The sequence below is a fragment of the Ursus maritimus genome, unplaced genomic scaffold (assembly GCF_017311325.1).
Source record: "Ursus maritimus isolate PB19 unplaced genomic scaffold, ASM1731132v1 scaffold_12, whole genome shotgun sequence".
NCBI classification, from domain to species: Eukaryota; Metazoa; Chordata; class Mammalia; order Carnivora; family Ursidae; genus Ursus; species Ursus maritimus.
Genome location: NW_024423564.1, coordinates 22059314 through 22131402, shown reverse-complemented (window position 1 = coordinate 22131402; position 72089 = coordinate 22059314). Strand labels below are relative to the sequence as shown.

The 72089-nt window shown below is 39.0% G+C and overlaps 1 protein-coding gene across 2 annotated transcripts; it reads left to right on the top strand.

Moving 5' to 3' along the window:
* The first annotated feature begins 19628 nt into the window (after positions 1-19628).
* On the top strand, positions 19629-60888 carry PLPPR4 (phospholipid phosphatase related 4). 2 transcript variants are annotated; one of them, XM_040626683.1, is made up of 7 exons: positions 19629-19721; positions 44260-44445; positions 51114-51243; positions 53404-53599; positions 55228-55285; positions 56032-56205; positions 59381-60888. In XM_040626683.1, exons 1-7 carry the CDS (start codon positions 19644-19646, stop codon positions 60704-60706), a joined length of 2148 nt encoding a protein of 715 aa, XP_040482617.1. In that variant the 5' UTR covers positions 19629-19643; the 3' UTR covers positions 60707-60888. The 2 variants fall into 2 exon arrangements, with proteins under 2 accessions (XP_040482617.1, XP_040482618.1); XM_040626684.1 differs by lacking the exon at positions 56032-56205 and having other exon boundaries at positions 19644-19721.
* The last annotated feature ends 11201 nt before the right edge of the window (positions 60889-72089 follow it).

Here is a 72089-nt window from a genome sequence, read left to right as displayed (position 1 = left end):
AAAGGAAATCTGGTAACAACTCAAACGTCCTACAAAATATAAAGAGTATATCTACTAATACGTAATTATCACAGCGTCGTGCATTTTTCTCTTGTCCTCGATTTGCTAAATTTTATGTACTAAACACTTATTAACTGAACCTGTGCTTTTTGAATAAAGAATATAAGATGCCTAGAAAAGGAATCATTACAATTTTTGGTGCATTTTTTTCATCACATACCTCTGGTACCCAAAAGGGAGTTCACACACTCTGCTTCCAATGGTTCTGACAAACGGCTCGAAAAGCTCTTTCCTTGGCCTTAGGAGAACAATGGAGTGTCTGTGTCTGGCCAGATGTATGGTTACAATTACAATGTCGTCTTCTTTTAAAAGAATGGCTACTTAACCCAGATGAAAGGCCATTCACAAGCATGCCCTAAATAAGTGGACACAACTGTTTTGAAGCTGTTTTGGCAGTTGGTGCTAAATTGTATTCTGTTACATGTTTTAGGCTCAGAAATGTGTGAGAAAAAGAATATGTGGACCCCTCCCCCCAAAAAGGAAATGGAGGCTTAACAAAATTCTAATTTTTTAAATTTATTGAGTCACATGTCAATTATTTATATAAGACTGAGGCGGGAAAGATGACTAATGGTCTACACATGTCCTCCAGTAACCTTCAACCTAACAAGAAGTACCAATAGCATATAAACAATTGTACCCCAGGTGCTAGAGTGGATTATGAAAATAGATACCAAGTGCTACGGGCAGAGAAGTGAGAGAGTGACAAATGGCACATGTAGGACAAACTGTGTATGGCCTTGCCTGTCTTTGTTTGTGTCGTTGGGTAATAATGCAGTGGGCAGAGAGCCGTGTGGCCTCGCAGTTCTGGTCACGATATGGAATACGCTGTGATTAGTGCTCCCTGCGGTTATGCAGGGTGGCAGCCCTAGAAAAGGAACGCATTATGGCCTTCAGAGCATTGCAAAGACCGGCAGGCGGTGGCTTTGAATCCACCACTTCCTAGCCCTATCACTTAGTAATGCTTTTGGTTGCAAAAACCTAGGTTTATGATTTATGAAACAAAAGCATCATTATCTCAAATTACAAAAACTGAAGACAGACATGATTCCTTCTTGAGAAGCCTATTTTCAGTGCCCCGATTCTTTTGTGTGTGTAGATGATCTGCTTTTCCTTCCTGAGAGCTGAAGAAGGTAAGGGAGAAACCACGCAGGTAATTTAGAGACGAGCGTGCAGGATCAAGAAAATTGGCCAGTGGGAAGTGCTCTGGCTTCCGCTCTGCATACAAACTAACCTGGGCTGCTGGATTTCTTCCCCCCGTCAACTTCCTTCTCAAATGTACTTTCTCAATTCACTTTCCCTGACCCCCATATAGAAAATAGTGACCACTCCTCACGCGCCCGGCCTGCTCTAGCCTCCCTTTACTTTCAATTCCATCACCTTTACTACAGGACATGTATTTATTTTTGTATTTGTTTATTTTCTTCCATTAGAGTGCAGCTCCTTTGAAGAGCAGGGACTTAGTCTCTTTGTTTACCTCTGTATTCCTTGTGCCTCGACTGTTCTTGCATGTGATAGATGTTCAGTACATATTTGCTCAATGAATGAATGAGCCGAGGGCTGGGAGCTAGTGTAAGCGCACGGCCCCCGGACTGCGGTCATTGCGGACAAGGCATGCATTTTCGTGCAGTGCTACTGTACTGAAGTGGGACTTTTCAAACTCCTGCTGTCTGATTCTCTCCCATAATAAGGTCATTGAATCCAGGAAAAACTGCAGTCCTCAGCATACACTTTTATCTAGGCTTTTTCGACTTCTCTGTTTCTGCTCACAGTACTTTACTGTGGGGAATTAATTTCCCAGGATGCAGCGCGCCATTGCAAATCTCTCCCTGTTGCATTTTGGGAGTTGCAGTCTCTAAATGAAATAAAAATATCAGGATAGATATACAAAAATTAGCAAATCCAAGGAAAGGAAAAGCCCCTCAGTTTCTTGGTTTGTAAAACAAACAAAAACAAACAAAAACTATTGCTTTAGCCTGGAACCACGCAGTTGAGAAGAATTTAGTTTCTTTCCATCCTCTTTCAAATAGGAAGAATTACTTGATTTCCTGAGGCAAAGCATGAGTGTTGATTACATTTCTCAATTAATGGAAATTTCACCCTGGTTCTAATGAAAAATTGCTAACACTTTCAATGTTGGTATATTTTCACTATTTCATCATTTATTTTTTAATACTCACAGATATGTTTTCTGAAAAATATGCCAAGCTATATTATAATTCATTAACCAGATGCTTTTTTAGCCCTAATGTCAGAAATTATCAAGTAGAGGCTAGTAAACATCTGTTAGTGATGGTAAGGAAAAAAAAATCTGCATCTAATTCCTAGATTGAATCAGGTAACATTTACATTCTCTTCCAATTTTATACCCTGTTGACAGTAAATACACCTGAAATTGATTCAAAGAAAGCATGTTTTACAAATATAAAAACACTGTCTTACATTTAATTCTTCCTTAGAGTTCACAAATTACCTGCATAAACATTTGACAGAAACTGCTAATCACGCACCCAAAGATCAGAATTGTGATTTTGTCGGGGAAGGCAATGTGCCCCGCTTAAAAACTACGTTATCCAGGCCCCCACACAATTAAGCCTTTTGCCCTACTTTTGGATGGAGAAGCCGTACTGGTCATGGCTGGGACTGCCCTTGTATAACAATATGAGGCTTCTTAAGACCTGCTTGTTCTTCTGCCGTGTCTGAGCTATCCTGGACAAGTGAAAGCCACTGACTTCTCCTGTGATTCAGAGACTGAGAAACTACAGTCTTATGCCCTCCCTGGTACACAAGTTCACCCATGTGCTTCAGTAACATGAGGGACTGGTGGTTGCTGGGTGACTGTATTAGGTTGTCTGAGACCTATTTCTTTAGACCCATCTCATGCACACTTTTTCTTCTCCTGGGTTAACAACTGGAATGCTGAGATTTTAATACCCCTTTGAGATTTGCAGGTATATTCTGCTCCCAGATAGCTAAACCATGTGAGTTTCTATTAACCTACAACCTCGTGAATGTCAGTCTAGGTGTGAGGGGTCAGAGCTCAGCCTCTTTATTGAGATCTACCAGTAAATAAGCTCACTTTGCTCTACTTCTAATTTTTTCTCTTCCTCCAAATTTTTCTCAACCTCTCTCTCTTGGCTTGGTAAGGGTGCCAAAGGTGGTAGAGAAGACGGGGAAATGATAAGCTTTTTCTTACTCATTCTTTATTTCTTTTCTATACCAAGAACTGCCTTTCTAGTTCACTGCAATATATTTTATCTGTTCTCCAAATAAGTTAGAATATAATATATTGGCTATTTGGAATAAAAGAAAGGGTCATGAGATTATATAAATTACTGAAAATGAGAAAATGCATTATAATATCAAAACCCCATCTTATTCCAAGTGTATTGGTCAAAGTCCTTAGGTGTAAGCGACAGAAACCATTTCTAGTTGATTTAAGCAGCAAAGGAACTTATTTAAGAAGCTGAAAACCAGGCTTGGGAAAAAAGAAAGATTTTGTAGCCAGAATTCCAGGCAAAATCATTCCAACTGAAATAGCTTTTGCTGTATAATGAATCATTCCAAAATTTTGTGGCAACCATTTGTTTAGTTTACAATTTTGTGGTTCAACAATTTAAACTGGGTTCTCTCACGGGTACGTGATCAGACGCCAATGAACTGGAGGCCCTGTTTCTGATGTTTGGCTGGGGATAGGCTGACACAAGAGGTCCATGTGATTCTCACCAACCAGCAGGCTAGCCCAGGCTCATCTACACAGCTGCTCAGCAGGGTTCCAGAGAATAAGAAGTATGCCATTCTTTCCACCTTACAAAAGACAGCTCTAGTTTTCACGCACTTTTACTCTTGTGGTGTATCACATCCCACAATGCAAACCAGAATTTAATATGATGAATTTAAACAACCGGCTTCAATTAATTAAGATCATTTTATCCTCCTAGGGTAAAGATGTGCTGTTCAAATTTATAACTGTAAATGTAATCATTTTTAACTACAAAAGCTATTAACCAATTTTTGTGTAATAATTCTCATGTCCATTTCTTTGTTCATTTGTTTTAAAGTTTAAAGTACTCTGAGTGGTGGAGCACCTGGGTGGCACAAGCACTAATCTCAGGGTTTTGGGATCGAGCCCCGTGTAGGGCTCCCAACTCAGAGCAGAGTTTGCTTGTCCCTCTCCTGCTGCTCCTTCCCCCCATTCACGCATGTGTGCACATGTGCTCTCTATCTCTCTCAAATAACCAAATAAATATATAAAATCTTAAAAAAAAATAAAGTACCCTGAGAGGCATTTGAAATAGATATGGCACAAACATATAAGTTTTTACTTAAAGTTAATGGACAAACTCAAAAAATAAATAATTTCTAGTTTTATAGAGTTCCTTTTACTCTTCTATAAATTTCACTTGATAGACAAAGTGCTTCTAACTGAATGAATAAGGTATAGGTTGGTACTTTGCTATGTCTTGGTAATATATTTTGATACACTCATAAGAAATTGAGAAAATGATCGAAAATAATTAACAAATCGTTTCAAGATAAGCAAAATTCTTTTCATATAAATATCAGAATCAAATTGTCAAGTTCTTCTAAGAAATATTTGGGAATTTTTATTGGAACTGCCCTAAATTTATAGGTGGTTTCAGAGAGAATCAACAATTTTGTAATATTGAGTGTCCTGCTCCATAAACATGTATAGCTCTCCATTTATTTAGGCCTTTAATTTCACTCATTAAAGTGTTTTAGCCTTTCCTGTAGAGATGTTGCAAAACTTTAGATTAATTCCTAGAAGACCTTGATAACTTTTTATTCCATTGTAAATTAATACAGCTCTGTCAGTTTCTTTGGGCAAGTTTTTACATGATGTATTATTTCTCTTCTTTCCATTTTCAAAATCTTCTGTAAATAGGACATAATTAATTTTTAAATCTGATGTATGGTCCTCATGTTTTAGCTGAATAACAGTCAGCTTGAAGGCCTGCAATTATATATAAGTAATGATGTGGCAAATACATTATGAATTATATATTATGTACTTGCATCTTCCATTTTCCTATGTTTTTATTTGTTTCACCTCATATACTTTTCTTCACCTGATACATTTTCCTTTCCTCTTTTCTTCCTCCTTCAATACAATGAAAGAACCTTAGAACCTTGACTCTTTCCGGACTTTCATGTTATTTGGCTCATGTTTCTTTTTCCACCCTTATACTTTCATAAGGGTCTAATCAGGATGTGAGGGCGATCTGGCTGCAACATCTGTCACCCCATTGATCGCCAGGGTTGATTCGGCTGATCTGGCTGGCTAGGCGGGTGTCCCCTTCCTCCCTCACCGCTCCATGTGCGTCCCTCCCGAAGCCGCGCGCTCGGTGGAAGAGGACGACCTTCCCCAATAGAGGAGGACCGGTCTTCGGTCAAGGGTATACGAGTAGCTGCGCTCCCCTGCTAGAACCTCCAAACAAGCTCTCAAGGTCCATAAGGGTCTAATCAGCTGTTAAACCTATCTGTATCATGTTCCAGTTATATAATTTTCAGATAGGTGCTCTTCGAGTTCATATACTTCAATCCCTTGAAAAATATTAAGTTTGACTATTATCACTATAAACAGAGCAAGTGTTTTACCCTAGTATGTGTCTTATAAACCCAGTGTCTGGAGTCCTTTTGGGTCTATCTATTGCTTCTGCTGATTCTGACTCACGCAAACTTATCTTATTATATGCCTTGTAATATTAAATTATTTGATGGACAATTTTATTTGAAAAAATATCTTTTAGATAAAGTGTGTCACTTTGTGTGATATTGTCTTCTTCAGAAAGGATTTTATGTCCCCCTTTCAATTACCTGTGGACACTTGCAGTACAGGATCAATGTTTAAGGAATCTCTGAGCTGCCTAGGGAGTCCCCAGAGCAATCTTTACATCCTGCTTCCAGAATTCAGCTCTCGGAGGTGATTGCTCATAACAGAGATGGGTTATTGCCAGTTTTGACAGTTGCTGAGCTCAGGCTCAGGCCCCCACCTTGGGAGATCTGCCCGAAACACAGTCCTCTTCACTGAAGAGCGGGTTGCCTCCTTCCCTTGGGCAAATGCCTCTGGTGTTAACAGCTCTACTTCACTCTCTGTGGTATTCACCCTCACTAGTCCAAGACTGGTTATTTTTCACTAACTTGCTGACTGAAAGGAAGATATTTTCTGTACTTCGTCTAGCTCTTTTACTTATTCCCAGCAAGTATTCGTCAAATCACCTAAAGAACCACTACTGGAAGCATCTTTTTTTCATTTTATTACTAGTGAATGGAGGTAGGTATCAAATCATAATGGCATTTAGATTCCACTGGTCACACATTCTAAAATGATCTCACAGATTTATCTAATATTACCAATATTTACAGCATGCCAAAATTGTATCATTTTCACGAATTTAAAAATATCTTAAAATTTAAGATTCTAACATAAAATGGACAAGGAAAGGTTTGTTTTCATATTGTTTTAAAAGGCATGTGAGAGAAATTTTGAAGGTTAGTGTCTGTTTTCTAACTAGTTGATTTCACATAACTTCCGTTAGTATAGTGTAAACATGTTTAGAACAGAACTGTGCTCATTTATCTCTATACCTTTAGTATCTGGGACAGTGTCTTGTATAGAATAGCCCCTCAACAAATATTTCTTGAATTATTAAATTTTTATTTTTTTCCCAAATTTTAAAATTGTGTTGTGTGTGATGTCAGTGAGTAACTGATCAGCAATGGAAAACAACATTATTTTCATTAACTCCCGTCATTTTCTTTTCTAATCAATACAACAGTTGGTTTCAGTATTCAAATGACATTAAGACCAAGGTTCCATCTGCTTTTCCTGAAATATTGGTTAATTTACTCTAATTTGCATGCCATTTTAAGTAACCTTGAAAGAACTCAGCACAGGTTGAACAAATGAAAGATATTTATATAATGTGGCTTTTGCCATTTTATGACATTTTAAGGTTTAAAATTTCCTCTGACTAATATTTTTTTTGAAGATTTTATTTATTTATTTGACAGAGACAGCCAGCGAAGAGGGAACACAAGCGGAGGGGTGGGAGAGGAAGAAGCAGGCTTCCAGCAGAGGAGCCTGATGTGAGGCTTGATCCCAGAACGCTGGGATCACGCCCTGAGCCGAAGGCAGATGCTTAACGACTGGGCCACCCAGGCGGCCCCTCTGAATAATATTTAAAGGCAAATAGATATCTGAAATTTAAATATACTACTGTATTTTTATGGCATATTAGGGGATAATTTTAATTTCTGTCAAATCTTTTGTGAAAAATAAACTATAGACTATTCTGTGTGTGTTATTCCTATGATCTGAAGTCATGTCACAAGTTCGCTATCTCCATGAATTCACGTCCATAGATGTAACATTAAAGAGTCAAGACTAGATATTGCAGGGGGGTAGAAGGTTGTTTACGAACTCTGCTGAGAGAGTGATTGGTGAGAAATGGTATATGCGGAAAAAGTCAGGGTCTATCCTAGAGACAGTAAGATCAACCAAGTGGGTTCAGAGTAAACTCGGAAGCTAAAATTGGGAATTAGTGAGAAATAGGATAGATGGGGTGAAGGGAAATTCTGAAAGCTGTTTATATCAGGCATCAAGACAGTCTTCTATAAAGAAACTGGGAGTAAATATTTTACGTTTTGAGGGCTACATAATCTTTGTCACAGCTACTTGACTCTGTCATTCCGTCGCTGTAGCGTCAAAGCAGGAGTAGACAGCACAGAAAGGATGTGTGTGGCTGCGTTTCAGTAACAACATTTACAAAAGCAGGTTGGATTTGGCCTGTGAGCTTGTGGCTCACAACCCCTGCTGAAGAGGGTTCCAGGACCCCAGGAGCTAACTTGTTGCTAGAAGGGTTCAGTCCACTTTCAATGCCAGAAGAGAGAGAATCAAAAGCCTTACTTTGTGGCATCTTGGCTCCACTTGCTGCCAGACCCTGGTCCTCCATAATCCAGTGGAATTTCGCCCAAGGCTGCTGAGCTTCTCTCAGTGACTTGGAACCCTGCACAGTCTGCAGCATTGCCCACTTGGAACATTCATTGTTCTCAAAGCACAGCACCATGCCAGGACCAAGTCCAGAGGGGCCTTCCAAACTTAGTTACATACCCCTCCAGAACTAGCTCTTCCTTAACAGCCCTTGGGTCCTATTGTTTTAGATTCAGGTCATGAAACTGGAAATACTTTTCCTTCTGGTGGTTTCCTCTTGGGAGTCTTTATGTCTCCTCCCACCAGAAGACCTCTTGTTTAGAGACATCACATACCATCTTGAGAGTCGCCTTTAAATTTTTTTTCCCCCTTCATTTTTATTTTTATTTATTTATTTTTTTTTCCCCCTTCATTTTTAAATTGAGGTCAGAGTCTGGGTCTTTTTCTTCCACCAAGACTCTAGCCTTTTATAAAGCTGATTCATCTATTAACATACCAAAGAAAATAGAAAAGTAGTCCCCTGGCAACAGAAGTTGTATGATGTCCTTCTCTAAGGACAGTGGGTTCTATTCAATTTACATTTGCCTATGTCAACCCTTTTCAAAGCAGAGATCTGCTCCAAGGTGACTCCTTTCTTTGTCTATAGAATGAATGTGCAGTTTGTCTTTATAAAAAGAAAATTTAGCTCTGTCTAAAAGAAGCCCTTTTTCAGGTGTGAGGTCATTTTCTTGGGATGTAAGCAGCTCTTTCTGGAAGAGCTAGATTTTCTAAATTGAATAGAAGCTAAATTATCTAACACGCAAATTAGACCAACACTGCATATCTTGATTCTTTTAAATTGCCAGTACACCACTTATCCTTATTCTGGCATCATCTCACATGGGCTGGCCCATCACACAATCTGCACAGTTCACCAATCAAAATTTGTCAACCTCAGTTAACCCCAGCGAGTTCCGCACGCGGACAAGATGCGTATGCCAGCAAGGAGTGAAGCTCAGAGCCACAGCATATGAGGGGTTCACGGACAACGTTTGTCGTCAACCCTTCTTGCAGATGGTGGGTGGCAGTGACAAATGCAGGGGTAGACAATTTGCGTTGAGGTTTAATGTATAGTCTACCGGGGTACATTTCATGACGATGGCATGGTAGGATTGCGGCTTGCCGTCAGTTAGATACTGACTATTAACACCTCAAACTTCATTCCCAGAGAAAAACTTTTACCATATCATTAGTATCAATCTTATAGAGCGTGTATTATACAGTAGTTTTCAGTTTATAAGTGACAGGAACTCAAAGAAAAGTAACTTGGGCAAAAGTGGCTTGGAAAGGAGGTAATTACTGACTCATGGAGCTGAATCCCTGAGAAGCTTGTGTTGCAGCTGGCTTTGTGGTATTTGAATTCGAGAATTCAAAACTCTCAGGAATCTATATCTTTCATATATTCTTCTCCCTTAATGTCAGCTTTATTTTCTTCTACTACTGTAAGACTTTGCTCATTTGGCAGAGGAAACAAGACCATGGGCAGCTTGGGACTTACACCAGCATAGTCTTGCTACCTTAAAGGGAAGGAAGGGCACACTCCCTTCGACTCTAGTTAGGAAGCCCCTGCGAGGGTACTTTGATAGGTTCTTGTCAGTTTTATGACCATCTCTTGGCAAATCTTCATTGCCAGGAGATAGGGTATAATATATATGTCTCACTTCAGTCATGTGTTCACTCTATGACCAATATGATGAATTCTGGGACAGTAAAGGTCCCCATGCCTTGGGATATTGGTCTGTATTTAGAGAAGGAGGGTTGGATGTAAACCAAAGCACCAGGTGTTTCCAATGCTTGGAATCTACAAAAGATAAACAATTGATGAAATAATAGTTTACTAAATTACAAATCAGTGACATATAATTCAATGCAAAGGGTGAACCAATAAATCTAAGAATTCTAGCATTTAAATGAGTACCATCTCCATATGTGCAAAGATCTGTCATTTGTGTCTCCATACCTGTGTGAAATCAACTTTGTATTAATTTTGTACATCAAAATAAAATCCAGCATTAATATACCTATTTTTCAAATACCAAGGAACAAATCTTTATCAAAGGTATAACTGAGGGGTAAAAATTATTTTAAGTGTATAATTTTCATGTAGTTTATATATTATTGCAAAATTAAATTATAATTCTATTTGTTTTATTTTAAAGTTATGTTATATCTTAATTTTAAGACTATCTTGGTTTAGCTCTTTTCATAACTGTTTCCAGAACATATTGCAAGAACAAAAATGGTGTGAGTGGCAGCAAAGGTTAAGAACCATTGATTTATATTGTCTTACATTGCTTTCCATGTCTCTTAATAATTCCTTCTAAAATCTTTTGGACTCCTGTCCTAATTTTTCTCATAATTTGTTATAAAACATAAACATGGTGACTGTGGTTAAAAATACTGTATGGAATATTTGAAATATTACATATTTGAAAGTTAGTAAGAGAGTAGATCTTAAACGTCCTCATCACACACAAAAAATTTTTAACCATGTATAGGGATGAATGTTAACCAGGCTTATTATGGTGACTGTTTTGCAATATATACAAATATCGAATCATTATGTTGTATACCCAAAACTAATTGAATGTTCTATGTCAATTATACCTCAATAAAAAAAATATAGCGGTTATCATCATAACATTCAAATTAAGAGGAAACATAAAGAAATTTTAGTTTAGTATGACAAATAAAATATAATTCCCAGTCCACAGAAGAGTTCAACAGCCAAGGAGACCAGGAAAAGTGGAAAGATATATGCAAAAGGCACCTAAATTCACAGGTGCTCAGAGGAAAAAGAGGACAGCTCACATTTGGATTCTAGAAAATATCTGGAGCTGTTAGAGCCTGGAGACAAGGCTGGAAAACTTCATAGGGGAAGAAAGTCTTCAGTAGACTTGAGAATTTGAGATGCAGTATTTAAGAGAGTGCACGGTTAACCACACAGTGGGAAGAGAAGAGAAAGAGAAGAGAAGAGAAGGGAAGGGAAGAGAAGAGGAGAGGAGAGGAGAGGAGAGGAGAGGAGAGGAGAGGAGAGAAGAGAAGAGAAGAGAAGAGAAGAGAAGAGAAGAGAAGAGAAGAGAAGAAGAGAAGAGAAGAGTGGAGAGGAGAAGAGAAGAGGATGCCTAGCTGCTTTATTGGAGCACATTTTTCTACAGCTCCAGAGAGAGGCTCAAAATTCTCATGTTGGACTAATTATTATAATAACGCTATTCAGTCAATGGGTAATTGCAGAAGGATCGAGAGAACAGAAGTTGCTCTGGACTAATTAAAATAGGTTCTTATTTGTGTGTCAGATGCCTTTCACACTTCTTGTGAAAATTGCCAATGTGCTCAAAATGTTGAGAGAGAGAAGAAAAGAGAGAGAGAGAGTGCTAATTCCAGCAGGATCATAAATTATGAAACCCTAAATTAATTAAAGTATTTACTCAGAATCTCTATTGTTCCAAGGTTACACCAACCACTGTCGGGGAGAATAGAAATTATGGAATTTAGTTATTCAATAAGTATTCACCGAACTCTTGAAATGTATGAAATACAATTCTAAGGGTTGTGTGTAGGGTCCACACAGGGGACAATGGAAGATGAGACAGCAAGATTGGTGGAGGCCAGACCAAGGACCCTTAAATGCCAGATGGGAGACTGGAGAACCATGGAGCATTTTTTCGCCAATAAGTGACATGATCAAAACTGTGCTTTCAGGGAATTGTCTTGCTGCAAAATTAAAGAATTGATCATAAAATGAAGATATGAATCCAGGGAAATCAACCCAGAGGCTATTATAACATCATAGAGATAATGAAGACTTGAACAAAACGGTGAGAGCAGAAATATAACAGAGGGGATGGATAGAAGAGGAATGACATGTGTCATTCCCCCAATTCAGTCCTACAAGTGGGAATACAAGATTACAATATACTAAATAAAACAAAATAATCAAGGTCATAATCAAGTGCTACATTGTGCAGGGCAAAATAAGGTCTACTGCTGTTCAGACGGAGGTCACTGAAAGCATGGAGTAGCATGAATGAAACTCAGAAATTTGAGGTGTGTCTGAGTTCCAGGATAGGGGAACAGCATGTGAGTGGGCTCAGAGGCAGAATGAGCATGATCCAAGTATGGCTCAAACAAGCTCATCACAGGAGAGGACACAGTCTGCAGAGAGGAAAATGAGGCTGTTTAACAGAGAAAAGGAGTACCCAGCGGAGCCCTTATTTAGAGGGGTGCTGTATGGCCAAAAGAGCTCAGAGGACACAGCAAACTTTTGTAGGAAACCAGGTATTAATTGATGCCAGTGAAAATAGCAGAGACACAAATAAGAAAGAACAAAATTTCCCTGGAAAATCAAAAGGATTTGGAGACTAAATATAAGGGATGAAAGGCATAAATAAATCCAAGATGTTGGCGAGCTCTTTAGACTGAGTGGTTGAGTTTATAGTACACTTTAATTAGTTGTTGCTTGTTACTTACCAGTAAGATAGTAGAGAACGATTTACCCAGTGTGACACTGAAATAAAGGAAGAGAAATACATATTCATGTATTTCTCAACCTTTTCACACATAGAATAGTGTATTAATACAGCACACTAGGGTAAAGTAAAAGAAAATTAAGGACAGCTATATAAAATTTGGTGGCAAAAATTATTATATTTTTACACTGCATAAGCATGAAGACAAATCAAATTTTAGGGGAATACATTAAATATAAAACTTCCAAATAAAATCTATCCTATTTTTTTAATGAGAAACTTGAGCTTACTGTCGTAAGTATGATTTTGTACAGAGAATGGCTATATACAATTAAAAATTTTGATCTAACTTTGTGATAGCTGCCACTAAAAAACTCCACAAGTAGCTGATAAAAATCTAAAATCCTTGCTTTACGATCATTGAAAATAGAACAACCCTTGAAATGACACTGAAAGAATCCAATAGCTCTGCTTTCATTGACCAAAGTCATGTTTAAATTTCTTGTGATAATTGGATGTTTTTCAATCCAATTAAAATTTTTATATCAAATGTCTCAAAACAAAAATCTTGCTCTTATTTCCAAAATGTGCGTGTGGTTTTAGGGCATTTGCACCCCATAAAAGAGACATTGGTCACCATGGACAAAACTAACAGATATCAGACAGAGGTATTTGTCACTGCTTTTATCTGTACCCTCAAGGAAGCCGCTGGGTCTCTCCACTCTCTCCCCAGCCCAACACACCCAGCGTTGTGCCCAGTGCCCCTTGGGCAGTAACGTGTTCTGCGGCTGATTGTCTGGGGAGTATGTCCAGTGGGTTTCCGGGTGGTGGGGCTCCCTCCTGGCTCCGTTCAGCGCACTGGGGTGGGGCAGCAATTTCTGATGCTCCTCCCCTGTTCCTTTGGCTTGCAGCTCTTTGGGCTTGCTGTCATGTGATGCTCTACCCTGAGCAGAATGCTTGCAAACAGAAGCATCCTGCACTGAAGGTCTCGCACAGTCCCTGCCACACTGCAATATTTCGTGGGGCATTTGTAACCTATCCTCAATGCATTCGTATGTCAATGCACAGCCACAGCAAAGCTCTGCAACGCAACTTTTTGTTTGGTTCTTTCCGTCACTGCTATGGGATTTCTTAGGATAGCCACTGCTCTCAGGCATGTTCCTGTGGAATGGGGCTCACTAGAACTGTGCAAGCCACCTTTGACCACGCCCTCAGAGGGAATCACAGGGGACCATGGTGGGCAAAAGTCCTTGATAGCAGGAAAATGTAAAACTCAATTAAAAAGTATCTCCTGCCAGAGAATACTGTTAAGTGTCAGATTTTTTTTAAAAGGTCTTAAGTTAATCCTTTACTAAATAAGCATCTTGTGATCCCCTTGTATTCGTTAGGGGTTTTTGGTTGCAGCCACCGAAGTGGATTCTGGCTAAATTTATGAGAGAAAGGGAGAGAGAGACAGAGACAAAGAGAGACAGAGACAAGAATTTACTTGAAAGGACATGGGAATTTGCAAAGGAACAAAAGAAAGAAGAAACCCAGACTTCTGAAAGGAAAGGAACAGGTCAGTTCTGAAAATTGAAAGACCAACACGAATTGCTGTTCTCTCTGCGCCTGCCATGAATCGACACCAAAGAGTTTTCCATCTCCCTATCGCTCTCTTCAGAATTCAAATTCCTTGGGAATTGATTCCGTTCCTTTTTACTTGGCTCCCCATCCCCACTCCCCCAGGTGGCGTGGAGAGGACTGAACACCTTTGTTATCGCTTTGACTGAAGGAGTAGACAGTTTATGAAAATTCAAGGCCCTGTCTTAAGAAGGAACAATGGGTCTCAGACCAACAAAAACAACAGATGTTCATTTTACCATTCTAACTCCATTTTTAGGTGAGGAAACCGAGTCCCTGAGGTAAAATATTCTCCTCAGTCCACGACAAGGCCAGAATTAGAACATCACTTTCCCATCTGCCAGGACTTTCCTCATTTCACTACTTTTTCTCCTTCACACATTCAGTCCTTTTAAACCTCTCTCTTTTAGGAAAATGAAATAAAATCTTACATTGCCTCCCCAGACTGCCGTGAAGTGGGTTGATGTCTGAGAAATACATTACTAAATTAAATATATTTTTTTTCAACCTTAAAGATAAATGCCAGACAAACATCCCAGGGATGGCATGGTTGCCAAGACGCTGAGGAGTTCGTGTTTGGCTGTGAGCGCCCAAAACCAACATATAGGGAAACGACTTCTTTCTTACCTCAGGAGTCTGACAGTTTTAATGATCATGTCACATGCATTTTCAGGCATATTTTTTCCAGGTTGTTTGCGCTGTGAAGTACTCTGTCTTGGGAAATGTCAGAGTGCTGTGTTTTCAGTGGGTGCCGTTTTTCATTTGAATGCACTGGAACAGGATTTCCAACGAAAAATATTCAAGTTCCGTGAGGCACATTAAATTGTTTTTAATGACACTATTATTAGGAGAAGCTGCAACCAGCAAACCTGAAGCAACGTTCAACATGTTGCAAACACAGACGTACATGGGGAGTATGGGATGGAGCATTTTTAGTTCAGGAATGTCCTCTAGTAGCCTCGGTGCTGGAAGTGGCTCAGAGGTCAACCCTTCCCAAAGCCTTCCTGGCCACCACCCTTAAGAAGTTTCTCCACAGTAATTACAGCTGCATCCTAATTGTTTCCTTAGTAGCGTACATCGCAAGAGGTAATCATGTGTTTCCTACGAGAGGTAGTGAGTGTAGCAGCCCTTAAGATCATAGAGCTTGCGGGGGGTGCCTGGGTGGCACAGCGGTTAAGCGCCTGCCTTCGGCTCAGGGCGTGATCCTGGCATTATGGGATCGAGCCCCACATCAGGCTCCTCTGCTGGGAGCCTGCTCTTCCTCTCCCACTCCCCCTGCTTGTGTTCCCTCTCTCGCTGGCTGTCTCTATCTCTGTCAAATAAATAAATAAAATCTTAAAAAAAAAAAAAAAGATCATAGAGCTTGGAGGGGTGTCTGGGTGGCTCATTTGGTTGGGCATCTGACTCTTGATCTCAGCTCACGTCTTGATCTCAGGGTCGTGAGTTCAAGCCCTGTGTTGGGCTCCACACCGGGCATGGAGCCTGCAAAAAAAAAAAAAAAAAATCACCGAGCCTGGAGTAATCTACTGGGTTCAAAATCTTAGCTGATTGCAGTTGTTGCCCTTGCGTACAATAACTAACCTCTCTGCGTCTCAGGTCCTGTAACCGAAAAATGTGACACAGTGGTAGGCAGTTCTTGAAGATGTTGTAAGATATAAATGAGGTTAGCTGGTGCAAAGCATTTCTAACAGTGACTTATCTGTAGTGAGTATCATGCAAGCTTTCTATTGTCATGATTAATTTATTGCCCTGCGTCTCTTCCCTTCCACCTGCACTAGACTCTGATTTCTGTGAGGGCAGGAACCATATCTCTTATGTTATCCAATGGGTATCCAGTAAGAAAAGTACCTCCCACATAATGGGGTGTCGGTCAATATTTGTAGGTTGAATGGATGGACAGATGAATGGATGGACCAATCTGATAATATCCCAAGTGCTTTTAGATATATTTTCACATTTCACATTTTAGATATATTTTCACACTCCCAAGTGCGGCTGTCATATGGCCCCAGTATGTTTCTCATTTTATGTATTAAGAAACTGAAATGTTGGGGCACCTGGGTGGCTCAGTCGGTTAAGTGTTGGCCTTCAGCTCAGGTCATGATACCAGGGTCCTGGGATCCAGCCCGCTTGAAGTCTCTCTCTCTCTCAATAAATAAATAAAATCTTTTTTAAAAAAGGAACCGAAATGTGGAGTGACTTGCTTGAAAGCAGATTTCAAATATAAATCCTGGGCTTGAGCTCTGGTGTCTGACTCCAAATTTCATTCTCTTCTGGTTCAATCTTTTATTTCTTAATGTTTTCCACCTCTGAATCCCATCTACAAGATTATTCTATAAAAGAGGGAAATAATTTGTCCCGTTCGTTACATTGTTTTGAACATCAAAAGTTACAGTAGGTAAAATATATCACAGTTACCCCAATGTAAAATTATTATTGTGTTTGGCATTTGAGGGCTTGCAAAAGGTAGCTGGGATTGTTTTGTGAAATGATTTTAGAAGGAAAAGAAAATATTTTATAAGAGGTGAGAGAGAAGAAAAGAGAATCTGGTCAAGGGAGGGATAAAGGATTTACAATCAGAACTGGTTTTGAATTCTGAAGCATTTCCTGATCCTGGACCATGTGGTCAGGTCATGCTGGTGAGACCACCTAGAGAGAAAAGAAAAGTACCCTCCTAATGTTTCAATAATTTCTTGAATTATTGAGGTGTGGTCAGCATGCATGTCTGACATTTTATCACAGGTTTTCAGCCCTTGACTAAAGATATTAGAGAGCTGCAGTTTTAGCCCTCTGTTTTACCTCCCCTTCACACAGAAAAGCTGAGTTTCCGGATGATAGATTCAGAAATCTTCTAACTTATTTTTTACTGCTACCAAGAATTGCAAATCCTGTTGAGCTACTAAGAGAGTTGAAAAAAGGAAACACCCACAAAAGAACTTTGGTAGTAATGAGAAGTATAATTGCCGACTAGTAGCACAATGATTGATAAACAGAATCGGCTAACAATTACTGAACATTTTGTATGTGCAAGAAACTACGTCACATGGTTTTATATGCATTGTTTATTTCTTTCCACTCATACCCCAACCACCTCCATCATTTAATTTAATTGAGTCTTTCATTTCTTCAACAAATATTTACTGAACGCCTATTTGCCAGGCACATTTCCAGTTACTAGACAAGACTTACCGACCTTTTAGAGCTTATATTCTAATGGGAGATAAAGTCAATAAAAGTCAATGAAAAATTGACCAATAAATACTTGATAAACTATCAGATAGTGACAGATTCTATGAAGAAGAACAAAATAATGTGTAAGGATAAAGAGTAATGGAGGCCTGAGGTGATTAATGCTATTTAGGTGGAGTGAGTGGTCGTGAAGGGTTTAAATTGGGGCAAAGGTATGAATTCAGTTAAGAGGTTAAGCCATGCAATGTTGACAGAAGCACATTCCCGGACAAAGAAACAGTAAGTGCAAAGTCCCTGAGGCAGTCCAAACTAAACTGGGACTTCCAGATCATTAAGGCATAGAGCAATAAATCGGGCAGAGCCGTGGGGGTAGGGCTTTAAGGAAGATTTGGGGAGGTTAGATTTTCTCCTGAGTGTGATGGAGAGCTCTTGGGGGGGTTGGGCAGAGAAGTGACACACTGGATTTACTTTTCAGAAGATCATTCTGGCTCCTCCTGTACAGGAAATGGTTTGTAGGTTTTAGGGCGAGCACGAGTAGAAGCTGGTAGAACAGTCAGGAGGCTATTGTGCCAGTCCAGGAAAGAGATGGTGATAGTTGTGGAGGGTGAGGGATAGGGGGCTAGTAGTCAGCTTTGGAAGGTAACATAGTTCTCTTCTGATTACTTCCACTCTCTGAGTGAAATGAGTTGATGTCACTAGCTGAGACTGACAAGATCTGAAGAAAAAGAAAAGTGTGAGTTGGTCGCCAGAGAGTGAGAAAGTGAACAGACTATGGAAAGATGCTAGGACTGTGGAGTAGCGGGGCCTGGTGGAAGTTTGTGGTCATCAGTCTCATGTGACACAACACCACATGGCTGTGTGTTTCTCTCCCCCCACCTTCAGTTGCTCTGGCAAGGGCAGAGAATCGGATTTAATTGGGGCTAGGATTTTGCCTGCCAAGTGTGGTGCATAGGGAGGAGGAAATGAAGGTTTGTACAGCTGGGCTCTGGAACCCAAGAAACTGAGGCCATACGGTGGTAGGGCCAGTGAAATGTGGACATCGGTGGACCAGATGTCTCCATGCTGCCAAAGATCTCCTGGAGTGTGCTGTGCACTGACTTTCTGCGGACCCTCAAAATTCTTAGGCTGACCCCCAGCCCCCAGTGCAATGGTATTTGGAGGCAGGGGCATCTGAGAGGTCACTGTTTAGATGAGGTCATGAGCGAATTGGAATTGGAGTGGGAATGTTGGCGTTGGCAGTCACATGCTTGAAATGGAGACCTTGAAGAGACTGGGGCACGTGATCATGGAAGTGGGTTATCTTTATTAATATAATACAGTATATACAGTGTTTTATATTTGCTGGCTATTTTTCTCCTCTGTATCACTTGACCCTTCTAGGTTGGTCAGAATAATCACAAAGTTGAGACCGACCAAGCTCACTGTCAACAAGGTGAAGGACTTATTCTAGATTGTTTGTGTCTGAAGAGGTGCCTCCTATTACAGTTGCGATGTTGGCTTTGCTCCAGAGGTGTGATGATGCGGTTAGAACACGCCCTGGCCTTTGGGCTCAGTGAGGATGCCCACACAGGGGCCTCCCTTGATGCAGGGAACCCTCACCATTCCCAGACAGGTGACAGTGTTTATCCGCAGGAAGGTGTTGTAGGGAGCCAGGGAGTCGCCTAGGCAGGGAACCCTCCCTCAGAAGGGGCCGTCATTCCTGGATGGCAGCCAGCTTTCAGTAAGTTCCCACCAAGGCCTGCTTTTCAGTGTGGGATCCAAGTTCTAATTCCACGCAGGTAGAGGTCTGTGTTCAGGCTGTGGGTCAGTGCGCAGGAGCTGGGCTTCTGCTCTCCAGCGATCCTTAAGTAAGCGCCTCCAGTGGCCCAGGAGGCTTTCCAGGGGGCGTGGGTGTCTTAGCTCCTCAGCCTCACTGCTGCAATATCCAGGGGTGCGTCCCCCCTTCTCCGATTCTTGACGTCAAGCTCCGACAGCGCGGAGCCTGGCAAGGGAGGTGGAGAGCAGAGGGAGGGTGGCAGCGAGGGGGAAGCCATTGCAGCAACAGCTTGCAGGAGGGAGCTGGACGTCTCTCGGTGGAGCAAAACCGGGAGCGGGGGGCCAGGGTAGGGGGAGGAAGGGGACCTGCCCGGGTTGCTGCAAAGAGGGGCGGGGAGAGGCGGGGGCGCTGCATGCAACGCGCTGGCTCTAGCGGTGCCCGCGGGGAATGTGACATCAGCGGCGCCGGGCGCTTGCGGCTGGAGAAGGCAGCTCGCCTCGGCGGCGCGGTGCACACCTCGCCCGGGGGAGGACGCGGACTCGGGCAGGCGGCCGGGATGTCGGCGAAGGAGAGGCCAAAGGGCAAAGTGATCAAGGACAGCGTGACCCTCTTGCCCTGCTTTTATTTCGTGGAGGTGAGTTGGTCCGGCTCCTTGGCCTAATGCAGATCTTGCGGGCGGCTCCGGAGCGAATTCGGGTCCTGGACGGTGCCGGGGTGCACGCCGCTGCCCTAAATGCCCGACCCTCCCCCCCTCCCGCCCCTTCCCCTAGGTTTCTCCGGAGCTCCCCCGAGTGTGCCTGTGAGTGTCTGCCAGCCGGGGGTGATTATCACTGCTGGTGTCGCTGCTGGGTGGCCTGCAGGGAAGAGATACCTGTGTGAGTGAGTGTGGGGCTAGTTCCTGGCCCTCCTGTGCAGCCGGTGTGCACAGCGTCCGTGGCCCACAGGGGCCATGATGCCGATATTCCGGGATTTCTGTTTTCAGTCTCCAAGTACGTATCTAGAACTCTGTGAGCTTTTGGTAAAAATGCAAATGCACACAGCCATGCTCAGAATGTATGAGGTCAGTGGATGTTTATAAAGCTTTAGAATTACTCACTGCTTTATTAAAAAAAAAAAAAACAAGAAAAAAAAAACCGTTCCCCTATTATAATTACTATGGTGCTCACATCTGCTTCTAAAATTGGGTCTGCATCTCTAGGCATCAATCTATGGCCCTTATCCATGGCTAACAAAAATTATACATATACATGTGTGTATGTATGCATATATGTATGTATAATATTTTTAAAATATGTGACACCATCTGCTTTTGCATGATTTCTACATGTACATTTATTTTGTGCTGATCAGTATTACAGATACACAATTAACATGCAGATGTAATCATTATGAACCTCTAACTTACCAAATGCAGTATTTAAGAAAGGAACAATTTGTATGGGAGGGTTACAAAGACTGATAGGTACAGTGATTCCATGCCCCGTGGTCCATTGCATTAGGAAGACATTTTTTAGGAAAGAGATTTATTAAGTCATAGGTAGAAAAGAGATGCATTGGATAGAGAAATTTAGATGGTTTTAGAGAAATTAGATGGTTTTAGTCATTCAATTATGTTCTATAATTAAAACCTGGATTGCAAAAGAGAATACTGGACTGTTGCTTAATTATAAATACCCTTCATTGGCTGTCTTTTCAGCCAAATATGGAGGTCTAGCACTTCCAAGTACAGATAGATTCTGTATTTGATGATGGTGAGGCTTATCTGTACTGAGGGATAGCCACTGCCTTGAACCTTGGGGGAAGGGACATTGTCAGATTGTTCTTGTAGAGGACAAATTTGCAAATTTCTCTTAGGTGTCCCAAATTCTAAAAATGGTTTCGGTTTTAAGCAAGATGTATGTGACTTGCATAAGTCTCAGAAAAATGATGGGTGACTCCTTCATCCATGACCCACAGGGGGAAAAGGAAGAAAGAAGGAAAGAAAAAGAAAAGAGGTTTCCTGTTTATTTAAAGTAATTAGTGGATTCATTTATTTTTGCCCTTTCTCTTTCACAAGGGATTTTGAGGTCATAATTTAGATAATTTTGTTGAAAGATAATAGTTTTCTCCAGAAAAATATGGGCAGCAGAAGATTCCATGATGAAAAAGGGAAAATAAATAGAAAGAAAATGGGATTCCTGACTTTAAGCTAAATCATGTCCGTCCACCTGTCGCATTGCTAAGCCACTGTGGTTTTATACTAAAGCACTTTCATCCATGTCTGGACCCCTTGTGTGTTCTAGGAGAAATCAGTTCATTTCTGGGTTCCACCTCCAGGATGGAGCACACCTGAGGTCAGCTAGAAGCTGACCTCATATGGATTGCAGCTGTAGGGCTTCAAGGAAAACACTTTTATGAAAGAGGATGTAAACCAGAGAATTAAAGAGTCTATGTGTGCACTTTTGAAGTACCTTTCACAGGGGTACATACATATCCTTTAATCTAAAATTTTATAAGTAAAAATGCCTCATAATGCATTTGAAATGTGTCTTAGGAACAAACATCTCACAAATGTCACTTCTTTTCCATGAGTGGAAATAGCCGCAAATCATTATGTTCTCTTTGACCCATTCAGATAACCCTCTACAAATTCCTTAGCAGGGCGAGCTCTATAGAATAAGTACTTGAAGACTATGCATGGAGTTTGAATGAGCATTAATAACATTATATCCTGGGCGTAACAGATTTCAAAGTGAGAGCCACAAAAATTGGATTGCAAATTACCTCCCTGAAATTTCAATGCATGATGGACCGCTAAAGAGCCTCTAGAAAATTGGAGAAGACATTAGTACACCAATTACTTAAGGGGTTGACAGGATTCACTACCAAGCTTCTTTGGAATGACTCATTTTGAAGCCAGTGAGAATGAGCTTTATATCTCCTTTGGAGGCTGAATAAATAGCAGGAATTAACATGTCAGTAGAATGCTCTAGAATAATGACACTTTGTTTTATAGCATAGTTTCCCAAGACCTTAGTAATTAAAATGGAAAAGTGAAGCGTGAGTGAATCTTCCATCACAGATCAGCCCAAATCCTGTATCTCAAGCCTTTCTCTGATGACTTCAGACAATAATTTAAGCCCCCACCTCCTTCCCACTCTCTAGAGGTGGTTGGGGTTCCAGAGCATTCCTGAAATGGACCTATTTTAATGGACAGGAATGGAGAGAGTAACCAACGGAATGCTATTTGTACAGTTTGTACAGTAATAATGGCAACCATTTATGAAGCACTTATTAGATACTAAGAATAAAGTAAGCTAAATGCTTTTCCTGCACCATCTCATTCAGTTTTCAAAGGTTCTCATTAAGAAAGATGCCATTATTATCTATGTTTCAGAGAAGAAGAAACAGAAACTCATGGAAACTGAACAGCTTGCCCGGGGTTTGCAAAGCAAGGTCAGAGGTAGAGCTGGGCGTTGATTTAGAGCATGGGGTCCTAACCACCGCACCAACTGTCTCTCTCGACTCGCTGAAAGAGTATTCACACGGGCAAAGTTGCTGCCTATGGTTTCCCACTAGTAAACATAGGGATATGTAGTTTCAAATAAGGGCACATCGACAAAGATGACCATTTTGCCTGATAACAGACCGACTTCCTCAGCTGAGTTCCCCCTCCACAGGGAGCCTCTACGCCCACAGGGTTGGTGGGCAGTGTCCACTCCCCATACTGACTCACTAGTTAGCGGCTAGGGTCCCTTCAACAAGTCCCCATGACCAGGTACAGAGAAAGAGAGGAGACCCTGGCAGTCCAGGGGCAGAATGTCAGAGGGTGGAAATTACATTCTTTTGGGCGCTGGGTTAAGTGGTTCAGCCATTAAAATTAAGGATTCTTGTCCCAGTTCACCACCAAACTCAATGTTAAGCAAACATTAAATTAATGGAGAGAACTCATTTCTCTTACATCTGTGGTTTATGCTGCCAACTGTCTGCCGATGAAAGGGTTTATGGCTGACAGTAATTAAATACATTAATATTACATGGTGATTTCAAAAAACACATGATGATTTCCAGCACAGTACCTCACTCTAGGAACGAGTTTGTTAATTTTGCACTGTTCAACTTGAAAGGAACTCTCAAACAAGACTATCCAAGGCCTTATCAGGTTGAACAGAAAAGCAGGTTAAAAAGGAATGTTCCGTTGAAGAAAAGGTTTCTTTTGCCTTTGAAAGTTCCAAAGCACTCTCCAACTGATGGTTGTATCACTTACAGTGGCAACTGCAGCCGGTAGCACACCTAGAATCAGTAAAGGTCTCTCAGGCTTAATCACCCGACATCACATGGGATAAGGCTGATGTGTGCCTCATGCACTTCCTTTATACAAGGCGTCATCATAGCGCTCAGACTCACCATTTTGCTCTCATTAGTCATCCTGTTCAAAGGTATGAGGTCACATCAATTCAGTGGGTAATATAAACAAATGACAAATACCTTTTAAGCCAAAAAGGTATAAGTTCTTAATAAATAAATGGGAAAGAGCTTCTTTTCATTTAAATGTTCTGTTTTATGGCATACACTTTTATTACTAATCTAATGTTCTTGTTCTGGAGGTCTTGATCTTGGACACAGAGACAGATCCTTTGAAATTCTTGTTTTTCTACACACACCCACACAACTGCACACATAGACAGGCACAAACCCAGGTCGAGTGAGAATATCCTCTCTTGCCATTAAGCATCAAATAGCAGTATCTGAAGATCCCAGATTCAGAATATTTCAAACATAACAAACTTGAAATTATACAGAAAGTGTTCGCTAGTTTGAATGTTGTACTTAACAATGGCTATGTTTCAGGATTTTGTTAACACAGGTTAATTACTGTAGCGTTGGTAACCAGACAGTGGGTTCAAGAGTAAAAGCCATTGTTTCTCAGTTGCTGACCTACCTGGAGAACTTCCAGAAGCCTTTGTTTGAGCACAGATACCCTGGTTAGGTCAGTCTGAACACCATGCCCAGACATTCTGGTGTCCTGATAAAATGCTAATCTGAATTTTGTTTTCTTCCTGCTGGAAAGTATCCGCAGATTCTTAATTGTAGCAAACCTTAATTCACAAGATTTCTGCTCTAGCTCATGATGTGTATGAAAAATTATATAACTCATTTGATCTTCTCACTGGGAAATATAGCTCGCTTATTTCCTTCTCCATAAACTTTGGCATCAGTAAGAAGTACAAAATCACATTTCTGCATTGCACATACCAAAATAGTAGCTGGAGGCTTTTCCCTTTTCTGGATGGCATGGCGAAATAGTCTGCTCAAAGTAGTCCTGCAAACCCTGCCAACGGAGATGAGCTGACAAATTTTTCCTCCTCTCTTCCAGTCACAGTGCACAAAGTCCTCTGGTGAAAAACCAGAAGGAAATAGAGAATAGATTCCTAAGTTTTGGAGAGACTAAATGAGGACATTTCCACAAATACCAAGTATTGGTAAATATGCAGAACCCGCTATTAGGGAATTCTGTGCTGTTCTGGGCACCATCACCATCCCACTGTGTGTCCATGGTCAAGTCACTCATAATGTTCTGTGGTCTACTTTTCTCTAACAGGAAAAAAAAAAAAACAAAACAAAAACAAAAAACCCAAAACATTTGGCTTCTACCAACCTCAGAGGAGATTAATAACAACAACACAATAGTAATAAAACAGAATAATCGATTTCAGTCCTCCTTTATGGGACAGACCCTCTCCATACATTATCTTTAATCCTGAGAACTACCCTAGAAGGTACTATTAATATTGTGTTGAGGTCGTATTGAGAAAGGATTATTATCCTTACGTTTTAAATCAGCACACTGGAGCTCAGAGAGCTAAATGTCAATGAAGAGAAGCAGCCAGGGTCTGAGTGCTGGTGCTGTCACTCTCACATTGCCATCCCACGGCTCCCACTCACTCATGCTCTACGAGATGTTAACAAAGTAGTGGGGTGGGGATACTGGCCTCTGCCGTGCCTGGGCTAGCTTCATGGTGTCTGAAGGCAGGTCCTTGAAAGATGTCTGGTGGGGGCTCCCTCTGAGTTGTGGAATAAAGTTTTTCTCTTTTTTTTGGCTACCGAACTTGGCTCGGTTAGTGCTATCTCCTACTCACAGGAAGTGATTTAATCCTGACCTGGAAGTGTAGACGACAGGGTATCTGTCTGCCTAAAAAGGCACTTCGTTTGTTTGGTTTTTTTTTTTTATGATTTTTTATTATATTATGTTAGTCACCATACAGTACATCCCCGGTTTCTGATATAAGGCTCGATGATTAATTAGTTGCATATAACACCCAGTGCACCATGCAATGTGCCCTCCTTACTACCCATCACCAGCCTATCCCATTCCCCCACCCCCCTCCCCTCTGAGGCCCTCAGTTTGTTTCTCATAGTCCATAGTCTCTCATGTTTCATTCCCCCTTCTGATTACCCCCCCTTTCTTTATCCCTTTCTTCCCCTACCGATCATCCTAGTTCTTATGTTCCATAGATGAGAAAAATCATATGATAGTTGTCTTTCTCTGCTTGACTTATTTCACTTAGCATTATCTCCTCCGGTGCCGTCCATGTTGTAGCAAATATTGAGAACTTGTTCTTTCTGATAGCTGAGTAATATTCCATTGTATATATGGACCACAACTTCTTAATCCAGTCATCTGTTGAAGGGCATCTTGGCTCCTTCCATGATTTAGCTATTGTGGACATTGCTGCTATGAACATTGGGGTGCATATGGCCCTTTGCTTTACTACGTCTATATCTTTGGGGTAAACACCCAGTAGTGCAATGGCTGGATCATAGGGTAGCTCAATTTTTAACTTTTTAAGGGACCTCCACACTGTTTTCCAGAGTGGCTGTACCAACTTGCATTCCCACCAACCATGTAGGAGGGATCCCCTTTCTCCACATCCTTTCCAACAATTGTTGTTTCTTGCCTTGTCTATTTTTGCCATTCTAACTGGCGTAAGGTGGTATCTCAGTGTGGTTTTGATTTGAATTTCCTTGATGGCTAATGATTTTGAACATTTTTTCATGTGTCTGTTAGCCATTTGTATGTCTTCATTGGAAAAGTGTCTGTTCATATCTTCTGCCCATTTTTTGATTTGTTTATTTGTTTCTCGTGTATTGAGTTTGAGAAGTTCTTTGTAGATCTTGGATACCAGTCCTTCATCTGTAGTGTCATTTGCAAATATATTCTCCCATTCCGTGGGCTAAGGCACTTCCTTTGGGAAGGCACAGGGCACCCATGAGTCTCCCATGGAGACCAAATGAACAAGCAGCTAGGGATGGAAAGAGGAGGGGTTGGTACTGAAATAAAGCTTAGAGAAGGAGAATCTGCAGGTCTGTGGAAGAAGGAATCCCAAAGAGCTAACAGAAACAGAGAGAGGCCAGGCCATGGTGGGGATTAGGAGAAGATGCATGAGAAAATAGAAAGTAGGTGTGAAGTGCATGTGAACAAACCATGGAGACTCCTTTAGGCATTTGGGTCATCTAAGCTGTCTTGTTAAATACAAAGCATTGAAGGCACAACTGTAGGTGTCTATGTTGGGAATGTATTACAGATATTACGCCCAGCAGATTTCCTTCTAGGGTATGTATACAGCCCAGGCTATTTTTCAGGCAACCTCTAATTTAAAAAAAAAGGTGAGGAAATGTATTACAGAATTAAGTCTAATAAAATCACGCACCCCAAGAATACCTGGTTTGGTTCCTCTATCAAAGATGAGAAAACTGTGGCTTGAAAAGGTTAACTGAGTTACCTAAAGACACACTCTGGTTAATATCAAATCAGATAGGGAATAGAACCTGAGCCTCCTGCCTCCTGTTCTAGTGCTCGGTCCTAATTATTACTATTTCTAGAATTCCTCATATTAGAAAATTCCCCCCTGGATTATAACACTTAAAATACAGGTCATTTCAACTCTACATGTGAACAAATTGTGCTAGTTGTTTGAAAGTTGTATCTCGAGACCTAGGGTGCACGTTTCATGACATTGCATTGTGTTAGTCAACGTGTTAAAGCAATTGTGAATGGATCTTCTGCTTTTCCAAATTGTTAGGCTCTTTGAAAAGCATGGTTGCTAAAGATTGTAAGTTTGGAAGTGATATTTTTCTTTCTCATTGCCTAATTGCCCACCTATAGTTTCACAATTGCTTCCTTTGACATGAGGTCTCTGATAGACAGGAAAGGAAAGAGGAAACATTGAAGGAATAAGAATATAATTTACATCATCAGTAACAAAACAACTGAGTTTTCTATTATAGTGTAATGTAATTTTTCACATATATTGCCTTTTTTTGATCCTTTAAATACAACTGAGCAGTAGATATTAATTTTACAAGGAAGTAACTGAGACTCCAAGAATTGCCTAAAACCCAAGTAGTACTATGCTCCTGTGTTGGGCAAAAGAAAAAAAAAAGAAGTTTGTATTTAGACTGTGAAATGTCTGTTTATTTATGAGCATTTTAGCTTCTATGGTTTCTTCTAGAATTAATTAGCTGAGAAATGTACTTCCAATAATTTTCTCATGGTCAAGTGGATTTTGGAATATGGAAGCCAAGGACAGAAATGTTAATTTTGACACAATTAATGTGGAGGTGTTTTTCCTAACAGTAATTAGACACTGAATCAATTGCCCTGTAGTTCCATTATTCTTTGGTTGTTTTCAAATCACAAAACATTTATGTTAACTCAACATAAAGGGGGATAATTGCTTCCTTATTTGCTGTAACAAGATGGCTTCTGTATATTTTTCCAGAACTGGCCTTAGACCACTGAGGTATAAATTAAAGAGAGGGAGAAATACAGGTAATTAAAAAGGATGTATTTACAGGAGAAGGTAAATGAGGTATTAGTTTGTTTAGCAGATTGTTACTTGGGAGTAGGAACATGGAACTATGTGTGAATGTGTTGTTTACAATTTAATGTCCTCACCAAAAGAGTGGGCCATGTCATTGCCTCAGTGCTAAAACTGCCATTTTATGAAGTCCCAATCATGCTTCAGAAACTGAGCCCACGTGGACAGAGCCTAAAAGAGACCAATTTTATATTAAATAGTCTCCAAAAAAAGGGGTGCTAAAATGAAGTACTAGGGTGTAATTTGTTTGTGACTTCATGACAGTTCATTTATTCATTGAATAAATATCTATTGATTGCTTATTGTGTGCCTTTTAGTCAAGTTAGTGGCAATAATATGGAACCATTACTGGCATACTTCCTAGTCCATAGTACAGTTTCAATAAATTTTCACTGAATGGATGGACTAAAACAGCACTAACACGAACATAAATTTGTCCTTAACTTTCTTTTTTTCAGCTAATGGAGACGTTTTTATTTATATAGTAAGTGCTGATAAATGTTCCATCAAATATGTTGCTCTGTCTCTTGAATTATTGAACAATGGAAAATTAAATCAATCTCCAAGGTCTATATGAGTCCTCTGCTCTTAATTATACTTACACTCATTTTATGATCTAAGGCATACCTATGGAGTTTTTCAGATTTGACTTCAAGGAGCGGTATCATTTAAACAAAGAACTCATCATTTTAGTTTTCATAGATAACACTTGAAGTTGCATAAGACACACATTCTAGCAAACTCTGGGCAAGTAACTCACTTCCTCCAAGTCTCAGTTTTCACATTTGCAAAATGGTGAAAATACTGTGGGGACATTCGTTTTTGTGACTGTGATTGTGTACAAATGATACACAGTGGCTAGCAATTTCTGATGGAAACTGAGTGCTTAGTAAATGAGTTTTTTCTTTCCCATTTGCCAATACCCACCCACCCCTCATCATGTCTAAGTAAATTTTTATGTGGCTTCAGACTTTACTAGATTCCCCGGAAAGGAGTTTGTTTTCCTTATTATTATTATTATTATTTTTTGGTATCACACATTTTGGTATGTTTTAAATGTGCATACAGTGATAAAGTAATCCACTTCAACATATAAATACATTTAAAAAGCTTACTGGATTGCATGCTCATTTTTTATTGATAGAGGCACACACACACACGCCCAAAACACACACTCACAAAATGGAACCCACTTGCTTTGAGTATCCTTACTTGACCTTGTCAGTGGGAGAAAATTCACATTTACTGACGTCTTCCAAATACTAGTGTGACACTCTTCTGCAAGTCTTCACTCCAAGGATGTTGGTAGGCCCATACTCTGTGAGATCCTCCCATTCTTATCTTTTTAGATTTCTATGGTACCATATATGAACTCAGCAGCAGCTATCCAGTGCAAATTAGGTATTTTCTCATGTTTCATTTCAGCCATCTATGAAATTAAAAAAATTATGTTCTACAAGAAAAAATGAATCAAAGGATAATCTAATCTTTGGGAATAAAGGACTTCACTTAGGCTATTAGGGTGAAATTCACTGGAATTTTTTTTGAGACAGTTGGATACCCCAAAGAATTAACAAGTTTTTTGCCTCCTGTGTGATGATCTGAAGATGATTGTACTGTAGCAACTGCGATTTGAGTGATTAAAACACAGCTTCCAACTGTAAAGATTTGGGTTTAGATCGTGAGTTTTCTCCATGGGAACACATAAAAAAGATAGGCAACAATCTGTTGTAAACTGTATACCAGAAAGAAATGAACTTTTGAAACTTTTCTACCCTAGGTTCTCATTGGGTTTCTAGCTTCCAGTTGAATGTTATACATGTATGAAGAAATTTATTCAATATGCTAGAGTCTTTGATATTTAAGTCTCGTGCATATATGGTTATTTCATGGACAATATTGGTTCTAGTGACTTTTTAGATAATTAGACCAGGAGATAATTAAGATACTTAATTTTTTTCCATTTTTAAAAAAAAAACCCAACCTCTAGAGCAATAGAAACAGCAGGGAGCAGATAATAGGCTCTCATAAATTTGTGTTGCATTAATGTCATATTGGTCAAGAAATCTGTCAGTTAATGGAGATAGGGGGAGAGAGACTGTACTGAGCCTCAGCTTTGGGCTTAGCCTCAGCCTCATTCTCCTCTGGCTGATTCCAAAGGCTAGTAATCCTTTTAGCCCAGTTCAGAAACAAGGGAAGAAATTGCTAAGACTTCATCCCCCAGATATGTGTTCCAACATGTCCAAAAAGGGCCAAGTGCAGCACCTCCCAGAAGATGCCTGCTCTATGGGACTATAAAAGATTTTACAGACCACTCATTTCAAGGCTCCCAGCCCACCTGGCTCGACAGGCTCTGTCCCTTCCTCCATCACCACCCTTGCATTTTAAGGCTGCAGAGGTCAACACAACAGAGAGGCGAGATGGGTAATAGGAGATGACCCAAGAAGCACAAATACCTTAGTGAGCTGTGTTTCAGTCTCACATCCTCTCTTGTGTTGTTTCTTCCTTTTCCAGGCCATATTAAAAACCATAATGAGGACAACAATTTCTAAGCTAGACAGAGGCAGTTAAGCATAACAGAGGGGCAGACACTGAGCTTGGGCAGTGAGGCAGGACCTCCCCTTCTTCAACAGCAAGATAGGGCTGCTTAGCTACACAGACCAGATGGTTGGGTTGCCAAAATCAGAGGCTCCTCAGATCTTGGCATATGAGCAGGGGTCAACCAAATCTCTAATGAATGGCTACATCTTGAAATGGGTGGGGAGGTTGCTTAAAAATGTCATCAGCCACAACACGGCTAACGGTCCCTCTAGCTCAGAGACATTTCCATCCTACTGGGCCACCTTCCAAAGATCCGTGCATGGCACCAGGTGAAACTCTAATAAGTCTTCCAAATGGCACACACACACACACACACACACACACACACACACAATCTCATTTGCTCTTTGACTTTTGGTTCAAACTACTTACTTTCCCAGGTTTTTGTGTTGTTCAAGCAATCCAGCAGTAATTAGATTTATTCATTTAAAAATTGAAAAATAAAATGTGCCTCTTTGGGGTGCCTGGGTGGCTCAGTCCTTAAGCGTCTGCCTTCAGCTCAGGTCATGATCCCAGAGTCCTGGGATCGAGCCCCCCGTCGGGTTCCCTGCTCAGCGAGAAGCCTGCTTCTCCCTTTTCTACTCACCCTGCTTGTGTTCCCTCTCTCACTGTCTCTCTCTCTGTCAAATAAATAAATAAAATCTTTAAAAAAAATGCGCCTCTTTGCCAGATCTACTTGTATGCCAGGTTACATTTGATTTGGCATGTATATTTATTCATCTGACTTTTTGATGCATGTCAAAATGAAACACATGATACAATTATACTTAATTTAATCATACCCTTAAGATATTGGAAAGTAAAAGTTATTAATGGCCTGTCCCACATTAATATTCTACCTCCAATATTCCTTTTATATTCACTAATATCTTTCACAGATACATTCAAGTAAATAAAACCCTTAGCAGCCTTGGAAAATCTTTAATCTTGAGGGTGGGCTCATAATATGCATTTTAGTATACATTTGAGTATGTAGGAGACAAGCTTGAAGGGAAGAGTGGCTCATGATTGTTAAGTTCTTATCTAAAAAAGTAGATTAGAAATCCCTTTGCTGGATAATTGATAGGTCAAATAAAATATATCAGCCACAAAGTATATACTCAATAAATGTTTGTTAAGATTTAAATCAATTAATTATTACCTAATAAAAAATATAAACTTTTATAGTGCCTACACGATAAATTTGGTACCTGAATTTAGTAAACAACTCAAAAAAATTTTCAAAAGACTGATGTCTCTAATTTTATAATTTCTGTTTATAACATAAAATTATATGTCACTTTAGTTCTCAAAATCAGAATTTTGATTTTGTTATTCCATATCTCAAAATTTTAGTAATTTTTAGTTACATTTCATCTCCTTGACATTGCATGACAATGTTTATTTATTTTTCTTTTACTCCTATGTTGTATCACATTAGGAAATACATATTGGACCCCAAATGTACTATGTATTTCCCTTGTAAGACCATAGAGGTGAAAATATGTATGCTTTCTCTACATGAATAAAATAATCCAAGTAATAGTGAAAATGTCATTTAATCTAAGTATATTAAAATTTTAACTTTTTAGGACTTATCAAAAATACATGCACGATACCAATCACAGCAGAAATTGTAGGGAGGGATCCATGGTATATAAAGATAAAATGTACTTTATATTAGTTTACTTTTTCTGATTCTCAATGTCTTTGTGAAGGCAAAGGTCGGAAGGGCAGTAAGTATAGTGATCACGAACATGAACCCAGGTGCTGGGTTTCTTGGAGTTTATAATCTAGCTAACCAGCTGTATAATCTTGCACAAATCGTGTCATCTGTCTATGCCTCAGTTCTCTCGTCTGTGGGGATAATAATAGTACCTAATAATAACAGTAAGAGGTTTTATGAGGATTGCATGAGTTCAGAAATGTAAACTACTTTCAATGGCACCTGGAAAATATTAGTGCATTAAATTCCTACTTGTACCCATATTTTTAAAAGTCAGGTATATGTTCTAAGGGGAAAAAAATTACTACTCTAGAAAGATTTAAAAGCAATTACTTTTGGGGCGCCTGGGTGGCACAGCGGTTAAGCATCTGCCTTCGGCTCAGGGCGTGATCCCGGTGTTATGGGATCGAGCCCCACATCAGGCTCCTCTGCTATGAGCCTGCTTCTTCCTCTCCCACTCCCCCTGCTTGTGTTCCCTCTCTCGCTGGCTGTCTCTATCTCTGTCGAATAAATAAATAAAATCTTTAAAAAAAAAAAAAAAACAAAAAAAAAAAAAGCAATTACTTTTAGCAATTGAGGTACAGGTCCCCAGTCTCAGGTCTTAGTGTCTAATTTGGTTTAAAGAACAAAATGCTTTCCAAGACAATGCACGTACTTCATTGTCTAATTATGTAAGAGGAGCAGATCTTCAAAACCTGAGGTTAAAACTGGTGATTACAAAGCTTACTACCCCAAGCCTAATGCTGGATCAATATTCAGGTAATAAAACAGACATGTATTATTATTTTAAACTTTACTATTTGACCATTGAATGATTGTAATTAGTGTTTTTAGAGCTATAAAGATGTAATTTATATTTGGATATAAAGACATAGAACAGGGTTTTCCCATTAAACCGAACACACGTATTAGGTCTGGTTGCTTGTCCCTATTAACTACCATTGCTATTTGAAGGACTTAGTTTGAGTTTCTTGTGTTCTTCAATGCTTAAAAAAAAATCATTATTATAATTCTAGAAATTTGCGATAGGAGCATGTTCTGTGAGAGAAGTAGGCAAGGATCTTTTCACATGGGTATTTTTCTTTTATCATATTAACCACACGACAGGAATTGTGTAAAACCCTTAACATCTCTGGTCAAGCCATCTGCCCAAGTATGTATTTATTCTGCATTGAGGCTACTGAGTATGTCCTTTGCTATACTAGGCCCTGGGGATAGAGAAGTGAATAAAACCATTTCTCTGTTCTCAAGGGTCATATCATTGAATAAAAGAGAAAAGTGAAGGAACAACTGCCATCCCATTTGACAATGGCTATGACAGAGGCATTCATTGGTCCATCTCTGTGCCGTCGGAGAAAGCGAGTCAAAGAAAACACTGAGGACAAGAAAGCATCTGGAGCTTTAAGACTGCCCCAATCCCTGGTATTTTATGCCAGAAGTTATTTAAGAGGGAAAACGAAAGTGAAGACAAGAGCAGAAAACATCCAAGATATAATTAAGGGTTCTCAAGATATTTCCAAAAAAAGAATTACATTAGAGAAACTGCACCGGGCAGAGCTTTAAGACCTTGGAATATCAGATGATGAAGAGTGTGATTTGAAAGTGCCTAGCGCTTTTCAGCCTTGGTGCCGCTGTTGAAACCCCTCGCACACATGGCCAACTCTCGCCTCTGTCCTTAAGTGGCATTTCCACAGAAGCCTGGCGCTTTTCTTTCCTGAAAAGCACCGGACTCATGCCAGATGGTGACATGTGCCAGAGTGGCAGCAGGGTGGAGTGGGGCTCGTGCTTCCCGGAATTGAACAAACAAGGTTCCCCGCTCTGGCTTGGTACTTAGAAGCCAGGCATGCCGTTTAACGGATCTGGGGCAACGTCTTTTCTCAAAATGTATCTTACAATTCCCAAAGAGGTCATGAGCATTAAATTAGATAATTCATGGGGAAATGCCTACATAAGAACCCAATAAAAGCTCTTTTCTTTTTAGATATGAATTGCTGCTCAATAAATGCTACTTTCAGTAACTGAAAGTGAACTGAGCTGTAGAAAAGATAGGTGGTAGATTTGAGCCCAAGATGCAATTTCCTGGGGCGCCTGGGTGGCTCAGTCGGTTAAGCGTCTGCCTTCAGCTCGGGTCATCATCCCAGGGTCCTGGGATCAAGTCCCGCATCGGGCTCCCTGCTCAGCAGGGGAGTCTGCTTCTCCCCCTGCCTGCCACCCCCTGCTTGTGTTCTCTCTCTGTCGGTCAAATAAATAATTTTTTTTCTAAAAACAATAAATTTTCATGTTTGGAAGCTAAAGAGGTTGGTAGAGAAACTGTTTTAAGAGTGAAGAAATAGGTGAATTTTTAAGATGGCACATATTCCCTGCAACATCCTTTTCCCTTTGGCAATCACAGCCTTTGCAGCAATGTTGAGGGGAAAGTAGGTTGAGAGCCATGAGCAAAGAAGTTGACAGCATGTTTCCTGGACTCAGGCACCTGGGTAGAATCGGGGGGTTCCCACTCATCAGCTTTGTGACCCGTGGACAATTTCTGTAACTGACATCTGCCTCAGTTTTCTCATCTGTAAATTGGAAATATCAATAGATACTTTATAAGTTGTGAACCGAATGTAGCAATCTGTTATAGAGCAAAGCATGGTATCTGGCACCCACATCCCCAAAACATATGCTATGGGATTGTCAGGAAATCATTCGTGTTTTCTGTTTAATAGTAATGTACTGATTTCTTTTGGTTAAATTTGGTGAACATTTATTGAACACCTAAAACATTCAGAGCACTGTGTGGCATATATAGGTCTCAATTTTAAGTACTTAATCTTAAGACCAGGGCTGGTAATATACAAAAAAACTATAGTCCAAGGCAGACAAACAGGTCCTACAATAAGATATATATGGAGTACAGGAGTCAGAGTCTTCAGTTCTGAATGAAGAGCACGGAGAAGGTTTCAGGAAGAAAAAAATCATGTCATCTTGACCCTTTTGAGGACAATTTTTATGGGACACGAATGTGAAAATGTAATGTAAAACAGAGACTAGAAAATGTCTTTTGAGACGTAAGTGTAATGGGAACATAGGCTGTTTGTGGGTTGGGACAGTGAAAAGTAGGTACAGAGCAAAATTAAACAAGAAAGGTAGATTAGGCTATAATATAAAAGGTCGTAAGTGCCATTCTAAAAAATTGGTGCTTTATTCGGTTGTTAGTGAGACTCTTAGAGGCATGATCAGATGTGAACTCTAGAAAAATCAGCCAGAAACACTGTGGAGGATGCAATGAATCTTGCGGACGATAGAGATCGAAGACCTGATACTTTATAGCTGGTAGTGACCATGTGAAAGGAATGAGTGGAATGTCTCTGGGATCATGCCAGCACATGGATACTTTTAGAACTAGATGGCAAAGTAAGTAGCCCTTCATTTCACTGAGAACAGACGAGGCCCAGAAAGGTTAAGTGACTTGCCTCAAATTCCAGAAGCTAGTGGAATAAATGAGGGAGAAACTGGCTTCTCCTGGCTCTGAAGCTGAATTCTATCACGCTGCCTTGTTTGAATTTGTATCTATGCATGCCATCTAAACCACAGCTAGTTTATTTGTGAAAACTAATTTAGATACCTAGACCTTGAACAACGTTATAGACTCATTCTTGATCTTTTCCTTCCCTTAACAGCACCACACATGCCAGTGTGTTTTTTATAACCCCAATTTTTGAGATTCATTGTAGTTCATCTAAATAGGCTGCAATTAAGATACCTTGTAAACTACAAAGCCCTGTACTATATTATAGTATCTGTTATTAGTTATTATCATTGCCAATATTTTAAGGAAGCATTTATCTGTATTAACTACAAGGCAAAAATTACTAGAAATGTCATTAAATGTTGCACTGTAGGAAGTGGAAAAGTCTATCATCACCGTGTTGACCTATGACAACCTCCTTTGTGGCACAAGCTTTAGTAAAATTACTTTGATCTGCTAATATTTCTTCCAGTTTGAACTTGATTTTAATATATTATATTAATGTTTTAAATTTCACATTTTATATGATTTAGGGATACTTTATCAGAATTGGTTCCCAGCCTCCCATTTAAACTTTGTTATTGACAAAAAAATAAATTACATTAAACTAAATTTGTTATTCACAGTTAAAAATGTTCCTTTTCTTGTAGATTACCTCTGGCATACGAGTGATATGAATCCACATAATTGTGTTCTTTGACTTCTTGTGCCATTATTCATATTAAAAGCAAAGCAAATTCACTCTGAAATTTCTTGTGCAAGTGTTCAAAAGTGAGCGTGATGTTGTTTAGGGGCGCCTGGGTGGCACAGCAGTTAAGCGTCTGCCTTCGGCTCAGGGCGTGATCTTGGCGTTATGGGATCGAGCCCCACATCAGGCTCTTCCGCTATGAGCCTGCTTCTTCCTCTCCCACTCCCCCTGCTTGTGTTCCCTCTCTCGCTGGCTGTCTCTATCTCTGTTGAATGAATAAATAAAAAATCTTAAAAAAAAAAAAAAAAGCGAGTGTGATGTTGTTTAAATCATCCTCTATCAATAATGTGCTTTTCACCAGCAGCCTTGGTCCAGATTGGCAACTTACTCTTTTCTGACAGCTACATGTTGATACCTAAGAGGCATCTCAACTTTCATGTTTCCAGAACAGAACCTTCGATTTCTCCCACTCAAGCTTCTCAGCCTTCCCTCTTCCAATAAATGATGCCACTGACCTGATCGCTCAAGCCTCAGGTCCTTGAAATCAGCCTTTATTCTTTTTCCTTCAGGGGCCAGACAATCAGTAAGTCCTGTCATTTCCATCTCCAAAATCATAGCCAGATCTGGCAACTTCTCCCATCTCCAGCACTGCACCTGCAATCGTGTCTTGGCTGGCTTGCTGCAAGGGCCGCGCATCCACTAGCACAGAAGCTCCTTGGGTGCAGAGAACTTTCTGTTGTTGACTGCTGTGTTCCTCGCTCACAAAGCAGGGTCTAGCGCACACTGTGTAGTCAAGAAGTATTTGCCGCGTTTGGATGAGCCTTCTAAATGTTCACCCTGCTTCTACTTTTGACCACCCATGATCCATCCTCAAGCCAATAGCCAGAGTGAGGTCTGTAAGATATATTTCAAGTCATATGCAAATAATGAATGTGGAACTCTACATCAAAAACTAATGATGGACTGTAAGGTGACTAACGTAACAATAAAAAAAATGTATATTTTTATACATAATAAAATATATATAAATATATATTATAAGTATATTATATAAAAATATATAAATATATATATATATTTCAAATCATATTACACCTCTGCTTAAATTCTCCAAAGTGTTTCCAAATGTACTTTGCACACAGTATTTTTTTTAACGATTTTTTATTATATTATGTTAGTCACCATACAGTACATCCCCGGTTTCCGATATAAGGCTCGATGATTCATTAGTTGCTTATAACACCCAGTGCACCATGCAATACGTGCCCTCCTTACTACCCATCACCGGTCTATCCCATTCCCCCACCCCCCTCCCCTCTGAGGCCCTCAGTTTGTTTCTCATAGTCCACAGTCTCTCATGCATCATTCCCCCTTCTGATTACCCCCCTTTCTTTATCCCTTTCTTCCCCTACCGATCTTCCTAGTTCTTATGTTCCATAGATGAGAGAAATCATATGATAGTTGTCTTTCTCTGCTTGACTTATTTCACTTAGCATTATCTCCTCCAGTGCTGTCCATGTTGCAGCAAATGTTGAGAACTCGTTCTTTCTGATAGCTGAGTAATATTCCATTGTATATATGGACCACATCTTCTTAATCCAGTCATCTGTTGAAGGGCATCTCGGCTCCTTCCAGGATTTTGCTATTGTGGACATACTTTGCACACAGTATTAACTCCGTCCACAGCCTTTAATTCTCTGCAAAGCTTGGCCCCAAATCCAACTCTCTGACTTCTTATGTCATGTCTCCGTCCTGAGTCTACCTTTTACCCGGTTTTTAGATGATTAGTTCTTTCTTGCCCTGTTAAGCTTTTTGCTTAAATGACACCTACTTAGGTAGGTCTTCTCTGATCTAAAAGAACAATCCAGGCACTCAGTTACCACTGCCTTCTCTTTTGTCTTCTTTGGAGTATATGTTCTTTCTCATATTATAATTTTTAAATTGTTACCCGCTTTCCTCCGCGAGAATGAAATCTTCATGAGAACAAGGACTTTGGTTTATTCCATCTGTATTCCCAGGGCACAGAACAAGGCCTAGCGCTAGCAGGCTCTCAGTAGATATTTGTTGAATAAAAAAATAAACAAAGGGGCATTAATATTATATACGTTAATTGGCTCTTTGCAACTATGATCCCACCAGTTTAAGAGGATTTCATAAGACTCTACATTCATGACAGCCATGAAAAAGGAAAAGAATGGAACTGACCTGTATTACTCTAGGCCAAGAGCAGAGTAAACTCCCCCAAATGAGAAGGAAAGCTTGCTCCTATCATCAACACGCTAAAAGCAAGTAAGTTATCTGACCTAGAGAAAATGTCATGATAGATTCCATAAAATGTTTTGCTAAAATTGATCTATACCGTCAATTTGTTTTTTTTAAATAAGGCCTCAAAAAAATCAATATTATCTAGTGAATGTAATCTTTTGAAACACATTTCTTTTGCTTGCAATTTTCTCTTAAAAATTGCTTCTATTATTTTTACTCACAAGTTCCTTAGCAGATGGTAATTATAAGAATCAATCTCTCTCTTTTTTTTTTTTTTTGAAAATCATTTTCCTAATCTTCAGGTAATTTCCCTCCTCTGTATTGCTGCATAAAAATAACAAGCTCACACTTTTTTCTTGGCTACAACATAACTAGAGAATAAAATTCCTAGTGCCTGCCTATATGGATCTTTTAAAATCTCTTTTTAAATCTCATTTTAAATGCAATCGAAAGATGTCTGTGCGATTTTATTATGTATATATATATCAGTTCTATATCTGTGCCCAAATTAGTACAAAGCATCTGTTAACGTTCTTCCATTCAAAAAGAAGTTTTGTTGATGAGCATTTCAGAAGATGAAAGATACCTCTGAAGATAAGTGTGTTAGAAAGAAACATTGTAATTTAATTCATTATGTTGTCTGGTAGTAAAATACAATATAGGACAACAATGTATAAAATTACTTTTTCCTCAAATATTTTCAATATCTTGTTCAAATGACTGTTTCTTTTTTTTAGAGATTTTTATTTATTTATTTGTCAGAGAGAGAGACAGCACAAGCAGGGAGAGTGGCAGGCAGAGGAAGAAACAGGTTCCCTCCTGAGCAGGGAGCCCGATGTGGGACTTGATCCCAGGACCCTGGGATCATGACCTGAGCCAAAGGCAGACACTTAACTGGCTGAGCCACCCAGGCATCCCCAAATCACTATTTCTTAAAAACAAATTGAAGTAGAATACAAAGAACAAAAGATTAAAAAAAAAAAACCCAGAGAAACAAACATCAAAAAGAAGAAAAATATGACCATTATTTTGAAAACAGATGAGGGTCTCGAAAGATGTTTCTATGGAACGGTAAAAGCTGTTAATACATGGGTAGAAACATGGTGTCACTGGGAAAATCTTAAAAGAAGGCTGAGGTCTGAAATGACTAAGGTGCATAACATTACTGAAGAAAATTATTTTCACTCAAAAATTAATCTATTATATTCATATATATGCATACATATTTGGAAGTCACTCTGATGTATAATATTAGTGGAAATGTAGAAATGAGTTATATTAGGCCCTCACTTTAAGGAGATTTTCATTTGGGAAGCAGAACAAAGGCTCCAACTAACACATAGCAGATAACTATAATAAAAGAACAGCATATACAAATGTCCTAAAAAGAGGGGCACAGGGGTGGCTCAGTCAGTTAAGCATCTGCCTTCAGCTCAGGTCATGATCTCAGGGTCCTGGGATGGAGGCCAGCATTGTTGGGCTCCCTGCTCAGTGGGGAGCCTGCTTCTCCCTCTCCCTCTACTCCTCCCCCAGTTGTACACTCGCGCGCTTGCTCTCTCTCTCTCTCTCTCTCTCTCGCATGCTCATGCTCTGTCTCTCCCTCAAATAAAAAAAAATTTTTTTTAATTCCTAAAAAGAAGTATTAGGGAATTAAGAGTTAAGAAATTACCCTCAAAAAGGATTAGCATATCATGAATTATGAAAAATTAATAATATTATTAATAGTTACAGCAAAAAAACAATAATTATACTAACATTTATAAGCTATTCTTCATTCTAGGTGTTTGAAAATTACTTGCAATAGTTCATTTAATCTTTTCAACTGCCTGTGATGATGGGTACGTACTGTCAATGTACCTATTTCATAGACAAGAAGACTGAGGTTTAAGGAAAACATTTCCAAGGTCACATTGGTGGTAGTGAGTGGAAGAGCTGATATTAGAACCTCCCTTGAAAACCATATGACCTCATTGGTTTGACTACAGTATGTCTAGTTCAGAGTGTCCCTCCCTATTTACACACAGGCGCACGTACACATGAACACACACAGACACACGCACACTATAGAAGTAGAACTTTCATTTCATGGCTCTGTCTCCATTGGTATAGTTAAGCCGATTCTAAAGTAATCATCCACGAAATTCAATAACAAATAATGTCTTTACGAGGGAAAATTTATTTAATTTTCAGTTGGTCACGTTGATTAAGTTTTGTTCATCTTTCTGCAGAAGACATCAAACTTGCTTTACTGGAGCATTAGTATCTTAAACTGAGATGATCAAATGTCACTTGTGTGGGCATCAAGAGTCTCAGGTCTGACTCCCATTTACAAAGTACCTTTATAAGACCTAAAATATGAACTAAAGGCATCAAGGAAAGAGGAAAGAAGATGGGTCATCAAATCTGGTTTAAAAGTGAAATACTTAACAATCACATTAACGAAGGGAAAACTTTTACTGACTTAATGGAGACAGTAGCTTTAAGATAATGTCTATTTATGCTAAGGTGATACATATTTTTAACTAAAGATTTGCAAATAGAAACCCTTAGTTAAACAGAGCTTTAAGCAAACAGCCCCCACATTAATTGATGCTAGTTGTATTTCATTATCCTGAAACTCTAATCCCATTTTTGGGGAAAAAAAAAAAAGCATAGAATAGTGGTTTAGAAATGAGACTTTGGAGCTACAATTCATGGGCTCAAAATCTACCTCTGTCACTTACTAGAGAAGACTGGGCGTATCCACCTACAAAACAAGAATAATAGCACCTATGTTATATCATAATAAAAAGTCTTAACTTAAATGAGTTAAAAATTAACTAATACAATTATTTAAGGTTTCTAACACAGAAAGTTGACGGCACATAGTAAGGGCTATATGCATTATTAGTTAAATGAGAATTAAAATATATTTAAGTGGATTTAAGTGAAAAATCTCAATCATGAACATGCAGCATGAAGTGGTGCTTTATTGGTTGAGACTGAAAGCTCCTAGTCGTGTGTTACAGGAGAGGGGAGCGGTGAGGAGGAATGATCAGACATTTGGAGTGATCAAATGATCATGGGTTCTTTTTTTTTTTTTTTAAAGATTTTATTTATTTATTCGACAGAGATACACAGCCAGCGAGAGAGGGAACACAAGCAGGGGGAGTGGGAGAGGAAGAAGCAGGCTCATAGTGGAGGAGCCTGATGTGGGGCTTGATCCCACAACGCCGGGATCACGCCCTGAGCCGAAGGCAGACGCTTAACCGCTGTGCCACCCAGGCGCCCCTGATCATGGGTTCTAATGAGAGAGATGTGACTGTTTTGATGTACTTTTTATCCTATTGAAAAGCATCAATCTGAAAAACAGAGGGACAATGCCAGATTAATCTCTCTATATAATTAGTTTTTCTAATAAACCTAATTCTCACCTCATTATAAAAAGACCCATGGGAATAGAAGGCATAATGCTGTTTTGTAAATTTATTTTTTTTTAACTGAACAACCAGATATCACGGACGGTCAATAATGTCCTCATCAAAAATCTGCTCTGTTTAGCAAAGAAATATTATATCCTCTGCAAGTAACAAAGCCTTAAGCTAAACAATTCTTAATATATGTGTGATTTAATCTGAATTTTCAGATTCTGAAAGGCCTACCATCAATGTACATGCAGTATTTTCTCAAGCTGAGAGCAGGTGTCTCATAATCTTATGATCCTTGCTGGCTAAGCCCATGTCCTGCTCAACCATATTATAGCCAGCTTCCACATAGTCCCTGGCATATTGTAGGTTGAGTGAATAAATAATTGAATCCATAGCACAAAGTCTCAAAGGTAAATGGGTAATTTAGGTTTACCAGACAAACTAAAGGACATGCAGTGAAATTACAATTTCAGATAAACAGCAAATAATTTTTAGTATAAGTATCCCCCCAATATTGCATGGTACATACTTACACTAAAAATTGGTCATTGCTTATCTGAAATTATAATCTCACTGGGTGATGTGTATTTCCTTTGCTAAATTTGGTAACTCTAGTCTAGTTATTAATTTATTTAATTAGTCATTTATCAACAAGTATTTATTGCAATATTAAATTATTAAATGATGTACTACATGCCCACCATGTGCCAGGAACAATTCTATGCCCTGACTCAGCAATAAAAAATATCACTGGCAGACTCTCACTTCATGCAGCGTGTGTTTCGGTGGGAGATGGAGAGACGGTGATGAAAATAAACAGGTGAAGTATTAAACTGACAAGGTAATTCTGGTTGATGATTGAGGCCATGAAGAAAATCAAGCAAGATGATAAGGACAGAGAGGGAAGGCTGAATCAAGGGCGACCTTTTTCTTTTGTGTGTGTGAGAGAGAGAGAGAAAGAGAGAGAGAGAGAAAACCTTTGTTGATAAATATTTAGGTTACAATGCAATAAATAGAGTGATGGTTTGTTGGGGAATAAAAACTCAAGCAGATCTCTGTGTCTCCACCCCAGCTCTGGTTTTCAGCCTCTGCCTTGCTACTGGCCAGTTTGGACAATGAGGCCTTGGTGGGTGTGGCCAGCCTCCTTGAGCCCTTGGGGGCCTCTGTCTTCCTGGCCAGGGGTTCACGCACCATCTTAGACTCGCCATGCCTAGGAGAAGCAGCGCCCTTGGCTTTGGGCCCCTCCTTGGCCGCATGGGCAACAACCTCTTCAGGGGCGTGGTTTTCCTTCTTTTTGGCTGGAGAAGCAACACCATTCTTGCCCTTGGGGACCATGGATTTTGAACTCTGACTCCCAGCTTTTGTTTTCCTGCGGGCCTCACCACCGTGGCTATTCCTTCCCCCTTTGACTTTTGACTCCCCACTGGGCCCAGTGGCACTGGTAAGGGCCTGTGTGGCCTTGTCTGGCTGTTGGGAGGCCTGATGACAGGAAATCATCATTAAATGATGAAAAGAAGCCAGTCATACAAAGAGCCAGAGGAAGAGCACAAAAAGAAGGAACGGCAAATGCAAAGGACCCTAAGTAGAAATGAATGTGACTGTTTAGGAGAAGGGTGGAAACCAATTAGATTATGGTGGACAGGAGGTTGGGGAGTTGTATAAACATCGTACAAGACGATGTAAGAGACTGAAAGAAGAGTCAGTTCATGCAGAAATTTGTATTCCATGATGTGACATATGGATATTATTTGAGTAGAATGGAAAGCACTAGAGTGGTTAAGATAGGGAGGGATGTGATCAACAATATTTTCCAAAGACCCCTTGGTTTGCTGGGTGGAAAATGGATAGGTGGGGTGGGAGGAGAAGAGTGAAAGTACAACACCAGTTAGGGGGTGATCTGAGAGCAAGGGTGAGGGAAACGACATGGGCTCATAGCAGGCTGGTGACAGAGGTTGGTGAATTAGATGTTCTGAAAGCAGAAGCCATAGCATTTATGAAAGGTTTTAAGTCTTGAGATCAGAGGAGAGTGGTGAGAGAAGGGGAAATAGCCATTTGTTTCTGCTTAAAGGCGCACTAATCCTATGTGGGACCCGTGCACAATAATAAATTGCTATCCTATATCCTTCCTTCTCAGTTGCCTATATTGGCATCATCGGTGGTCAGCCTGTATTTCCTTGAACTCACGGATGTCTTCAAACCTGTGCACTCTGGATTTAGCTGCTATGACCGGAGTCTTAGCATGCCGTATATTGAGCCAACCCAGGAGGCAATTCCATTCCTCATGCTGCTGAGCTTGGCTTTTGCTGGACCTGCAATTACGGTAAGAATTGCCCCCAAATTATGTTTGTCAGTCCCCCAACACTAAGAATGACCACATTTGTGTAATAAATGGGTTAAAAACAAAAAAAAGTGAACCCGAAATCTTGGAACGGAAAGATCATGTCTTTGAGATATTTTGAAAATGTCATGTGACTTAATAGTTGAAAATTACTGGCATTAAAAGTTAAGATTGAATAATTGCAGAATTGATGGGTCTCTAATGTTCAGTTTTATAAATCATTCTAAAAAATGTTTGTAACTGCATAATTCCCCTTGAATAGCTAATATGACATTTCAGATATACTTCCTAACTATTGTGTTCATTTGGTATCTGAAGTCTGGAAAACTGGAGGGGAAAAACAAATAATTATATAGCCAAGAACTTTCTTCTCAAAAGGCATGTTGATATCACTTACAGTTTCAGTTTTTAATGGATTAGCACTTTTTATTGATTAGGAGCACTGAGCACCAACAATTATAAAGTAAAAAGGGCAGGACTCACATTCCTGGCACGTTGGTTCACACATGCACACATACACAAAAATAAAATAGATGCAAAACAGGCATTTGCATTTTAAAATATATAATATAAAGAAATGCCCTAACTTACTAGAATTGAATTTTTTTAAATCATTGTTATTTTTAGTTTTCTAACTTAAACATTATGAAGAAACACATTTTCATTAATCCATTAATAAGTAAGACTGGACAAGCCTTTCCACCATCTCTTCTGCCCCCAGAATCCCACATAAAGAATAAGAAGCATATTTCAAGGTTAATAATATTTATTTCTACCAGCAGGAGCTCTTACTTTGCTTTTATCATGCTCATGAATGTCAGAGGAAGTGGTTCTTAAATGAAAAGCTGTATTTGAATGGAGTTTTTATAAGATTCCCTAATGAATCGGTCAATTCTGGTTCAACACATCAGCAATTTTAAAAAATCTATACATAAACCCTCCAAAGTCTATACTTTTATGTAGCTATGAATTTGTTTTTTCAAAATTTCCCCTGCATTAAATAATTATAGCATATGTTTACGCTCTAAATAGATTATACAAAACATTCTCAGAAGGTAAAATCAGAACTTAATATTCCATAGAACTTTATCATACTTAAAAGGTCTCAAATACTTTGTAAATTAATGAGTTATTTGAACTCCAGTTAACTCCAGAGTGATTGGAACGATTAATGATGTGCTTGGAAATAGCCGAGAAACTAATAAAAGATATTTAAAGCGCAGTATTGCTCAGAATAACAGCATTTTCCTGTCATTTCTCTAACAACTTATTAAAAAATCCATATCATCAGTCATTTGACAAGAGCAAAAAGAATATATGCTTTAAACTACTACACCAGAAAGCATTTCTCCACGTTAGGGTGTAACCCCCAAATTTATTATAATAAAATACTTGAAATAAATAAAATTCTGTACAAATGTTCATGACTGTGTTAATATTTAACGCAAGACTATGTTTGATATTTAATCATTTAAATAATATGTTTTTATATATCCAGAAGCCTTTCTTCCCAAGGGCATTTTACTAAGTTGTCAGGAAAGCAAGTCTGATTATGCCACTTGCTGCTGACACCGTTTATGTCCCATCGATCCCTTTGCTAACACTATTCCATGTCCTGGGGACAATGACCTTGGCCTCATCACTGTGTTCCTGCATCTGTGACTCCTTCATTTCCTTAATAAATTCTCATTATGCAATTTAGACATGTTTCCCGGGGCTTCCAGGCCAAAGCTTTCTTTCTTGAGGCTTGAGAGATGACAGGGCAAATCTGTCATGGCTGCCTCTCACCAAGTTGGACCTGGGAAGCCCAGTGCCAGTTCCCTCCACAAGGGACCCACTGAATTTCAGGGTCTCCGCACAGGGCCTCCATAGTGGCTGCATGCCTCTTAATGGAACAAGAAGGAGACTAGGGAAATATTATATTCTGGGGTCTCTAAATTCCCCCATATCACTTAGAGCTCCATGATACTCTAGGGAGTCAGTAGTTCTTTTCTTCCACACTGGGTTCGTAGCTCTGGATAACCAACTCAGTGGTAAAACAAATCTTGACTTTGCTCACATCAAATATTGCTTTCACACCTTTCTCTCCAAACATATATCATACTTCTTCTAGATTCCTTTCCAATTTCATTTTCTCCTCTGTCTTTAAGGACTTCTCCCAAAACACTCATTTTTTCAACATTGGTCTTACGGGGTCTATAGTCATCTTGTTCTAGACCCATAATTCTGTCTCTAATCTTACCACATAGTTACTATTCTAATCTCCTTCCCCTCTTTTCCTGGGGATGAAAAATAACAAGTAGACTCTAATTGCCAACTTTCACGGATGCTGTGTTCTTTTTATCTATATGGTAGCATAAACCTGTTACAAAATGATGTGGTGAGGGAGGAAGGGAAGCAAGAGGAATCCTTCATTTGGAAATGGTTTTTAAAGCCCAGTTCTGATGGGCCTTAAGGAGGGCACGTGATGGAATGAGCACTGGGTGTTATATGCACCTGATGAGTCACTAAATTCTACCCCTGAAACTAATGATACACTGTATGTTAACTAAATTATATTTAAATAAAAAATTAAAAAAAATAAAGAACACTTCTGTGAGGAGGGGCATTTCCTTGTTTTCACCCATTCATCTGGAAAGCAGACCAAGTATAACAAAAGACCTCATGTCAGCAATATTCTTTAAGAGAATCTTTGCACGAACAAAAGAAGATCAACTGATTTTTGATACAGGCATTTAAATATAAATCACTTAGTGTTTACTTTTCAGATTTTTTAAAATGCTTTGAGAGACTTTTAAAAATAACCTGTCTTTGTGATCTTATACCAGAAACTGTAAAAATTCCTTTCATGTCTGTGAAATACATTTTCTTATGTCTCTGAAATTGCCCTTAAATTGGAAAATTTCATCCTTAATATTCACTTTTCATTTACTTTAAAGTGATAATGAAACAAGCATTTTGTTCAGTCCTTTGGAGATTGTGTCTCAGGGAAAACAACACAGGATATCATAAATCTTCATGAAATCTCTATGAATAGAACAAATGTATATTTTCTCTTTGCTAGAAGTAAACTTCTATTACATATTATTAAAGGATAAGTATATCTAACTTTATAGGAGAATTCTATTGGAATTTGATTATAGCTCCTAGATGATAACCTTAGCTTTAGGACAATCGAAATGTACAATATTAGATGCATTAAGGTTTCCAAAAGACATTCACTGCAGATTTAAACACTGAAGATCCTATGATAAATATTATACTTTTTGTCATCCTCTTTTGTTGTTTTTACAACACAGAGGTTTTCTTTTTAAAGATTTTACTTATTTATTTGAAAGAGAGAGTGAGAGAGTGAGCGAGAGAGAGCATGAGTGGAGGGGAGGGGCAGAGAGAGAGGCAGACTCCCTCTGAGGAGGGAGTCAGATGTGGGGCTCCATTCTGGGACTTCCGGATCATGACCTGAGCCAAAGGCAGGCACTTAATGGACTGAGCCATCCAGGCGCCCCAACAAAGACTTTGATTGTGAGTTCTCCCTGTGGTGGCTATTCCTAGGGCAGTACCCATATGATTAATAAAAAGAAATATAGTTCTCATTGTGTCACCCCCAAAGCAGAGCCACTTCAGAATTTCTTCCAAAAACCTGTCCATGATGTTAAGGAAAAAAAAAAAATTCTTTTTTGGTCTGTGTACAGATTAAACAGAATATGGTGAAAAGATACCTGTCAGAAACTGTTTTCTGTTTACAAATGACATAGGAACAAATAATTTTATTGTCAAAGCCTAAACTCCGAAACCATATTTTAACACAACAGCATTCCATTCAGAATGAGGAAACGAGCAAGCGCATTTAGAAATACATCACGAAGCATCTCCGCTCCCCCTGAGGAGACCTCCATCTTTGGACAAAATTGAACCACTTTTGAAAATTCATGCAATGACATACAGATCAAGGTTAAATGAATAGAAGTGTGAGGAGAAAATTGATGTGTTTCTTAGAGAGGACAGTTGGGTGGTGTCAAAATAATGACAAGAAACCTCTATCCATAATCAAGCGAAATAGTATTAAAGCACTCTCTTGACATATGAGTTTTGAGCATATTAAACAACTAAAATAAAACTCCTGAAATCTCAAGGTCATTTGAGATAATGACGATTGTGTTGTATGATAAGATACTTTTCCCTAAAGGCACTACACAAATAAATTCTTATATAATTTAGCATTCATGGACAAAATGTGAATCATTACATATATAATTGAAAAGCGGAGAAAAAATTACTCACAGAACTATTTTTGAGGAAGTGAAGATGAAATCAATATCTTTTAACCATAAAACAGTGCATTTCATGGATGAGTGGTTAATTCTTGAAATGATGAATTTGAGATAACCATTATCTTATTCTATGTGTGTGTTATATCATGTCACATATATCTATGCAGAATATAGGACCTATTGTGTTTCCGTGTCTAACTTAAAGTGATAATGTAGGATGATATTTTTCAAGAAGTACAAATAATTAACTCACTGTTCAATGATTTGAAAAAAAAAAACCACTGCTTTTTGATGATTTCTATACAATTGATCTTCAGGATGTTTATTATATATGCCACATGATTTTCACACATGTGTGGTTATTGGTAGAGTTCCATTATGAAAATTAATTTTTTATACAAATTAAGATTCCTTATAATTGTACACATACCATAATACCTACAGAATTACATATAGCAGATTGAACACTCAAAGCAGAAGGTCGTGGGCTTAAGGTCATTAGTTTAAAAAAACTGCAATTTTAAATACTTCATAAAACAAATGTTAAGCTAGTAATGAGAACTGGGAAGTTTCCCTTGGGAAATCTGTTTGAGCCCTTGATCATGACTATGACCTTTAAAGTGACATCATCACTTGTATCTAAGAGACTGCCAGTATCTCCTTAATTGACCTTTTCTCAGCTCCACACTTTTCTACAAATCAATGTCGCATTCCATAATAATCTCTTAAGTATGCTAATCTTAAATATTTGAAATTTTTTACATAAATAAAACTCATAATTTCAAATCTTGCTTCTCTTGTATAGCGTAACTAACGGCCTGAATGCCCAGGGTAATTAGCCAACAAGAATCCCACAGTGAAGGGAACAAATGCAAATCCCACATGCCAGCCATTGTGCTAGACAGTGAAAATAAAAGGTAAATAAGAAATGGCCCTTCCCTTAGGGGGTTATAGTCTAGTGAGAGACAAACAAATGAACAATTGAAATGTCCTTTAACCAAGCTATGCCAAAAAGAGAAGGCTGAGGTGCTAAGACACAAAGAAGGAGACATAATTCAATTTAGGGTGCTGTAGGGTGTTTCAAGGATAACTTCTTGAAGAAATGATGCCTAAATGTATTGGCTCCCTTCCGTGATGTCCTAGGTCCTAGAATCCTACAGCAAATACACTTTTCTTTATCTTAACATCTCTAACATGTGAATCCTTCTGATACTACAGTATGGCTCTCTGTTCATTGTAAACACATTTTTTCTTTTTTCTTTTCTTTTTTCTTTTCTTTTCTTTTCTTTCTTTCTTTCTTTCTTTCTTTCTTTCTTTCTTTCTTTCTTTCTTTCTTTCTTTCTTTCTTTCTTTCTTTCTTTCTGTTTATGAGAGGGGTGGGGCAGAGGAAGAGGGAGAGAGAGAATCTTAAGAGAGAATCTCCATGCCTAGTGCAGAGCCCCACGCGGAGTGCAGTCTCAGGATCCTGAAATCATGACTTGAGCCAAAATCAAGAGTCAGACGCTCAACCAACTGAGCCACCCAGGCGCCCCTGTAAACACATTTTCTAATCTTACACCTATGAAATAGCACCCTGCTTACCTAAATTCTCTTGTAGTCTGCATTCTCCAACAAAATAGGTACCACTCATGTGTGGCTATTTCCGTGTTAAGTCTAAATTGATTTAAATTTTAAATACTGAATTAAATGCAGTGAGATGAAATAAATTCAGCTCCTCAGTTGTAATAGCTACACTTCAAGGCTCAATAGCCACATGTGGGTAGTGGTGACCCTATTGGACAGGATGGAAAATATTTTCATCATCACAGAAATTTTTGTTGGACACCTTGGCTTTAGATCGCACCTTTGTAACCTCATGCATGCTTTCCACGGATTGAACCTTCTGCTCAATTCCGAATCAGTTTATTGAAATAATATGCTAGTAAAATTTTCTAATCCTAGCTCTGGTGCTTTCTTTATTCCTCCCCAACCCCCCAGCCATCTTGTTTTTGTGTTTTAAGAGATGAAATGCCAAGACTCTAAGAGTTAGGACAGAATAAGTCACCGTGCAATTAATCAATAATTAATCAATTAATCATCCCTGGAATGTTGTTGAGCAAAGGGCCAAAGACTGAGTGTTACAACCGTAAGAATATGGCAGGACAATATCACACCCTTGACCAGTACATAGGCACATAGAAGATCCAGCTAGTGCTCCCCACAGTGCCCTGATTGCTTCTGCTCACTGCTCACTCAACTAATCAAGAGAAATTGCTCACATCTCTAACGCTTTTAAGAAAAATATATCTTTACCTTGTTGAACTGATGATGTGTTAAGAGATAACTTAGAATTCATTTGTAGCCATCGAGTCCATTCTGAACACCATCCTGTCTTTGCAGATTATGGTAGGGGAAGGAATTCTCTACTGTTGCCTGTCCAAAAGAAGAAATGGGGTTGGACTGGAGCCCAACATTAATGCCGGAGGCTGCAATTTCAACTCCTTCCTTAGAAGAGCCGTCAGATTTGTTGGTGGGTGTGGGGAACCACAAAGAAAGGAATTTTTTTTTTCAAATAGAAATGTTATATTTAATTACAGATATTAAGTCTTTAAAGCTATAATTTAGATGTATAATTTCGGGTACATGATGAGTTTTACATTATATAAAAAAACTGTTAAAACACTAAGATTGGGGCTTTGTATCTGTAATGTGTTATTTACAGTTATAGTCCTTGTTTTGAGAGCTAACATGCCATGCATTTCAGTATATTTTTGTCTTAGCTGTGGTGGAAGCATAAATTTACCTTAAAATGGTTTCTCCGGAAGTGTGTTCGTTTTTTAAAATGGAGAATAAATGTCAGCAGGCCATTATGAATGGATAACTCTTCAGAAATTAGTTTAGCCACATCAATGATTCCATTTGAATTCTGCTGGAGTGTTTTCATCCCGAAGTTACTGCACATGGAAATGTCACCATAGAGAACTGAATCTCTTTTTCCTTGGTTATATCTTCTAACTGTACCTCCTATTTTTTATCTAAACCTTCATCTCTTCTGATTAGCCTGGGACCACCTTAATGTTTGAGTCACAGACCTTTTTGGTTTTTAACCAACTTCAGAAATCAGAACACAGTATACCACACAAATATGAATGTTTTACATTCATTCCCAGTAAGTCAGTAAAAAATTACTTCCCCTGTAATCTTTCAGCTCAAAAGAATAGGTAATTTTATCTAATATCTAGATGATAATTAAATACAACCTTCTCTCCCACCAGAGGAAAAATCTAGTCTAAACCATGCCCTAGACTACGCTCCACTAATCAAGGTACTTGCAGATGGGAAGCCAAGAATAGGCCCCTTAGCAGGATCACAAATTGAGGCAAGAAAAGAAATCTTCAGGATATATAGCAGATCTCAGATAAAAAAAAATTTGCTAATGTAACAAACGCTTTGGACAAAGGGGCATATAACCTCTGTGAAAAGCCTCGTGCCTGTGAAGATGGTCCATTCCACCCTAGAGAACAGTGTGGCAGAGTTAGCAACCCCATCCTCTGAGGGTCTGGAGATCCCCATTCTCCGGAGGTAAACATGGACGGGCTTCCCTACTGAAGCGTACTCCTCTCCAGGACCCACACTCCGCTAGGAATTAGAATGTAGAAATAAAGGTCCTATGTCTTGAATCCCAGGCAATCAGGTGGTGAAGGAATTGGGAGAGTCCTTGCTAGGTGGGGATAAGCTGAAAAGAAAAGCGGAAAACAGGGTAACCGGCAGGCCAGCGATCACGGTCTGGCGGAGTTTATTGATGAATTTCCCAGCTGCCTCTTGTATTGATTTCTATGAGCACATCATGAATCAGAATCCAGACTGTCAAGTCTGAGTGAATCCAGGGTGTCAAGACAATGGAGAAGAAGCTGGCGAATTCAGATCATGTGTATGTGAGCAGAGCTAGGTTCCCACGCAAGGGACTTGGAGCAGGAATGGAGGTAGAGTGAACAAGGCTGAATCAGAGTTTGTGAGTTTATGATTTGAGAATGGCTCCAGAAGACAAAAGAAAGAATCTGGACGGGGAGATACAGGGATATCATCTCTGAATTGCAAATATGCAGGAAGTCTCCCACAGCCCTGGACCCAAGCTATGATGATTACTTCCGTGACAGGGCCCGCCTGCCCTCTTCTCTCTTTTAATTAGCATTCCTGGTATGACTACAGCTTGTAGGGAGTTGGAACCAGTTCTGTAGGGCTTGACAACTGTGGCTGGAGGTAGGGAGTACTGGGGAGAGAGAGTCCTGGAAGCTCAAACATGCTCAGCAGTTTTCAATTATTTTGAATTTTGCCTCATTCCTCATATTTAATCCTCCTCAGATCACACAGTTGGTCACCCTCACATGTCCCAAGTGTCTGTCAAGTGACCTGTGGTAATAATATTAAGAATAGGTCCTATTTAACCAAACTGACAAAAAAATACCCCAAATGACTATCTTGGAGATACTGATTGCCCTTATTTTGGCATTAAGTACCTAGTTTAAGGGTTTAGGAATTTCCTATCCTTATTTTCTCTAAATAAACTCAGAGAAAATGATCATGACAGATTTGCAGGTCATCACGTTAACATGTAATAAACATGGTTGATGATGGCACAATGCGGCACGAAGCACTAACCTGACAACAATTTCTTTCCCTGTGCGTATAGGTGTTCATGTGTTTGGACTGTGCTCTACAGCTCTCATTACAGATATCATACAGCTCTCCACAGGGTATCAGGCACCATACTTTCTGACCGTGTGCAAGCCAAACTACACCTCTCTGAATGTGTCTTGCAAAGAAAATTCCTACATTGTAGAAGATATTTGCTCTGGATCTGACCTTACAGTTATCAACAGCGGCAGGTCAGAAATTCAGATTTTAAAACTTCCCATGTCCGTATTATTAATGTTCATGAATAGCGTGGGATATCATTTTAGGCATACGTTTTTCAGTCATCATGATTTTGGTTTTCTTTTTCTTTTCTTTATTTTCAATCCAGTGATTTCTTTAGCGGTTACACCATAGAAACTCTTTGGTAGCTCATTCCAAATCCTCTGTCTCACAAGTTTCAGCCTCTCATTCTTGCCACGGATCTTCATATCACCAAATTCTACTCATGCTTTGTGATCTACCCTAGACTCGTTATGGTTTTAGGTTATCCCAATTGGTTTACTTTAGGATGTTTACTTTAGGATGTCAACATATGTCCTGTATTCACTTAAGTGGAAGATTAAATATATATATTTACATCTCCATTGAATGTTTTATTTTTTAAAAATCATGTGAATTTTCCTTTTGGTAGAGTTTTATACGTACGTCTTCTTTGCATAAACCCAGAAGATCAGTATAGCTTCTAACCTTGCATTTTAGAAAATAAAAGACAGAAAAACTCAAGAAAATACCAATACATTAAGTTTTTTTCAATCAATAAAGTAAAAATTAAACTTTTTCGGCAAGAGATAATGTTTTGGAAATTCAAAAGAAATAAATTAGAGAAGGACGAAGGGCAATAAGCAATTGCTGTAAGAATTGCATTTGTCATTCAGTGAGTTCTCAAGATGAATTTAAGAGTCAAAAACACATTAATAAGTACCCTTGAAGAAGCAGAACCTGATAGTGTGTAATTTTACGCATTCAAGTTCTCATGGTCCATTCAATAATTTTGAAGCTACATTTAAGACCTATGTCCTCTATTCTTTCTCAATCTTTTTACATAACTTGTCTGTGTTAAATGGTAATCCTTTTTACTGGGTACAAAATAATTAGGAGGACATTAATATAACTCAATTTTATCTTTTTAAATGTTTTTCTCCATTAAAAGAAGTCTCTATGTTTCTTGCTTCACCTGTCCGTTTCAGTGTCTCTCCCACATCCTATGTTCCACCTCTCTCCCTGCTTGCTTCTTAAATTATTTAACTAAATAAGATGCTCTGCGATTCTCAAGATGATAATTATGTTAAAGTAGAATATACAGAGACACATTTTGTTAAAATTGGACTTCTTGTGTTTTCTGGAGTGTAAAAATTACATTTAGACCCATTGCTGTGAGAAAATAATTTCGTCTTTTAATGTTTTATGTAAATGCAATCATATATTTAGGAGCACAGGAAAAGTTTCAAAGCTTTAAAATCCCAGGTTTTATGGCTTTTCCTTTAAACCGACATAATTTGAATACCAAAGAACAATTATAATGTTTTCCAATCCACTTCTACTTTCAACCATCATTCCAATGGTGTAACAAAGTGATCCCCTCCAAAGCTGGCACTTTCTACTGGAAAGCGCATTACTACTATTCTTTAATTCTAATAGTGATTAGCAGTGTTGATTTTATCACTCAGATCTTTTTCCAGAAAACTAAGGAGAAATTAAAGTTCTCACTTATTGCCTCGAGGCTTCTAAGTTGAACATTTTAACCACCCAGCGTTCTTGAGATGATTGTTAGCAGTGGATCTGAAATAGAAGGCATAATTTGACTATCTTCCTTTGGCAGAAAATCATTCCCTTCTCAACATGCGACCCTCGCTGCCTTCGCAGCTGTGTACGTTTCGGTAAGTTCCTGGCTCTTTGTCATCAGTCTGTGTCCTAGAGAATATCAGAGAAACGAGTGTTGTCTCCAAGTGACTGATTAGATTATACAGCCGTGTGAGAACCGAACAGTAAACTCCAGCACAGCAGTCCTTCAACACAATTGCATCGAAAGCAGAAATTGGATGATACTGTGTACAATATTACAGTGAAAGACATTTTCTATACAGTCATAATATTTATTCAGCCTGGTATCCCTTCAATGTTATATCTCATGGCAAGGGATTATGAACTACATGAATGTTATAAATTCTCAAACTGAAAGAACTGTGTGAAGTGCACACATATGTGCTTTACTTTCGGTATTTATGTAACAGTGAGCTCAAAGTCAGTGTAAACTTGATAAATGATATTCAGTGAATCCTCATTGGATCTGATTAATACAATAGTCCATGAGGTCTTATGTGAGAACAGTGGACTGAGATTATGTGACAAGTAACATGGAAACTAAACAGTTATCTGGCTAATTCTTCTTCAATTTATCTTTCAAACTTTCATGTAATTAAAGAAGATCTGTTTTTTATTTGATGAATTTTGCTATGTATTTCTTCTTTTTCAGGTATAGAACCTAGCCATAGCTGGGGGAATGGAGCAGTAAAATTGATGTCAAGTGTACGAGTTAGACTTTGAGTCTAACTTTTTATTTGATTATAATTTAATAGTAAAATGACCTTTCTAACATACTCACCAGATTGCTTTCCTTTTTCAGATGTACTTTAATTCCACATTAACGGATTCCTCCAAGCTTCTCAAACCACTCTTGGTCTTCACCTTTATCATCTGTGGGATCATCTGCGGGCTCACGCGGATAACCCAGTATAAGAACCACCCCGTTGACGTCTATTGTGGCTTTTTAATAGGAGGAGGAATTGCTCTTTACTTGGTAAATAATTTACTATTCCAAATTGACAAGTCACAGTTCAAATGGAAAACACGCACTGAGCATTTTTGCCCTGTAATAATTTACTTGCAATGTAGTTCCTATTCATGAGAAAATCTCTGAGTGCATCTCTATCCTAAGCCAAAACACATATCCCACTTTTAGCAAAATATTTTAAACCCTTACCATGGACCAGAGACTGCAACTTTAGGATTATTGCATTTTATCCTCATATACACACACACCCCAGAAAGAGTCAGGGACTATTTTTGCTAGTATAATTTTACAGATGAGGAAAATGAATATTACTGAAAGTAAAGTTCATGACAGTGAAGGTTTGGTGGAAGATTATAGAATGTGCCCAATAACACAAATGTAGCACCTGGATATATTAGCACCAACTAATACTGAATTCATGAGCAGTACTCTATTTTCAAGCCCGATCTTCCCTCAGAGGAAATATTCTCAGCAGAAGGAAACTGAGATTTCCTATTTCATGCATTCATTCATGCATTTATTCATTCACTCATTCAATATCTGATCTTTGCCAGGTACTATACTAAGCATCAGAACAGTGAGAAATAAGAGACAGCCTTAAGGAGTTTTCAGTACAAAACTAATAAAAATAGAGATAGTTGCAGGATGTTAAATGGTATATTAGGGTGTGAACAAAATGCTTTGAGAATAGCACACTAAGGAAGGAAGTTAGAGAAGCCTTCACAGAAGTGATGTGGTTTTTAACAAATAAGAAATTTTTTTAGAAGATTTTATTTATTTGACAGAGAGAGAGACAGACAGAGAGAGAGGGAACACAAGTGGGGGGAGTGGGAGAGGAAGAGTCAGGCTCCCAGAGGAGCAGGGAGCCCAATGCGGGGCTCGATCCCAGGACCCTGGGATCATGACCTGAGCCGAAGGCAGGCACTTAACGACTGAGCCACCCAGGCGCCCCAAGAATTTTTTTCTTAGGGTAAGGAAAGGAGGAAGGACATCCAAGCAAGGAAACTGCACATGCACGAAGATGGATGTATTAAAGAGCAAGTGGAAGTGGAAGGTGAGGGAGCAGGAGGAATGAGAGATAAAGGCCAGATTTCTAGCTTGGAAGACGAGGCAGATGGTGGCTTCTTTAGCAGACCAGGTACATGATGGAGGAGGCAGACTGGTGGAGGAAAAGGGTTTGATGAGCTCAAATTAAGAATCGATAGGCAGTTGAAGAGTTGCATCTGGAACTCAAAAGGGCAATCGGTAATGGAGAAATAGATTTGGAAGCCATGGACATTATTGGTGGAAGTACCATTATAGTTACAGAGATATAGGAAATTGCCAGGTCATAAGAATGAAAGGAAGCCAGGCAACACCCACATGCCGGCAGCATGCAGAGAAACAGGCAGTCACCAAGGAAACTGAGAGAAACTGACAGAGAAATGAAAATCATCTATCGCAGCAGTTCAATCATGGGATCTTGGTGCCCTTGTGGAAGGTCTTACAAGGCAATGATGACAAAAAGTAGTAAAGCACTGAAGCAAGCGATGATTTATCTTTCCCTTTTATAAACTAGCGTGGTCAGGATTGTCACTTTAAATCTCATGCCTTCTTCAGTGGAGGTGAAAGTGATCAAAGTTAAGTTGGCTTGGGTTCCCCGTGGGAGTGTTGACTGGCAATGTGCGTTACAGAATAAGCAAGGAAGACTGAGAACTGCCTCTCTCAAGTTCATGCATTGCCTTTGTGTGAGTGTGATTTCACGGTGTCCTGGAATTAGCCTGGGCTCCATAGTCTGAAGGCTTTGGGTTTGAATCTCAAGGATCTTACATTTGGCCAAGTTACATAGTCTCTCAGAAGCCTGTTTCTTCACTTATTAAATGAGAATAATAACTAGATATTTCATATCATAACAAGGACGAAGCAACTATGTTTACTGAGCACGGTGCCAGGCACTGCATGTCCAACAATATGGCAGAGGTTACACGGTCTGATGGATGATTTCCCCAAACTTACAACTTTAAATACAATTATTAACAGAGCATTAGGTAGGGACTGCACATCTGAGAACTCTGGCAGTGAGAGCAGAGATAGATACTATGTAGAAGAAAATGTGAACCAAGAATTAAAGTAGTCTGAGAGGCAGAAGCTGGACTTACTTCTTTTCTGTTTGCACTCTATGCCCTGAAATTGGAAATTCATCAATTCTAAGCCCATACTTTTGTAAATTGTTAAGCACTCTATAAAATGTTAAATCCATGGGATTCTTTTGGTTTGATATGAAAAGTGGCTACCATCTATGGAAATTAGCTCCCAAACGGGTATCTGCTGCTTGCTCTTATCTCTAAACTAAGCATCTCAGAAACTGAAAATCCAATAGGGACTTAGTCTTCTATGTGTAAAAACTATAAAAATTCTGAATCCAAACTTTGCCTTATCCAAATTTTTATCCCCCAAATCTAAAATAACAAAAAATTGCTAGGTTGAGTATGAAGACAAGATTAAAAAAATTTAGCTCAAATTTAGTGTACTAGCACTGAATTGATCAAATATTACTTCCAAACCTAAGACCAAGTTAGAGGGAAGAATGTGGGGGCTCCAAATTAGTGAGGATACTCTGTACAATGCTGAACACACAGGGCTGGGCTCGATCTGAGTTGTAACAACATTTGTCCCTGACCTCACTGCAAGACCTGATAGCATGTTTTATGAATGATTCGTTGTTTTATATTTTTCACACCTCCCCCGCTTTCCATCAGAAGGCGTGATTGAAAATGGAAGGTAAAATAAATCAGTTAAGCTATTCAAGGTGTCACTTAACAAGAGGCTCCTAAATCCAGAAAAATGAAGTGCTTTGAAAAACAGAAGAATGTCCTTATTTCTCTCATTGTCTGTCTTTTTTTCTCAAAACATACAAAGGATAAGATTCGCAAAAACATCCAGCGGGATGGAGAAAGGAGAGAATATCCAACTAATAAAAAATAACGGGCTCCTTATTTCTGAACAGTTAGTTCAGTGATTTATGATCTAACTTTCAAACAATTTCCTGAGTAATTGTAGTTTGGATTTTTTGTTATTTGTATTAGGCAATGGTGTATAGAGAGCACATACCTTATTTATATGCGCAGTGGTCCCTCTAAAACAAATTCCTAGTAACCACGTCTTCTAGGGCATGATGTTCATTGTTTCTCTTCAACACCAGGGCCTGTATGCTGTGGGGAATTTTCTTCCTAGTGAAGATAGTATGTTTCCGCACAGAGACGCCCTCAGATCTCTGACAGACCTCAACCAAGACCCCAGCCGAATTTTATCCGCTAAAAATGGTAGCAGCAGCGATGGAATTGCTCACACAGAAGGCATCCTCAACCGGAACCACAGAGATGCTAGCTCGTTGACAAACCTCAAAAGGGCAAACGCCGACGTAGAAATCATCACTCCACGGAGCCCCATGGGGAAGGAGAACATGGTTACCTTTAGCAATACCCTGCCTAGAGCCAACACACCATCCGTAGAAGACCCTGTCAGAAGAAATGCCACCATTCATGCCTCTATGGATTCTGCTCGATCAAAGCAGCTTCTCACCCAGTGGAAGAATAAGAATGAAAGTCGGAAGTTGTCCCTGCAAGTTATAGAGACTGAGCCTGGACAGTCACCACCCAGATCCATAGAAATGAGGTCAAGCTCAGAGCCCTCCAGGGTGGGGGTGAATGGAGACCACCATGCTCCTAGCAATCAGTACCTCAAGGTCCAGCCTGGCACTGTCCCTGGGTGTAACAATAGCATGCCTGGGGGACCCAGAGTGTCCATTCAGTCCCGCCCCGGGTCCTCACAGTTAGTGCACATTCCCGAGGAGACCCAGGAAAACATAAGCACCTCTCCCAAAAGCAGCTCTGCTCGAGCCAAGTGGCTGAAAGCTGCCGAAAAGACTGTGGCCTGTAATAGAAGCAACAGCCAGCCCCGAATCATGCAAGTAATCGCTATGTCCAAGCAGCAGGGCGTGCTCCAAAGCAGCCCCAAGAACACCGAAGGCAGCACGGTCACCTGCACTGGCTCCATCCGCTACAAAACCTTGACAGACCACGAACCCAGTGGGATCGTAAGGGTTGAGGCTCACCCAGAGAACAACAGGCCCATCATACAGATCCCGTCCACCGAAGGCGAAGGTAGCGGCTCCTGGAAATGGAAAGCCCCTGAAAAGGGCAGCCTTCGCCAAACTTACGAGCTCAACGATCTCAACAGGGACTCAGAAAGCTGTGAGTCCCTGAAAGACAGTTTTGGTTCTGGAGACCGCAAGAGAAGCAATATAGATAACAATGAGCACCACCACCATGGAATCACCACCATCCGGGTCACCCCAGTAGAGGGCAGCGAAATTGGTTCAGAGACGCTGTCCATTTCTTCCTCCCGCGACTCTACCCTGCGGAGAAAGGGCAACATCATCTTAATCCCTGAAAGAAGTAACAGCCCTGAAAACACTAGAAATATCTTCTACAAGGGAACCTCCCCAACACGGGCTTACAAAGATTGAGTGATGGCAATCACTTGAGCGACCCCCTAAGGCCACGTGTTGATTCTACCTGTGCTCTGTTCCAGCGGGTTGAGAAGCCTTCTCATCAAACTGGGTCATCTACCATCAGCCTGGCACTCAATGACTCTTGAGAACTACTACACTCAAGCTTGTAGATTTCACATCAAGGGGAGGGAAAAGCACAATGCAAGAACCTAATCAATGTGATAATGTGAAGAATCTTAAGACCTATCTTCAAACTCAAAAGGTTTGCAGAAGGCAACACCAGAAGAAAGTGGTTTCCTTCAGTGTGTACTATTTTACTTCCTGAATGTGCCAACTTTAGGGATTTTTCTTTATAATTAGCTGTGGGAATCCAGAACACATGTTTCCCTACGGCAGAGGCCATGCGGTATTATATATTCATTTGGCAGAATCCGCACCTACAGCTCAGTAAGGGTGGTGCTGATTATTATAGTACATATACCATGTAAACTCTCAAATTCTATTTAGCTGTGAAATAGTGGTGTGCAATTCCTTGTCAAAGAAATGCTATTGTATTAAGAAGATGCTGGCTGCTTTGTGTTAGAATAGGACACCCCGCAGCTTCTCTGTAGTGGCTCTGTCACAGTCAAAAAACGAAAAGGTTTTGTGCATTTCTTCAAAATTATGCTTTCTTCAACAACGAAAATTGTGTAGGAATATTTTCAGTGAGAGGGAATAACTAGTACTTTTCTACATAGTTGTTTCTCTTTTTTTTTTTTTTTTGCTGCTTACTTTTTATTTAAGTATAGGTACTACTAATGATTCTGTTTTTTAGTGAGTAAATTTGCATAATTTTAAAAGCACATTGTTTTAGAGTCTTTTGAAATAGTTGTGATCATATTTTCCATTTTATGGCTCCTCCTTTATTTATTAATTAAAATTTTTTTGATGTTATGGATATGTTTTTCTATTTTTAAAGCAAGAAAAACAGTTGACATTCCTTGAGCAAAATATATCGCTGTGAATTTATAAACAAGAAATCTGAACCAACACTTGACATTGTGGGTTACATTGCCAGCACTGTTGGTTGAGTCGACCCTTGGAAGTCTCCAGCCAGCTGGCTTTGGTTGCTATCTTAACAAGTAATCCAAAATCTTCATTTTGTTTCAGGTTATTAGTTTTTGATATCCTAATAATCAGTAAATTAGAGCAACAGTAGTTGGGTTTTACCTTCTTCCCTCAGATATTTCTCTTAATTTTACGTCAACAGGAAAAATCTGGAAAAAAAAGCAAATTCATAAGTGAAAATATCTCAGTATAAATTAAGAATGTATTTCTTCAAAATCTCTAAATAGGCACCATTTTAGTGCTTAATATGCAAACAACAGTTTTGCTACCTATCCTGAATAAAGCCTTCAGCCTAAATCAAAGGAAACCAATACTACCAATGAGAAGAAGTTAAAAACCAAAACATTTGGAGGTGTTTTCCAACTTAAAATTTTAAGTATGGAAAAATATTTGGTTCTTGGAATTTAGTATCAAATCTTTTTTACACCATTTCTTAAGAATTCTAATATACACTCGATGATTGCCAAGGGGATAGAAGGTAACAACAAAGCTGGTTGATCTGATCTGTTTCGTTTTCCATGAGAACAGAAGGAGTTGTTTAGAGATAAAGACTACCACATCATTATCAGCTTCTACAGGAAAAGGGCAAAGCTTTCTCGAGTCACCAACCTCCTAAAAGCATAAAAGCATTAGGGATTTAGCTGAAACCAGCAGAATTGAAAACTCTGGCAATAAAATATGATTCAACTATATCTCTTCTGGCAATTTCCTTCTCAGAGAGGGGAGTGGGAGTAAAACGTTGCCTTCCCCACTTCTCGCCACTACCACCGTCACCACACTCCTACTGGCTTCGGCCATTTCATAGAGAGAAAGGTGGACTGGTTTTAGTACTCTGAAGAAAAAAAAAAAGCTGCAGCATTTCAGGTGCAGTAAGATGTTTCCTAATCTTTCCTATTTCTTAACAAAAGATTTTAAAGTACTTCTCTAGTCATTGAGGGTTTTTTTTTCTTTACATAAATATTGATATATTCTTTTTCTACTCAAAGTGCCAAAGGCTACAGTTTTTAATGACTGAACCAATTGTACCACATTGTTAAGGAAATAAAATGATAGTCGCTAGAACTCAGACCTCTGCATGTATATTTGATAATACATCTTTTGTAAAAAAAATTACAAAAAAATATTTGTTTACATTCCACTGGTACCTTAATTTAAAATAAATGAGACTAACAGGTGGTATCTATTCTTAGTGTTCTATTTATCTGATTTGCTAATGAGAGCACTTCTTCCTTTGTTAGGCTGTGCTTTACTGAGAAAACGAAGTATTGAATAAAGAGAGTAATTATCTTTTTAAAGTAAATAAAATTATGAAAATATATATAATATATATATAAAGTATTGTGTTTAATAAAATGTTATGCAATGTTTTCCAAACTGATAAAGTTTGTAAAGTGCTACAATGTATTTTGTTAAGTACAGATTAAAGCTATTGTGTGAGTATATTGTGCTAACATCATAGAAATAAAGATTAGATTTCTTCATCAAAATTGGAACATTTTGGTATTTTACTTCAAACAGAGTATGAATGGATAATAACTTGGCTTTAGGAAAACAGCTGAAGAAACAAGAATGAATCAGAGCTGATTATATTCATAATTGTTTAGAAGAAAGAGTGTTGCGCTCACGAAGAAAAGTTTGTCAAACTCTGCCATAATATTCCCACATCACTTAGAATTTTGAGTTTATGTTTATCACAGGAGCCCTTTTAGATGTACTGAGACATAGATTTCTCACATATCAACGTTATAAAGTGTAAAAATGAAAATATGTCAGGGCCAATTGTTCTGAATCAATTTTTGACTAAGAGTAGCTGATGTGCCTCTTTCCCCCGATATTATTGCCCTCTGTGGCAGTTTTTCTTTAAAAGAATGCTTTACTATTAACTCCAGGATTGTTTTCCAAGCCATTAGCATCTGTTAGAAGAGTTTTACTGCTGATACATGTTTCACTAGAAGGTATTAACACAGTTTTAGACCTCGACCGGGAATTACGCTTTACTCGATCCTGAAGCGGCCCACTTACTGAAACATGAAGTTACAGCTCTCCAGTAATGCCATCAAGTTCATGAATACCAGGCAACTACATCATGATTGCCACCTGGCCAACAATCATAGTACGATGCTATTATTACAGAAACACGTTGATTTTGGAGATGTTAACATATGAATAATGGTGTGTATCTTATCATGGTTGAAATACAATATTAAGACTCTCTGGGTCTTGATTTTTCATCTCTAAAATGGGGATGTTCAGATCTACTATCGTTTCTAAAAGATATCCTAAAGTCTTTTCTAAATTTCTATATATAATTATTAACTATTTTATCCAGAGAGCAAAAACTAATGTCAGGAGAATAGGAAATAACTTGCTGGTCTAACATGACTAACTAATGAGTATTGTCATCTTTGATCCTACAGCTAACATAAGCAAGACAATGGGGTTGCAAAGAGCCTACACCAACCATTTCATTACATGTGTCAAAATAGGTGATTGGTATGCAAGTAACCCTGATCCTAGTACCTTCCTCATCAGGTATCAGGTGAGTGCATTCTGGATCATAAACACAAGAACCTACCATTAGGGGACCATATAATTTCTGTCTTTATAGGTCAAGTCTTTACTTAATATCTGTGGGTCATTTCTACTATAGTTCAAAGGGAATGTGAAAATTTGAGTGTGGTTCAGAGAGTAATTTAATAAAAATAATGTGACTGAAGGAAGTCAAGAGGAATTGAAGTGGTTTCATCTAAAAGGAAAATGGATAAAGGTCTGTTTGTGACTGGACATTTCATTTCCTCTGTTTTTTGAATGTGTCTCCTGCCTTTAATCTGTAGAAAGCTTCTAAAATGCCCTAAGATCAAATGTTCCAGTTTGAAGAAAATATAGATTTCAGTAATAGTATATGATATTACAGGTAAGATCCAATCATGGGAAATCCCCAGTGACCATACTTTCTAACGCAAAAGAAATCTAGATGAGTCTTCTGATATAGAAATGACTTTTATTTCACTGTCCATACCATTGTTAGTCAATGAAAGCTCTTAGTTGTTTGTGATTGTGTGCTGTAGTCAAGAATAACGAGGGCACCCTGAGCACATCTATAGTTCTACCACTAATTCTATTTAACAAATTTGTTGAATGCCCATTTTATCTCCTTTACTCCCCCTACCTTAAGATACTCAGTCATTGCCTTTGAGGAAAATTCACCTAAACTTTAATGTTAGCTTTACAAAACAGTACAACTGACAGTGGGAAATGGGTTTGAAAAAAAGCATGAGAATGGTATTGCCATAAAATCTCTTTTTTTCCATAATCACTTCAGGACACTTAGTACCCAGGTACCACTTTTTAGAAAGAAAGCTAGATGTTCTCCATACTAGGAACTCTTCCTCCCCTTGCCCATGTTATGGTTTATACCTTTCAGCCTGAGATATCCTTTTGAGAAAAGGCACATCATCTTTAAGTATTAGGAAATCTAATTCACTCCATCCCCACCTCAATCTTTCCCATTCTGCCTCTAAATTAATTAATGGCAGATAGTTCCAGAGGCAAAAAAGAAGTATTAAAAAAATTAACTCAAAATGGGTTAAAGACTTAACTGTAAATATAAAACTATAAAACTTCTGATAAAAAATATAGGAGGAAATCTTCAGGACGTAGGACTAGGACCAGCTTCTAGTCCTTGGTTAGACGTGTGGTTTGCAAATATTTCTTCCAGCCTGTAGTCTATCCTCTCATCCTTTTAACAAGGTCTTTCAAAGAGCAAATGTTTTACATTTTAATAAGGGCCAATGTGTCCTCTCCCTTTGGCCATGTTTTTAAAGTCAAATCTAAGATACAGAAAAAATCCTCAGAACTCAACAATAAAATGACAATAAATGCAATAAATATTAAACAACAGTAAAATAATAAAACACAGTAAATATTGAAGACTAAAAGAGTAAAACAGTAAAATAAGAAATGAACGAAGGTATGAAGGGACATTTTACCGAAGAGGATCGAGAGAGAGCAAATAAGCACGTGCACAGGGATTCAGCATCATTTACCATTTAGGAAACGGAAATGAAAACTGCAACGAGATATTACTATACACATAGAAAAATGACTAAAATTAAAAAAAATGGTCATAATGCCAAATGCTTACAAGAATGTGGAGGAATTGGATCATTTATCCATTGCATTTTCCCACAGAAATAAAAACTTATGTCCACACCCAAAATACAGGACCTACATATTCATTTCAGGTTTATGACTGATAGCCCCAAACTGGTAACAACCCAGATGTTCTCCCCTAAGTGATGGTTAAACAAACCATGGAATACTACTCAGTAATAGAAATAAATGAACTATTAATAGCGCCCTACTTGAGTGAATCTCCAGGGAATGATGCTGAATGAAAAAGCCACTACCAAAAGTTTACACCCTGGATGATTCCACCTCATGAGACAGTACAGATATGAGCAGCCCACGTAGGGAGAAGTGGTTTTGCCATCTTGACCACACAACTTCCTCCATTGTTCAGTTGGAGGGGGGTGGGAAGGAGGAATTCAAAGATCAGAAGACATAGAAGTTTTATATGGCATGTGTAATCTACCCAATGGCACAAACCGGATCACCTTACTGCAAGAGAGGCTGCGGATGTAGTCTCTAGCTGACAGGCCCTGGGCCCAGCTACAGATTTGTGTCTTGTCTAATTAGATGAAAAAGGTTGGGAATGGCTCCTGGAGGCTGATGATCAGTTTCTGTCATACCGGCTTCGAGGTCCTTCACTATAGGACTGTAAAGCCTTATATTTCACAGCTTCTCCATACAAAGCAATTTGCTGCAACAGGTCCAGCTTCTTCATTTGTGTGGGGGGAGGGGTGGTGGGTGGGGGCCTGTGTGTGTGGTTTATATTTAACTCTCTGGAAAGTCTTCGTTCCCCTTTTTAAAATCCCCTTTGTCCTTCAAGTCTAAATGTCAATATTCCTTTATTTTCAATTTTTCCTTAATTCTAATTTTAGGGCTGGAAGGGGCTTGAGATATCACTCATCCTTTTAGGTATAATCACTATAATGACCTATGTTTCACATATGAGAAAAGTAGAACCCACGAGAAGTGATTTACTCAAAACCGCACAAGTGGTAGATGTGAGAAGGACGCTAAGGGCAGGGAAAAATACCTCCTGTTCAATTTGTGATCCGTAATGTTTAGCACATCACCTACCACATAAGTTGGACGCTCAATAAATATTTGAAATGAATGAATGAATGAATGAAATATTTATATTTATAAATCCTTGTTTTGCATGACCAATGTAGTCACTTACTCAGTTTGTATTATTAATCAATTTGATTAATGAGGCATTGAATATTTACTACACATTAAATTATAAGCTTTTATAAGCAGCTCTCAGCACCATAGGTACTCAATAAATATAAGAAAATTGAATGGGTACGTTATGCTCCATCTACTATAAGTGAAAAAATTATGGGAGTGAGTAAGTAATAGAACTCATCACATGCAGGAAAGTAGGAGAGGATTTGGAAGAGAAAGAATTGGTCATCCATTTGATTGTGCCCCCAAATCCTACAGTTCTCAGAAATCCCCTCCAAGACTCTGAAGCCAGATAAATGTTATTTATATTTTTCTCCTTTTTCTTATTTGAAGCATTTTTTTCAAATGTTGACATTGCGTAAGCCAGATTTCTTGGAACAAACTGTCTCCTCACAATAGATATGATTTTGCAACAGTTGTTTGTTCAAATGTTCCCACCTCCACAGTAATCTTGGTGGAGGAAGGTGCCAATAAAGAGTGCTTACTTATTCTAGCATTAAAAAAAAGAAAGAAAGCCCTCTTTATAGTCAGCATTCAAGCTTATTTTTCAAATTCAGAATATTAGAGTGCAGGGATTATAGCAATTTCTTTATATTGGGCATATCCACTGGTCTCTTATTCCCACCCAATCTACCAGGATATCAAAACTATTTTCACAGTTATGGGATAATGTCTTTGGGGTCAGACTGACAAGTATTCAAATTCTAGCTCCCAACTACTGGGTTCCTCAGTTTTCTTGCCTGTATAATAGGATAATAGTTTAGGGCTGTTATGGAGATTAAATGAATAAATATAGGCAAAACGGAAGCACCTGGGTGGCTCATTCAGCTAAGCATCTGCCTTCAGCTCAGGTCATGATCTCAGGGTCCTGGGACTGAGACCCACGTTGGGCTCCCTGCTCAGTGGGGAGTCTGTTTCTCCCTCTGTCTCTGCACTCCCCCCAGATAAATAAATAAATAAATAAATAAATAAATAAATAAATCTTAAAAAATATATAGGCAAAACATTGGAAATGTGTGGCAGTATATAAGTATTGGTTCCTATTTTTGGGCAATGCTGTGTGACTTCTTTATCTCCAGTCTTCGCCTCTCTCTGGAAATATACACCTGCCTGCTTGAGTGATATCTATATTAAATATCTATCATTATCTCAAATTTAACGTTTTCAAAGTACATTTCCTGATTTCTAGTCCCAAATGTATTCTTCCATCTTAGTAAACTCTCGACCCCCATTACAGTTGCTAAAGCAGAAAATCTGAACTATAAACTTGATCTAATTCCTTTCCCTTGCCATTCACTTCTGAACCAAGTCCTATCAGGTCTTCCTCCAAAATATATTCTGTGATCTCGTTCCCCCAACCTCATTGTCTTTAACATTGGCCAGACCACCATGGACTCTTGATATTCCTCTCTGGGCTCAAGGCTTCCATTTTTGTTGCCCTATAGTCCATTCTTCACATGGCAGCCAGAGAAAACATCTTAAAAACACAAGTCAGATAAGATGTCCTCCTAAAATGGTTTATGGAAATTCAAGTTCTAAAAACAATGAAAACTTTACACATGGGTATCTAGTCCCCTTCATGGGTGAAGAGAAGTTTCCTAATGAAGGAACCTCAACCTACAGGGATGGTACCTGTAAAATGGAGAATGTAGAGTGAATTTAATGTGAGCAGAGGACAGACTGAGAAAAGTCCACACCTGTCTTCTCTACCTCAATAGCATTATCCATGCACTCTAACAATGTCTAGTGATCTTAATTAATCCAAATAAAGTCACCTCCAGTGTTATTGAGACCCCAAAATAATCCCTTTATTTATTCAACTGGTAAATACTTATTAATTACATTCAACATGTCTGTCTTCCAGAAACAGATTTCAGAAATACAGAGCACTGAGTGCAATCCTGGCTGGATCACTCACTAATTCTGTGACTTTGAGCAACATTCCTATCCTTCCTGAAAAGATATACATATATATCTTTATTTTAAAAAGTCCGTTGTGAGAATTAAGTAAGATTAAAATGTATATCCCTGCTGTCATTTTTATCATACCTTTAAAGTGTCATGTCCTTCTAGTATTTTTTGGAAAAAATGACAGGTTATTAACTCTGATCCTATCTTGAGTTTTTCGCCCACCAGTTGCTTCTAGTATGTTGTCCTGATACGTGCTTCTAGTATCACACTGGTCCACTGCTGACTTCTCTGCTTGTCACCACCAAGCACTATTAAGCATGGTAGCTAAATATGATGTGTTCCTTTCACATAGATTTAACAGGGAGGAAGATCAAGTAAAAGCAAAATTCTTGCTACTGTTCCTTTCTTTTGTTCTCCATGCTACCATATATATATGTGTCTTTATAGATGTATTCAAATAACCATAGGAAATGATAAACATAGGAGGTGAGAATATTGAAACATTGTGCTAAAAATTAATTTCTTACAATTAAAGAAAAAAGCTACCAAGCATGAAAAGACATGGAATAAGTTTAAATGTATATTACTAAGTGAAAGAAGCCAGTCTGAAAGGTTTCACTACATGATTCCAATTATATGACATTCTGGAAAAGGTGAAACTATGGACAGAGTAAAAAGATCAATGGGCGACCATTTTATAATATACTTCCTGACTAGATTTTCAATCTTTCCTTTTACCATTGATTGTTCATCTTCCAGATCAAGAGAGAAAAATACTGAAGAGAAAATGCAGAAAAGATCCCTCTATGAAGATCTTAAAGTGTGTCCTTCCAACTCACTTTCCAATCTAAATGCCGTTCCTGAAGTAAGACATATTTTTAAAGGGTGCTTTTATTCTCTTGCCTCTCTAATTAATCCTTTCTCCCCAGTCTTTTTTTTTTTTTTTGCTTTGCTTATATTCATCAGTGTATATTGACAAATGACTTGAATCTTCCAGTTTTAAATTTTTACCTGTGTCCAAAATACATACTGTTACTGATGAAATTTTGCTTGAAAGTTGTCAAACTTTACTTGATCAATTTTTTGAAAATATATGTGTTTGGGGGCACCTGGGTGGCTCAGTCAGTTAAGCGTCCCACTCTTGATTTCAGCTCAGGTCATGATCTCAGGGCTGTGAGATCAAGCCCCACGTGGGGCTTCGTGCTCAGCCGGGAGCCTGGTTGAGATTCTCTCTCTCCCTCTGCCCCTCCCCCACTTGCTCTCTCTCTAAAATAAATAAATCTTTTAGAAAACAAATATATATGTGCTGGAGCAAAAGAGCTATAAATAATTACATATAAACCAGTGATCATTTCATAAGAAAGCTGTAATGTGGTCTACATTTAAAAATTCCATCTTTTAGTAAATACGTCGGGTGATGATTATTCTCACTAACATTTGGAACCATTGGAAACCATTGCAATAAGCCATACTCACCAAGTGGACAGGGACTGTGTTTTACTCACCATTGTATTTCTAATGCTTACTACAGTGCCTCCTCATTGAAGAAACTCAAGTTAAAGGACTTTGTCAAGCTCACTAGCTAGCTCTTAACAGACCTGATTTTAAAATCCAGGATTCTAGGATTGCAGCTATGTCTGTGACGGTAAGCCACAAAATATTTGGAATTTTTCCCCTTTTTGGTGAATATCAGGCTCAAAAATACTACTCATTCAGCCTGGAGGAGGCATCCAGATTTGGAGGAAGATGAAACAATGCATTTAATTCAGTATTTTTTTTTTTTAAGTTCCAGTGTGGAACCCAACATGGAGCTTGAACTCATGACCCGGAGATCAAGACCTGAACTGAGATCAAGAGTCGTATGCTTAACCAACTGAGCCGCCTAGACGCCCCTTGATTTTTTTTTATAACATACATTTGATCAGAAGCCTTGTTCTAATAGGAGTTCACTTTATCTTTTAAGATAAAGGTAAATCAAATTACTAATTCTGTTTTTTTTTATTCTTTTTTTTAAGCAACACTATAGCTTTGGTGTCCTGGTGGCTCAGTAGGTTAAGCGTCTGCCTTCGGCTCAGGTCATGATCCCAGGGTCCTGGGATGGAGTCCCACATCGGGCTCCCTGCTCAGTGGGGAGCCTACTTCTCCCTCTCCCTCTGCCCCTTCCCCTGCTTGTGGGTTCTCTGTCTCTCTCTCTCTCAAATAAATAAATAAAATCTTAAAAAAAATATATTCGGTCATGTATATTGAATGTACAGACAAGAGAAACCTCATAGTAAAGGGACAGTTTCTGCACCTCTCAGTGCTTCAGGGTAGACTATGGCAGTCCCCACAGTGAGACTAATTACCATACCTCCTGCTCACTCAAGATGTAATATAATGCCAAAGAAGCATTAGGTGTTTCCAGGAATTGTCACCATACATTTTGTAAGAATCAAACCATTAGGGGCACCTGGGTGGCTCAATCATTAAGCCTCTGCCCTCAGCTCAGGTCATGATCCCAGGGTCCTGGGATCCAGCCTGAGTCAGACTCCCTGCTCAGTGAGGAGCCCGCTTCTCCCTCTGCCCCTTCCCCTGCTTTTGATCTGTCACTCTCTCTCTCATGTTCTCTCTCTCAAATAAATAAATAAAATATTAAAAAAGAAACACTATAGCTTATTTAGAAAACTTTAGATGTATCTTAGAGAAAAAAATAAGGGCTTCTTCCAGAATCCATGACCAACCAGGTCATGATTCCTATCTCTAAACTGAGCTTTTAATCTATTCTAATATTTTTGTTAATCGATAGACACTGGGTGTGTGGCAGGAGCCTGCACACTCACATTGTCCCAAAACTGAAAGGTTCAGCTCTGTTAAACCTGCCCTGTCCACTTCACACATGCCTTGCAAGACCTTGGAGCGGCATCATTAAGTTGCCTCATTGCCAAGTCAGAGAGATTCTGTTCCTGTGTTCTAAGTTGTTAGACATATATAAATATATATACACATATATAAATAGGTGTCATATGGTTTTGTGTACACAGCCTATAAAAGCAAACACACACCTGTATGTTAGTCAAAACTTCTA

Excerpts from the sequence above, each read along its gene's own strand:
- PLPPR4 (XM_040626683.1), top strand. The coding sequence starts at position 19,644 with ATGTCGGCGAAGGAGAGGCCAAAGGGCAAAGTGATCAAGGACAGCGTG. Across the intron at positions 53,600-55,227 it reads ACAGTTATCAACAGCGGCAG|AAAATCATTCCCTTCTCAAC; the intron begins GTCAGAAATTCA and ends TTCCTTTGGCAG. Across the intron at positions 56,206-59,380 it reads GAGGAATTGCTCTTTACTTG|GGCCTGTATGCTGTGGGGAA; the intron begins GTAAATAATTTA and ends CTTCAACACCAG.